Raw genomic sequence first — 57,428 nt, 5'->3', positions numbered from 1 at the left:
AGAACTCAGTGTGTATTAGTCTGAATAAGGGTTAGTCTCTACAGCAGAACTCAGTTGGTATTAGTCTGAATAAGGGTTAGTCAGCAGAACTCAGTGTGTATTAGTCTGAATAAGGGTTAGTCCCACAGCAGAACTCAGTATTAGTCTGAATAAGGGTTAGTCCCTACAGCAGAACTCAGTATTAGTCTGAATAAGGGTTAGTCCCTACAGCAGAACTCAGTGGGTATTAGTCTGAATAATCTGAATATGCATTGGGGACCAGTGGAATTGAACTACTTTGTTTAGATCCACCCCATAGGAGGCTGACTAGATGAGGAAGTCCAGTAGAGGAGTGTTCATAGTGAGATTATCTCCTGTTGGAGTGTTCATAGTGAGATTATCTCCACTTGGAGTAGAGAGGTGTTCAGAGAATAGTGTTTGGCAGCAGGCACCATACGGTTGTGTTTGCAGCAGTGAGGAGTCCGTGCAGGGATGTGACAACACTTTTACATACAGTCTATGGACAACACCCATTAGAGTTGAAACTGCACCAGACTATACGGTATGTACTGTAAGGAAAAACAGTAAAGAAAACTGAAATGTTTATTTAACAGATTTAAAAGAGGCTTTTACCAGAATTATGTAATGTAGGAAATACAGCCTTAGCATATAGCAGTTAAAACGCCCATGAATTATTTTGCTTTCATTTTACATGTTCTGCTTTTGATCTGTGAACTGTTGCTGTTGCTTAGAAATGGAGCAAGGCCTTGTCTGAATCACATAAATTAACCATAATGTTTGATGCATTTCTTTTATGGCATACATATGATTTGTTTGTTGTAGTATTGGTTAATCTGTGTGTGTGTGTGTGTGTGTGTGTGTGTGTGTGTGTATGTGTGTGTCTGTGTGTGTGTGTGTGTGTTTGTATGTATGTGTGGATAAGTGTATTGAGGTTTGTATTGGAATGCATTTATGTGTGTCTAAAGGCAGGGAAAGGGTTAAATACAGTAATGCTGCTTTGTGTTTCCCTCAGAGATGGAACTGGCCACAGTTGATAAGGAGTTTTCCACTGGAGATGACATCACACTGCGCTGTCACTTCTCTCCTGAAACCAGTGCTGTCTCCATGGAGATCAGGTGGTTTAGGGGGACAGACTGTATCTACCTGTATAAGAATGGCCAAGTTACAGTGAGTGAGGACTATGAGGGCAGAGTGAGTCTGAACACTCAGAGACTGCAGAGAGGAGACGTGTCTCTCAGACTGAGGGAGAGCAGAGAGTCCGATACTGGACGATATCAGTGTCAGGTCATCAGTGGAGAACACGTGGTGGGGACACGAATAGGACTGCGCTATGATGGTGAGTGTTTTTCATTTATCTCTGAGCTATGAGATTAGTGCTGTCATCCATGTGAATGAGATGGCCTCTTTCAATGCTGCCCCCCTTCATACACTGTTCATCAAAATTGTTTTTGCAGAATTGTATGTGTACATTTGATGCAACAATAAAGCTTATTGAAATGTTGCCTGTTTAATGATTTCTCTCGGCTTTCTCTTTTTGTCTCTTTAAGGAGGAAGAGGGGTAATCTACAGAAGTAAGTAAAGACATAACATTACGGTTATGGTTATGGATGTGGTTCTCTTTTCCAAAGTGGCACACAAAATACTAATAAACATTATCATCACAAATTAACTGTTCAGAATAGTCAGACAACATAAACAATACTAATAATAATATAGGATTGAAACAAACTAAATAATTTTGACAGAATATCAGCAGTGGCAAATTGCCACAATAGCCATTAAGACATACAATATGTAACTTTGAAAGGAAATGTGATATCATTACTACTTATCCCTGTCCCTCTGTCAGTTTCCTTACAGTTTCCTTACTTTTGCCCACTTAAATTTGAGGTGTTAAATAGCATACTCTCAAAGAGGTCTTCATTAACAAATCAAAGGCCTTTTTATGTTCCTACAAGTGCAGGGACTCTAATACAGGACATTTGGGCACTATATTCCATTTTATTGACTTCATTTTTTTTTTTATGAAAAAGGCATGTGATAGAAAACTCAGTTTAAAACATTGTACTACTTTGAAATGTATCTTGCCTTCGTAGTAGCTATTATAGTTAAGACAAGGGAAGTGTATTAATATAGCACATTTTATACACAGGAGTATTTCAATGTGCTTTCCATTAGCAAAAACAATATAATGCTAGACAATAACAGTATAAAAGGGCAATCGTTAAAAAAAGTAGCATGTTTATACCTAAAATTATTAGCAGACCCTTTTGTCCAAAAGAACATACTTTATTTTTTAACCAAACAAAGCACACCAGAGATAGCTCACCTCTCCCTTCAGTATTCCCAGAGAATCTCCACACAGACTGCCCCCAATTTGATTCTTTCCAGTTTTCGGAGCCTGGGCTGCCTACAGAAACCAGTTTGTTTACAGAGTACTCACGGAATGGGCAGCTAGCAGATCATGAGGATATGATTGTGTAATGTGAAAAAGAAAATGTTATGGGTTTGAAATCTTGTACAATTGGAGACTGCACCTTTAACAGGAGTTGCATTTGATCTGCAATCATCTGAGAACAGTTTAGTCGTAACTCTAGAAGGGCCTTTTTGATGCCATCCAATAACTGGTTCCAGGATTGAACTACAATGTACAGTATAGCAGCTGTATATACTTCAATGTATTTTATTTGGTCGCAAAAGCTCATCATTCTTCAATGCAACAGGTATAACTTATAGTAAAAATTAACATATTTCAGGTAATAAAAAAATATTTCATGCATTCTGAGATGTGGCTTTTGGCTTGTAATGCATGCAACCATAACGAAAGAAGAACAAGAAGAAGATAAAAGAAGAAATGAAAATGACAAAAGTTCAATTAGAAAAGACGACACAATCGAGCAAAGCAGGAGCCTGAGATGAGGACAAGATGAGGACAAGCTGTCAGAGTAGCTATGTACATTTTGCAACCTGTTATTGTTAGGCTAGTGATGTGCAATAAAATTAGAGATATAAACAATGACAAACCAAGTTCAAAATTACACTGAGCTTTCTTATGTAGGAAGTTTCTCTTCCCATAAGAAAAAAAGACTTGAATAAGCAAAACCACATAGGTCTAGACAGGTTCTCTTACACAAGTCAATCACAAGGTATATGTGGTCAAAACATGGAAGTCAAAACATGGAAGTGAACAAATATTTTTAACATAATCAAAACAGTGGCATATTTTATGACAGATCATCTACAAAGTAAATGTGTTTAGATTAGATTAGATTAGATTCAACTTTATTGTCATACTGTATATGAAGACAACAAAATGCAGTTTGTGTCTTTGTGTCTGTGATTTAGAGTAATATAAGTTATATATGTGCAGTGTATTAGCAGTTACCTTATAAGAGCATGCAGAATAATAATAATATGGCTATGTAATATGAATAATTTATGCACAACATGTACACATACAGTATGTGCAATGAATAATATGCAGTGTATTACAGAATATATGAGAAAAACATAAAAAATACATAAAAATAATAAATATGGACAGTATGTACAGCTACAGTATGGTCATTCCACAATAGGGTCATTCCACGTCAATTCAACCAGGGCCCACGCACTTAGGTCTCAAAAAATTCTGAAAAAATTACCAGGTGTACCTATGTTACCCTGGAGACACACTGTAAAATTACTTTTATGTAATATCAATATTTTCCAAGATACAGCCACTTTTACGGGGGGAGGGGTGTGTCAATTTTGTTCGGCCTCTTTTTTGGTCAAATTTCACAAGCTCATAGCGCAAGAACTAAACCATGTAGGAGGCTCAAATTTTGCATGCTGGTACATAAATAGGAATAGTATGTAGCAAAATCATCACATTTGGTCTGGATGATCCTGTGTGCTCATAGCTGTCCCTCAAAGTTGATCAAAATTGTATTGGTGTTTTTGGCTGGGCTCTGTTTAGGCCTTCAGAAGACATATTTGTACTCAACATAGGCTCTTGATTTATTTTCCTTACTGAGATAAGTAGAAACACTCTCACAAAAAGCAATGAACAGAAAATAAATTCCTTCAGGGTCTGAACAGCAGACCTCACTAGTTTGAAAAATCATTTTGGTTCTCATTTTCACACCTTGTGGGAATATACAAATATTTTTTTTTATATTTGTTTCTTTATTCTCCATGATCCCTTCTTTTTAAAGACACCAATTTGACTTGTCTTATGCAAATCTTTCTTTTTTATTTTCCACCCTGAACATGGGCAAAATGCACCAATGAGATCAATATGTTTTATATACTGTGGAGTCACCACAGTGCCACCTGTGGTTGTATAGAGTAACCTGTGGTAACTCTATACAAGACCTATTGATCTCAATGGTGCATTTTGCCCATTTTGGACCCGGGGAACATAGGGATGACCCCAACTAATGAATGCTTCTGAATACTGTGGAACGACATATTCAGAAATGTTTATGTCAAGACTGCATCTTGAAGCAGAGACTTTCTAATGAGGAGACACAGCACTCAAAAAATCCTCCGTAGAAATGCATGGGGTTAGTTGTCTACAAACATCCCACCCCTTCCTCGCCAAAACGTTGACACGTGTATACATTGAGCCAATCATGTGCTGTGTTGTGCAGACATCGTGCCAATCATGTGTTGTGAACTCGCCGCTGGAGCACGGTTGGTGTCGCAAAGCCTTGCACGTGCGCATTTCTGCCGAATAGGATGCCCAATGAGTACCCAAAAAGCATTGCATTACGGCCGCTGAGTGGAGGGACTTGCCTAAAAGGACTTTGCTTGAAGTCTTTAATCTCAAAATTATCTTGATATTAATATTATGCTGCAATACTAAGTAGGCCTACATACCTACTCTCCACCTGGGCAGATTACTGTAGGTCCTAAATAGGTGAAACCTGAGTTACCCATGTGGGTCCTACATGGCACCTTTAAAGCTCCCATCATCACCCCATCTGGGCTAACCCAAGTAGGGCCACCATGGAACCTGAGGGCAAAATTAGCCAGACCAGCTAGGTAGCCCAGATGGGGCCCATTTGTCAGCCCACAACCAACCCACACGGGCCCCAGATGGGTGTGTTATCTGGCTGATGTGGTGCCCGAGAACCCTTAAGACACATCTGGGCTCTATTTTAATGATCTGAAATGTGCAAAACGCAAGTAGCTTTGTGGGCCGATTTACCTATCAAAGGTTTGCGCCGGAACACGCCTCCTCTTTTCGCTGAATCGGCCCCAGGAGCGCAAGTCCATTTCTTAATTTAACGACCTGCGTCTGTGGAGGGAAAATTGCGCTGTGCGTTCAATTCAAAATAGGAATGATACAAGTGCCAGTGCATAAAGTCAATTGTGCCACATGCAAGATAGAGCCCTCTTGTTTTGTTGTTGAAGATGACTAATGAAACAAAAGCAGTTTGTTGCATTTTGTTGTTACCATTGCTAAGCAACCACAGACTCAACTTTATGTTTTGTGATTTTGCTATTTTAAATAACTAACAAAATAAAGATACATTAAGTGAGTGAAGGTTATGAAAATAAAATACATTCTTGCAAGAAATGTTATCAAAACATATTTTAATACCAAAAATGTGTGTGTATGTGTGTGTGTGTGTGCCTCTCTGTCTGTGTGTCTCTGTGTGTGATTGTTGCAGTGCATTGCACCTCAATTGATTTGGTCAGGTTGAAAATGGAAGAATCTGTGAGAACTCTTGGTAAGTACAGAGGATTGTGCAGATCTATAGTAGGCTACTTTTTATACTGAAAAGCATGAAGGCAAATATGTAGGGCAATTCCACAGAAAATTTACTTTTTGTCACATTCATAACGCCAGTGAATGTGAATGATAACATTCATTTTTTTGTGCATTTTTTCTCATGTACATTCTTCAGCCAAAAATAGCAAATGCTCACATTTCATGTAATCATTCACATCATACCATACCATCACATTTTATTGGCGTTAACGATGTTACAAAAAACGTAATTTTCCATGGAATTGCCCTGTAGACCTACTTACATCCCAATTCATGCACAGCTTGAAAGCAAGGCCAGTCAATCTGTAAGTATATGCGGGTTTATTACTGACCACTAGGGGGCACAAGTTAATTGAAAGTGATGAATTGGCTTCCATAACATGTTTCAAAAACTCAAAGGTCAGAGTGCTGAAAATGGCTATACTGACACATCTTTGTTTTGAAGTCAATCAGACAGCGAAGGAAATGGGAAGACGATTGAGCAGCAAAAAAATGGAGGGCAATGAACAACCAGAGGGGAGGGACAAAAAAAGAGCGGACTCTGGGAGTAAGAACAGGAAGAACACAATCAAACAACAATCAAAAGAACACATGACTAAACAAGAGAGGGAGAAAGAAACTGAGGACATGGAGAGGGAACTACAGGACCTTAGAACCCAACTGCAGGAACAGGAGAGGGAGCTGGAGGAGAGAAACAAACAATTGGAGGAGAGAGATAAACAGCTGGAGGAGAGAGATAAACAGCTGGAGGACAGAGATAAACAGCTGGAGGACAGAGATAAACAGCTGGAGGAAATAATCAAACAACTGGAGGAGAGAGATGAAATGCTGGATGTGACATGTGAGTATGAGACCAAATGATCATATTATTCCATAATTTACAGACTTTGCATCAGGTAGGCAACATATTAAAGCATGCTGGGTAGATTCTTTGCCTAACATGTACTCCCTGCTCATGTAAACCCTAATGATCCAGCAGTACTGTTGGCCTTGGTAGATTAGCTGGATAGCTTGCAGTTTGTGCTGGGCAATATATATACTTATACAACAATTGGGGTCTATTTATTTGTGTCTGATTGGCCGATATGAGTTGGAATATCCCTGGACATTTCAACTCAGACTTTGCACAGCTAATAATAAATCTCTCCGCAATACAATGCGAAGATTCTATAACGCTTTGACACAATGTAGCAATAACCGTTAAATTCAAATTAAATTAAAGTTCAATATAGGTTTTGACCTATGTATTATATATTCAGGGTTTTGATATATGTATTCAGACTTTGATTTAAATTCTCAGATTTTGATATATATTCTCAGGTTTTGACTTATATATTCAGGGTTTTGATATATATATTCAGATTTTGATATATGTATTCAGACTTTGATGTGATTTTGATATATATTCTCAGGTTTTGACCTACAGTATATATTCAGGGTTTTGATTTATATATTCAGATTTTGATATATATTCTCAGGTTTTGATATATATATATATATTCAGATTTTGACATATATTCACAGGTTTTGATATATATATATATATATATATATATATATTCAGGTTTTTGATCTAAATATTCCGATTCTGAATATTAATTTCCTAAACGGCATGCCATAATATATACTTTAGTGCAAACTGGGTACCCATTTATAGTGCTTATTGTGTTAAAAACAAATTAGGGACCTGTATCATCTCTAGTTCATTATATCACACGTAGTACAGTTCAGAGTGTTAAATACTCCTCAAAATGTACTACAGAAGCTGGTTGTGACCTTATCCAGTTTATCTTTGTGTTTTGATCCAGGTCTCAGGAGAGCACGGAGCAAAGACCAATTTATAGAATGTAAGTCCAGACTTATAATGATGACTTCTTTTGGGGATTTTTTGTGAATGAAAAACTATTAAAATTAACATTCAGGTTAGTTTGAAAATATACAACAGTATGCCCATTTGCAAGTTTTTTCAATGAACATTCATTGTTTCAGTGATTGTGTTCCATACATGTAACATGTCTGTTAAAATACTTACCACGGTATTACAGTACCCAGTATAATTAATTTGAAATGACAGGGTAGCCTCCACTCCTGCTTTTTGCCCTTTCTCTGTCTTGTTCTCATATCTGGTGAATGGTGGCAGTCAGAGGAAACCACCTACTGCCCCCTGCTGGTGAGTATGTGACATCAAGTCATAAATTATACACCATATTATTAGTTTGCTTGCTGAAAGCAGCACACTATTGTTCTTCTTAAGTTTTCCTTTTATTATTATTCCCGGGACGCTAATTTTTGGCCAGCTCCTGCCCCTAGACCTTCTAATAGCCTTAACCCTTTCCATTCAAACATCACGCTGTGGCGCAGGTATATTGATGATGTTTTTTTTATATGGACAGACACAATTGATGAATTAAAAAAAAAAAATGGTTCATGCTAACTCTATCACAGACTATCTTTCTTTTACTCTGGAGCATGACTCACTCTAGTGACTTTTTAGACCTGACAATTTTGAAAGATGTGAACAATACACTGCAAACGACAATCTATTGTAAACCGCTGAACAGAAATACAAGCAGACAGCAACCAACATACGCATTTAATTCACAATATCCCTACGGGCCAATTTCTCAGTGAGTGAGAAGAAATTGCATGTCCCCCCAAAACTTTATGTCCAAAGCATCTTAACTGGCGCAGCGCTTTTCGCAACTGGGATAAGCGCAAGAAAACATTGAAAGTGCGTTGAGTGTTGACCATTCTTCCCTTCTAAATAGAAAAAAAAAGTAAATCAAATCCAAGAATTTGCTTCTCCACTCGATATCCGCCAACAGTGGGGAGAATTAAACACATCGTCAAAAGACATTGTCATATTCTCTGGAGTGATCCGGCCTTGAAAGATATCAGTGCGGAGCCACCTCGATTCATGTTTTAAACGTGCCCGCAACATTCGAGACCGTTTGGTCCATTCTGACATAAAAATATTGCCCCCTACCACCTGGCTTTCTAATCCACCATTAGGGTTCTATAAATGCAGCAACTGTGCCCAGTGTTCCAATTCTACCAACTCCAAAGATTTCTCGCATCCCCAGACAGAATTCTATTGATTCCTTTATTAATTGCATGTTGCACACATGTTGTTTATTTATTAAAATGCCCATATGGGCTGGTATACATTGGACAGACAAAACATCAATTAAAAATGAGAATTTCAGAACACAAAACAGCAATACGCACTAAAAATACTACATACGACATTATATGCAGGCCAATCATGGATCTCCAGCTTCATTCAAATTTTGGGGGATAGAAAGAATCACCACACCCTCCAGAGACGGAGACATTCTTGAAAAACTCTTATGTAGGGAGGCGTTTTGGATATGTACTCTTAGTAACACACTGGGACCTGATGGCCTCAATGAGGAATTGAACCTTGTTTCTTCCAGATAGTTAATAGTTAATCACAGTAGCGCGGAGGAACAATTGCTTTCTACGGCTTTGTAAATAGGTTTTAAGAGAAAACTCCTAGCTAAAATGTTTTAGTGCGATTTAGGAGTACTACTAGCGGTAAGATAAAATGCTTTGTGAATCCGGCCCCAGGTCCATATAGATTATTTGTCAAATAAACCAGTAAAACCAGCATTAGGGGATGGAATGTATAACATTCACACCCAATTTCTGTCATAGCTTTTTAATCAGCTTTTTTTTTTTATCAGAAATCAGTGAAACAGTATCCTGACAAAAAAATAAGCAGCATTTTAATGCCTCAATCAAATGATAGCAAGGGCAAGGGCGTAGGTTTGGTCTGAGCTTTGGTGGGGACACCCACTAACACTCCCCCCCCCCCCCCCCCCCAAAAAAAAAGAAAAAGCCACAATAGCCACTATAGATATATAAAATGATTAAAATTATGTGCTACTGTCCAACTATCCATGATTAAAGTGTGCTACTGTCCAACTTGATCTAACTATACTGTGTAGCCTACATGATCTGGTTTTAATATGCTATATTTAACATTTAATATTTATGTTCTATTTGGTCTGTTATGAAATCATGCATTGACCCATTTAAGCACAGCTCAGTTTTAAGAAACTTAAATACATGCATGCTTAGCATTTTGTGAAAAGAAATCATTAAGGCTACATTGACAAACACTTAACCGTGAGCTGCCTGTATATTCTCTGATTATAATATTTACAGATATCTAGGCGATGTAAGCAGAGCTAGTGAGCAGTAACCTGACTCTCGCCAGATGAATTTCGTTCCGCCTAGCTCCACTCACATCCATCTGGGATCGCTTCCATTGGGAGTGATTTCGGCACCAGATTTTATGGTAGAGCCAATCAGGACGCAGGGCGGGAGTTTCATAGACGTAGCGTAGAAGCGACTGTGAGACTGTTTTGCCTTCAGCCTTCTGAAACACCTCTCCAATGGAGCGATCCCAGATGGATAAGTGGAGCTAGGCGGAACGAAATTCATCTGGCAAGAGTCAGGTTAAGTGAGCGGAGCTGAGTGGTGTGAATATCCCGCTCCCCGCTCAGGTGGCTGTTCACTCAGCCGCTCCTCCGTTCAAATTCACGTCAGGCCGCTCCGCTCAATTTCGCTCCCCGCTCCACTTCAAAATCCTCCCGCTCCAGTGAAATCGCTCCACACTCGCTCCAATTTAAAAGAGGGAGAAATAATCTACAAGCCGAATTGTCACCTTAGAAAACGTAAATCCCAAAGAACTAAGAGAAACGGCAATGTCACTCATAGAACATGTATCCTAATGCAACACCGACAGTGCAACAACGAACAAGCTTGGCAATGTACACATAAGCCTCAAACTAAAGGGATCAGTGGGATTAATTGCCTAAATAATACAGGTTTAGCATCCAAGTTTTACTTCAGCCTTACTTAAAGCACAGGCCATTCAAATTCTTCACGTTTTTCTTTGCTCTCCGCAGCACACTCATGTTTAAGATGTGTCTTCTTAAATTCCAAAATAAATCTCACTGGAACAGTGTCATGACATAGGCTAGTTGTTCTTGCTCTACATTGTACATAGTACACTTGTAAGCCCTATGACTTTCAGTTTCCTTTCTAAAATATTTAGCGACTTCATCCCCAACCAACTCACTGTAACGTCGGCAAACTTGACTATGTGCTACGGACTCTGGGACAATGCATTCTGGGATACGGGGGAGAACTCTGGGGGTTGTTTGTGTGTGTTAATGCCTTTATTTACTGTTTTAATGTCCGTGTTTTAGTGTAGCGTGTTACCCTTTTAGGTCTTCCTCATGTGTGATCCTTTTTGTGTTGGTGGCTGCGTCCACCCCTGTATTTGTAGTGTGTGTGTGCGTTTGACCTGCCTAGAGTGTGCGCTTTTCGTGGCCTGCGGCCCTGCTACTGTTTCTGAATACTTGGCACTGACCGCGGCCTCTGCACCTATCTGCAGCAACGAATCCGTTACATCACTATGGCAAGTGCCTTCATTTTGAAATGTAACGCTCTTAGTTTCATTATGAAGACGTGAGTTCTGGGTGGATTTGGGCCTCAGACTCGTGGTGTGAGCAGCGCCGGAGCGAAATTGGAGCGGAACAGAGCTCTGAATGAAAAAGCGCTCCGCACTCCAACAAAATTCCATCCGCTCCACTCCTCGCTCGCGCTCCGCTCACTAGCTCTGGATGTAAGCACAGCTCAGTTTTAAGAAATGCCGAAAGACCATGTTGAATTTTGCTACAATTTATTTCAAAACCGGATTACTCTGGAACAGCTAATTATACACGGGAATGCATTACACCTTTGTGTTCGGTAAGGTCTGCTGTTTATTCTGATATATGGTTTGTCATTTGTTGCGTGAAGAGTGTAGGCCTACGATATTCAACCGAAACGAATGGATGTGGAGATGGGCGCAGAGAATAATTATTAAATCTCTTGAAGTTATTTTTCTCGCGAACTGTTTATCACAGCAAATAGTGGCTAGCTAGCACCGTTTAAAAGCTGAGAAAAGGCTCTTTCATTTGACACGTGTGATGAGTAACCTACTTCTCGAGGAGTTCAACAGAGAAGAATGGGTGGATTTGGACGCACTTCATATGCCTTGTAGTGATGTGAAGCTGAAGCGCTGCGCCATGCTGCGCAGGAGACTGCGGCTCACTGGTAGTTATTATAGGTAACTTCAAATCAGCGCGATTTACCCTTATAGGCTACTGCACATTACAAGATCTGTACGACATGATCTGCAGCACTGAAGTGAGAAATGATTTAACTCTTTGTGAAGCGCATGTGAGCACTTTTTTCCCCCATTTCAACCTGAATATTGGTGGGGACAGTCGTAATTTGACATTGGTGTGGACACGTCCTCACGCAAATCTATGCCCCTGAATGATAGGCTAACTAACATTAACATCAAACTACTGTCATATTTCATATTTGTAAACCACAGTGAAACGTTAACTGCTGTCATTGGTCAATTCCTCTTTAGATTATCTGAGGCGCAAGCCGCGCAACATTATTTATTTTTGCAGCCAATCACTGCTTTCATTTTATTTTATTGATTGTATCTTAGCAATGGAAGCTAGATTTTAAAGCAGTTTGCAGGCAGGCCGCAGGTAAAATCCAACAGGCTGCATTCGCCCCGCAGGCCACTAGGTGAATAGCCCTCTCCCAGAGCTTTTGAGATATTGCCACTGTGCCAACACTGAAAGGCACTGTCAGAATCTTTGGATCAAGCCAAGTTCAATGCTGTATATTCCGCTGTCTGCTCACGTTAGTGAACCGCTCCTGAGCAAGCACACTTTGCAGTTCCTTGGAAACTATTCTAGTTCACATCAGCTATTCATCCTACAGTGACTCACTCTGTGCTGTGTATTTACTGCAGTAACTGGATGGCGCTCCGAACCCGTCTCTCTTTGTGCTGGGATCCATGATCAAGATCATATCTGGAAAAGGTGGAGCATGGCTGAACATCTCATCTGTACGTATTTTTTTGTTGAAATTTTTAAACTTACTTAGATTAGTGGTACTGCTGGCATCCTAAACCAGACGCCACCTCATTGGACCTGCAGTCAGTTCTCAACCCTAGGGTGACCACCCGTCCCACGTAGCGTGTGCGCGCACAGCGTTTGAAGCCCAATTCATGCTTCCCGCAAATTGAGACTGTGTCACGCATAATCAATGCTTGCTCAAAAAAAAGTTGGTCGCAGTGTTTGAATGATGTTTGTATTCACTGGAAATCATATGGACCTAGCAGTAGCCTACAAATAGGCTACTAAACAGGCTACTTATCATTACCACACGAAGCGTACATTTCATTGCTGTGGACTAATCTGTTATTAGAGATTTCATTAGCCATATTTGAAAGAGTGTTAACGTTATCGTTACCTTCACTAACGTTAACGTTATCCACTGCTGTAGCCTACGTTAGGCCAAGTGGTGGCTGAAATATTCCCAAAGCACATATATAACAAAATAAAGTCTGTTATTTACAAATACAGTGTTATTTTATTCCATACAACAAAGTAATTGCGGAGGAGGTCAAACCTAAATGTGGCTTTATCATACAACATTGCAGCGAACGTTAAAGACGATTTATACAGACAGTATCTTCACGAAGTTTAGCGTTTGCAGCCATCTTGAATTTAGTCACGATAAGTCGAGCAACGAGTAAGAATGAACAGGTATGATAAGGGATCAGATTCCAAAAATAATTCAGCGGAAATGCATGGATTCCAGTTTCTTCCAGTAGCAGCAACTGGAATCCATGCATTTCCACTGAATTATTTTTGGAATCTGATCCCTTATCATACCTGTTCATTCTTACTCGTTGCTCGACTTATCGTGACTAAATTCAAGATGGCTGCAAACGCTAAACTTCGTGAAGATACTGTCTGTATAAATCATCTTGTAAGTAAACTACCAGTGCTTTTTCTAAGTTCTCAATGTCTCGTTTTAAATGTCAGGGCCCTCGGAAGTCTACCAATGAAGTGTGGGGATACATTGAGCCTCGTAAATGGGTGTAAAACAGTGATTTATTTGCATGGCTAGCCCGATGCCGAAGCACCACTATTGAAAAAGCTGTTGGTAGCATCGGCTAACTAGCGCCAGATTTTGGAGTGCAGGGGACAAGCCGAGATGGGCTATGAGACATACGTTCACACTCGGTATCATGTTTCAATACACTTTAGGTCAATATCACACCGGAATTCTCCTTTAACGTTACCCAGAAAACTGAACAGTTTTTTTCCCCTGCGCATGCCTTTACTAACATGCAAGTTCACCATCCTTCCTCCCCCTTCTCGTTCGTGAACCTCTGGAGTCGTGAGTTAAGACTTTTTTTTTTAACTGTTCCTGTGGTGTTGAGCAACTACGACTCCTGTTAATCCTACAATTTTACATTATAATTTATTTAAAGTGAATAAATTGTAATGAAAAATAAATATAAATTAAATAGCTAAAGTAAATCATTGAATGTTCAAATTATTATGAATCTTTATTTAGAAAAAAATACACATTGGTTGGCCTATTCATGAGCATAGCCTACATCAGCAATCACACATGTTTAGGGGAATAGGGCATTATTAATATAGGCCTACCATGTAAGGTGGTATGTGCTATAAATGGGTAAACCACTAGTGAGTTTGCCTGTGAGGTGGGGGCACCGCCGCGCCAGGCAGTGTCCCACATTGTCCTCCAGAAACATACCCCTTGTCCCCCCTTGGGCATATTAGCAGGTCACCCTACTCATCCCCCACACGCCATCTCAAACACACTGACCTCTTGGTGCTCTCAGCTGTCTAATTATAGGCTAAAAAGGCAAAAAAATATCAGTTTATGTGTGTGTGTGTGTGTGTGTTTGTGGTTTGTTTTCATATGAATTAGGTAATCATAGAACAAATAACTCAAAATAACTAACAATTATCTGAAAATATGACTTAAGATTTGTCTGTGGTTTCAGTTAGACGAGAAAGTCCAGTCCCTCCAGTGTCTCCTGCTGTGTCTGAGCTGAGGCTGGTGCTGCTGGGGGGGAGCACAGCTGGGAAGAGGGCAGCAGGAAACACCATCCTGGGCACAAACACACTCACACACACATCCACAGAGACCCAGCACAGTGAGAGCAGACAGGGGGAGGTGGCTGGGAGACGGGTGACCATGGTGGACACTCCAGACTGGTTCTGCAGTGGACTCTCTGAGAAGGACATGAGGCAAGACGTGGGGCTTTGTGTCCGTCTGTCTGCCCCAGGACCTCACGCCTTCCTCCTGCTGATTCCAGTGGAGCCGTCTGAAGGGGAGGAGAGGAGGATGCTGGAGAAAATGGAGGATATTTTTGGGGAGGGCTGTTGGGGACACACACTGATCCTCTTCACCCATGCTGAGGGGCTGAGAGAGAGGAGTGTGGAGGAGTTGCTCCAGACAGGGAGCCAGGAGCTCCAGCAGCTGGTAGAGAAATGTGGCAACAGGTGTCACCTTCTCAACGTTAAGGACAGGCCTGATGACACTAAGATCACACAGCTGCTAGAGAAGATAGAATAGATGGTGTCAAGAAACAGAGAGCAATTCTATAGCAGTGAGACCTACCAAGAGGCAGAGAGACAACTCAGAGAGTTAAGGATGCAGAGCAAACAAGAGGTGGAGGAGAGGAAACTGAGGGAGGAAAGAAAGAAGAGAGAGGAACTTGACAAACGCATACAGGAGTCTCTGAGGAAGATGGAGGGAGAGATTCAGCAGCATGAAGTAGAAATTAAAACGATTAATCTAAGGGCAACAGAACTGGAGAGAAAAATGATAGAGGAGAGGGATGAGGAGAAGAAAGGAGAGGTGGAGAGGAAATTAAAGCATGAGATTTCCCTGAGAGAGGAGATGGAGAGAAAACTAAATAGTTTGGCAGAAAAGAGGAGAGAGATGGAAGAGAGACACAGAGAGGAAATGGAGGAGATGAGAGAGAGCTATGAGAGAGAGGCCAGGGCTGAAGCAGAGAGAAACCTCATGAAGATCATCCTAACTGCCTGGCAAAGACATAATAGCATCACTCAGCTGAAGATGGAAGCAGAGTTCAACAGACAAAACGAGCAGAAGAATGATGTGATTGTGCTTTGGGAGCTCAGAGAGAGGGTTGCAATGTTGGAGAAACTGTCACATGCAAAAGATGAGCAGAAAGGAATGAATGAGGTTGACATACTTTTGCAAGAGCAAAAGAGAGAGATAGAGAGAATGAAACAGATGTTGGAGGAGAAGGACAGAGAAATGGAGAGAATGACTCTCAAACCTAGAAGAGAGGGAAGTCTGACAGAGAAGGAGCGACTGAAACAGATTACTGTAAAGCTGAACAGAGAGATGGAGAAGCTGAGGCAGGATGTCAGCAATCTGAGCCACACCCAGTCTCTGCTGAGAGAAGAGTGTGAGAGGGACTGAGGATGAGGAGGTGAGTACAGGATGAAGATGTTAATCCTCAGAGTCAGAGCATCAACATGACAATGGACTTACTGAGAAGAAATCAAGCCACAAGTCATAAATTCATATCACCTGGTGATATACTGCATGTCTATAAAAAATGAGATATGAGTGAATTTGGAAGCACTTTGTTCTCTTGCCATTTTTGACTGTTGACTGTTGGTTGTCAATTGCTAAAGTTCACTGCTCTGCAACCCGGAGGTCAACAACGATCAGTCAATAGTGCGCCAGATCTCACAGATCAACGATCAGTCAATAGTGCGCCAGATCTCACAGATCAATGATCAGTCAATAGTGTGCCAGATCTGTGAGAAGTCGCAGCCCGTTACTGTGCCACATCACTTTTCCCACTGCTTTTGCCATCTGCCTGATACGCTTACTGCTGGACCGTAGAGAGCCAGTTGAATGAAAATTGTGTCATCTTTAACTTTTCTTTTTCTTCATTTATGATTATCGTTTTTTATACCTCACAGTATGACTTATGCTGACACTGTAATGTTCAAGTTATAATTGCACCTTTTTGTATTACACCCTGAAGTAAACTAACAAAACAACATTCTTATCTTCAAGCTGCTTATATTCTCTTCATTTCGTGATCTTCAACATTTCCAAACAGGAGGGCAGCATCCCACACCTCTTTAGTGCTCATTATTAGGTTCCTGGGGGAAATCAAAGATTATTTTGTCCCTTCACAAAGTCGAGTATGTTTATTTTGTATTGTGATTAAAGCATCATACAAATGGAATATTTCCAGGCCAGTTCTATATCATTTATTAGTGACTGAACAAATTGAAGCTTTAATTTTGGAAGCTTAGCTTGTTTAACTACTTCACTACAACCCCCACATACAACGTGCAGATCAGATATAATCCACACTCAGTAATGCAGAATACTTAAGGGACATTTCAATCAAATTCATTGAGTTCAGTCATCATTGAGGCAAAAAACAAAACAAAACAAAAACGTGTTAAAACACACATTGTGTAATATATTAGTATTAGCACTGAGGAAATTTGCACTATTTCATACTGTACAAGCATGTGCTATTTAATTTCAAAACATTTTCACATTTTCAGTGGGATTCATGGCCTGGAAATGGCCGTCTTTAAAGACCTGTACTCCTGTGTGTTTCGACTCCTATATGCCCCACTGTTTACCCAGGAGTTAAGTCTGTCCTTTACAGTGCCGTCAATGAGGCCTTTGTCATAGTATTTATCTATCATCAGCCTGTAGCCCACTTGATAGTAGTCTGCGCTGTGAACCCTGGGCTGGGTGTTGTGAGGGGTTTGCCGCTGTATTCCTGAAGAGACAAAATAAGTAAATTAGAGTTGACCTTTCACATTTCATTTGTGATGAGCCAATATCATGATACACACAGCATCTTGGTCCACTTCGGTTTAGAATGACATAATCTCAAAATGGAGTTATGTAAAGGATGCCTAACATTATTTAATTTTTTTATTATTATTATTTGAAAAAAAAAAAAAAAAAAACACTTATTCATAGCAACATAATGTGTTTTGGCCATTGAAGTTAGGACGCAAAGTAGCCAGATTCTAGATGTCTCTCATGTGACACGTGGCATTGAATTACTATTAACATGATACAAGTAAACGGAGAGTGCCATTGTGTAATGGTGTGTGGAACACAAATCGAACCCTGTACATGAAAAATTCTGTACATGAGTCACCTTAACCTTCACAGTTATTTTGTCATTACATTTTGAATCAGATACGTATATTATAACAGAGAGCAAATATATCTACATTACCTGCATCCTGTCTGAGCCACTGTGAAGTCTCTGGATGGGCCGTTATGAATGACATCTTCAGGGTTGTTTCCACGTCTCCTTTACTGAGGGCCTGGGACATCTCATTCCTGCACACACATATACACTCATTTACATACAATCCCTGGTGAGAAGGGAGTAAGACAATCACATACTTATCCACACACAACATGCTGTTGGACATGCCTTTAGATTCACATTAAAACATACAGTTAACATGGCATTGTTCCCTTCAAAATGTTTTTGTATTAAAGGAGAAATCCTTTTGAAATCTGACTGTTTTCATTTTTCTTTTTTTCCGTACCGACAGTACTCAGTGACCTCGAGAAACAGAGATCTATTGAAAAATGTCTCCATTAATTAATTAATTAATTAATTAATTCATTAGTTGTATTATTTTTTGCAGAGATCCTGCATTGATAATTGGAGAGTCGATGTCAATGTCTTTTCAAGCACATCTGAAAGGTTATAAATGGGATGAAAGTCATGGGTGGCCAATTAATGTTTGAAAATGGTTCCTCGTATTCCCTGAACCAAGCTATCAGAATATCAGCCCGATGCAACCTGTCATGTCATAGTCACACCATCCATGTACACACTACCATATTCATATAGCCTTTAATTAGTGAAAACATTAAACTGTACTGTAAAATCTAACAGTGTAAAAGTAATTCCAAGGTTTCCTCAAAAAACATAACATTTCGGAGAGACTCTTTCAGCTAGGAAAGAGTGGTGCATTTTACACACACTCTCTCACACACACACACACACACACACACATTACATACCTGCATATCTGAGACTCCGTGCTATTGCCAGTAGTGAGGGCTTGTCTATGATGTTCTTTACGGACCTTCATGCAGAGTAAAAAGTATGGGGACTTATTCAATTCTTCAAAAAGTTTTGGGTTGTTTTTCTGCAATTCTTCCGATAACTGTGGGTTTCTGGCCAAAATCTCTGAGACTTTCTTGTAGCAGTCTTTGGGTGGTATGTGGTCTGCCTCCCTTTTGCGTTGGTTATCTCCAGGCTGTTGATTACGTCCTGTAAGACTAAACACACATGTATTTGTTAGCATATGCGTACATTTGCTTTTACTACTACTACTACTACTACCCATACTAATTCTTACATGACTCTTGCTACTGCAACTGATAATACTACAACTATTACTATTATCAATAATACTACAATTAATACTATTACTATCACCAATAATACTACAACTAATACTATTATTATTGTCAATACTATTACCAATAATACTACAACTAATACTATTACTATTACCAATAATACTACTACTATTACTATTACCAATACTAATCCTGGTAGCAGTAGTAGAGGTAGTAACAGTGGTTCTTTGTGTAATAAAACTGCTGCCTTATTCACATTAAACACAAATCATGTTGCAACTTAAAGTTGAGGCCATTTGGGTGGTGGTAGCTAAGGCTAAGGCACTGGGCTAGCATACAGTAGCATAGTGGCTAAGGAGCTGGGCTAGCATGCAGTAGCATAGTGGCTAAGGAGGTGGGCTAGCATGCAATAGCATAGAGGCTAAGGAGCTGGGCTAGCATGCAATAGCCTGAAAACATGTGGGTTCTTTTCCCAGCTTACACCGTTGTAACCCTTTTAGCAAGCCTTTGTTGCTCTGGGGACAATGGCCCTTGTAATAATTTACGTAAGTCACTTTGGATAAAAGTGTTTGCTAAATGTAAATGTTTATTGTTTGAGGTGTTAAGAACTTTTATTCTTCAATATGTTTATGTCAAAAAGTTTATTCTTCAATATGTTTGAATATATTTAGTATAATAAATATGCATTATGACATATGCAAATGTGTTGATTGTCCATCATTATTTAATTTGATGTGATTTGATTAATAATTGATAAAGAAACTTTACCAAGATGAGATACACGAGTGAAAATTCTGGTAATAAACGATTCCTGTTTTTGTAAGCAGTTCCAGTTTTTTTGTTTTGTTTTTGCTGGCTAGAAAGCGGTTTGATTGATAAAAAAAAAGGCCTTACTCTCCGTGTTCTCCAACCAGGCCGAGATGGAGGTTTTTGCACTCCTCTCGTTGTTCATTTGATAAGGGGCTAGAGTTAATGGCCTCCATGAAGTTGCGTCTGCCTTCCCTTCTTGTCTGCCTTGTTCCTCCACTGATGGTGAAAAGTCCTGGGTTCCTGCAGGATTCCTCATATCCTCTTTGCAGCTTCAGAAGAGGAGCATAGTTTGACATGTTCTGTTGGATCTGAGTGGAGGAACAAATGATGTTGGAACACTTCTATAAAACACCATAACAAATTATATACAAAACAAACTACATTGTGTGCACACAGCCTCAATGTACGACGGAGTATTAGGGCCACACATGAAGAAAAAAAATATTTTTGCCATGGCGAGATTAAACTCGACATGTTGACTTTAAAGTCGACATGTCGACATTAAACTCGACATTTCGAGAATAAAGTTTAAATGTCATGTCGATTTTAATCTCGACGTGTCGACTTTAAAGTCGCCATGTCGACATTAAACTCGACATTTCGAGAATAAAGTTGAAATATCATATCTACTTTAACATGCCAACATTAAACTCGAAATACAGTTTAAACATAGCCTACAGTTTAAGCTATGTAGCCTACATTAACACACAATATATGACATGAATAATATGCTTCAAATAGGTGTTATTTCAGATAGCTTGCAGATATTCAGATAGATTTGTCTGTTAACTAGGTACTCATTGCCGTCATCGTGAAGCGCTGTATCTCGCTGTTATGGAATACCATGCACTATGCCATTTATATAGAATAATACATCCAATGATATAATGTTTCTATACAAAATGATATTTCAGTCTGTTTTACGTAAGGCCACCGCACATCCAAATAACTTCCCTTCATGACCCACAAGCCATCACTCTCCACAGGTTAACATGGCAAAACTAATTTTTCTAAAACTGCTTTTCCATGTCTCACCTGCAATAAATATAGGCTAACACAGATATGTATAGGCCTAAGTATATATACTCTTTTGATCCCGTGAGGGAATATGTGTGCATGTACTTTATGTATGCACTATGTGTGCGTGTGCATGTAGAATAGGCTACATGGGGTTGCCTGGTCGGGAGGATAGCTTCGTCCCTCCAGCAATAGGCTGTTTTGCATCCATTACAAACAAACAAGCAATGTGAAAGTCTAGGATTGGGGAGAGCACTTAGTATGCCTAGTCTAGTGCAAGCATGAAGTTGAACCTTTAGATGAAAAACACTCTAATAATAGCCTACAATAAATAAACCGCTAATGACGTTTACTTTTGACCATCGCATTTATCGCCTGTAACTCCGTGATAAAGACCTAACAGGAAAGTATTTGGCTGAGCAATGGAGGTTAATACCCAGATAGCAAAGGGGTGTTGAATTCACGTTTGTTTGAAGCGGCGGAGGTTGATTCAACGTGGATTCAACGCCCCTTTGCTATCTGGGTATGTTCTATGTTTTGTCCACATGATATAGGCCTATGTCTAATCATTGTTGCACTTGAAGAAAACTGGAATGTTTCATTCGTCCTCCCTTTCAATCGTCCCGAGCGGTCGTTCTCTCTAACTTTAGTCTCAAAATGTTGAGTTTAATGTCGACACGTCGAGATTAAAGTCGACATGATATTTCAACTTTATTCTCGAAATATCGAGTTTAATGTCGACATGGCGACTTTAAAGTCGACACGTCGAGATTAAAGTCGACATTACATTTCAACTTTATTCTCGAAATGTTGAGTTTAATGTCGACATGTTGAGTTTAATCTCGTCATGGCAAAAATATTTTTTTCTTCATGTGTGGCCCTAATACTCCGTCGTATCAATGTCATTCCACCTGTCACCAGTGGATGAAAATCATATTGTATATCATATACCATATCATGAACAAACCAGAATAGGACTATTGGAACAGCACGGAACCCTAGAGGTGTCATTGCAAGATATTTTTTGGTATATATCCAGAAAATGTGCGCACATTTTACTAAATTGTATGCACATTTTACTAAATCGTGTGCTTGTTTTACTAAATAGTGTACTCATTTTACTAAATTGTGCTCTCACAATTTGGCCCAATTTAGTAAAATGTGTGCACGATTTACTAAATTGAGAGCACAATGTAGTAATACGAGTGTACAATGGCCTAAAATGAGCGCACATTATATCGATACACAAGAATATCTTGCAATGACACCTCCTGGGCTCCGTAGAACAGAACATTTTTGGAACAGAACATTTTCCATAATCCACAGCTTTCTACAATTGGCCAGTGCTTTTTAGGTAATATACTACTCATGGAATTCTTACCAAACACAAAAAGGGAACATGAAATTGTATAAATGAACGTCAAGAATCCTGAACAGTATTGATTTCAAGTTGTTCACGAGGCAGGCATCAACCTCCCACTATCTTACCTCCTGGTGTACCTCACTACGAAGCTTTGATGCGTCTCTTCGTAGATCATTGACATCTTTTCGGCCATGACTGGTTGCCTGAGCAACAGCATGGAATAAACAGTTCTGTCCATCTGAAAGAACTTGGCTAAATGTGCCATCTGCATTCAGAACCTCAAAATGGCCACTATATGGTTGATGTTCACCACGGATCCTTCGACTTAAAGATGGCAGAACACCCTTTCTCCTGTGGAAAGATTTTATTTTGTTTAGGGATGGATTAAATACAAAAACATGTATTTATTTTTTGAGCGTAAAAATGTAGGAAAACATCAACATGTTGTAACAGGGATCATAAATAATCAAATACATTCATACTGCATATCTTATGATCATACATTTTCTGATAACAAAAAGGTGTTAAAAGGGCTTACTGTTGTGATGTGTCCTTTTCCTTAACTAGTCGAAGTGTTACATCTCCAGCTGATTTATCTTTCCCTTGGTAGCGCTCCTCAGAGAGTGGTTTTCCGTGTTCATCGGTAATAATGATGCGGATGCCTTTGCCATCGAGCATGTCACTCTTTGTGAGAATGTGAAGATCAAGCCCAGTGGCAGGTTTCTCCGAGCTGCTAAGACCCTTTGCATAGTGTGACAATTCACTTTTCTCATTGGTGGATAAGGACTTAGCTGGTGCCTGGCAGGCCATTCTCATTTTGTGATTTTTCTTCTGTTCATCAAAAAATGGCTTTGTTGTATGTCTACCAAGGACATTCTCAACACATCTACCAATTTTGTGGTTCACCATTGAACCAGTAGTTCGAGAAGCAATGGAAGTTATGTGTGCCACAAAAGCATCAACTAATGCTTCAGACACACTGTTGGCAATTGTGTGGATGAATTTTTGTTTAAGACGCTTCACATCTTCTAACTCCTGTCTTCCATCTGTAACATACTGCTCGTGCTTTTGATTGTCCATCTGTGTCAGTAATTGAGGAACAAGTTGGTCGTTTATGATGCCTTCTGTTGGAATTGCTTTGACCATCTCAATAACTGATGTGGTGTACTCGGCTGCAAGCAAAACTCTACTGACGGTTAACAATACCCCTGATGCCTTTTGTCTCTCCAGAACACGCAAGGCAGAATGGCTCACTTGGGAGAGGACACTGATTACTGTACGTACATTTGTGAGATCGGTCACTAGTTCTGGGATGACCTGAGTTGACATATGTGTGACTGATTCCTCAAGCCTCTTCTCACATTGGGGGTCAATTGTAAATTCATCTGGCCTTGTTTGGATCACTTCCTTTGGAATCTCCTGGCAAATTAAATGAGCGAGAGACTCATCCAGGCATCTGTTAGCTCTTAGTAATGAGGAGACTTTATTTTTGAACGCCGTCCTAAATATCTTTTTAAAGGCAGCCTTGAACCCTTTATCCATAGCATAGTTCACAGCAGCAAGTACTCCTTGCTTCCCTAGTTCCTGAATGGCATACTTTGCTGCTTGCTTGGCTGCCTGCTTCACTACAATAGATGTTGCTGACTTGGCACCACTTGCTATGGCCTTGGCCCCAATGCGAGCTGAAGACAGAACATTAATTCCACCACAGACCAGAGATATTCCAATGCTGATACTCTTGGAGACGGCCCACTCGGACCAACTAAAATTCCCTGTAACCATTCCGATAATGCCGCTGATCATGTCCGACACCCCCTCACTGATTAAACCCAAACCGAAATTTGTAGCCGCACCAGATGTAAAGGCTAGGACCAGTGCACCAGCTACCACTTGCAGGACACCGATGAATACACAGATGAGAGCCTGATAGGAAAATTGTGGCTTCTCTTTTATGGTAAATACAATTTTTAAACCATATTGGTGCATTTTCTCGAGCTCATTTTCTGTGATAAAATCTGTTTCTGCCAGGAGACGGGATACGGAGGATTCTTCTGTGATGGCATCTTCTCCTTTGGCCACAACTTGTGTTAGCATGCCCAGCGCATTCTCAATGTAATTTTTCCAAAATTGAAAGATATTCATCCTTACTTGCATTTGTGTTAAGAAGTTAGCATTTTCATGGTGGGATCTAAAACTATTTTGTCTAGAGAGATTGCAGAAAATCATAGTGTTTGTTGTTTCCATCAGAAACACATCAACTAAACTCTGTGCTTCCTTAAGTAGCTGTTCTGCCTCGGCTTTGTAGCCGTCTTCACGGAGGTTGATGGCAACATATGCCTTGTTATAAAGAGCTATAGCACTGTAAAATTGATCACATTCAGCAGTGCACTGCCAGTATGCCTTTGCTCCATAACTTACTCTCTTATTCAAGAGGTGCAGGTCAGTTCTGCTTGCTGCCTGCTTGATATAATCATGGAGGTTAGTGCTTTTCCCCCGAAGAAGTGAGTTACTCCTGTGTTCTAACTGTCCTCTAAGATCTTGCATTAACTCATAAATGTCTTCGTCCACTTTGGCCCTGCGGATGCTCTTTTTATGTTGATTGAGCCATAAAGCCCATGATTGCTTCAGTGCACTGACTGCAGGGTGATAATCAAATTTATTACGATAGCTCTTGAAACACTCAGGAACATCATCTATGTTCATGTCATGACAACTCAGCCTCTCTGTGTGTGTGTACTTCTTGCGGAACTCCTCTAAAAATCCACAAAATGTTGAGAACAGTTCTCTTTTAAAGTGAATGACACGGAGCTCATCTTCTTCCATATAGTGTATGTGGTGCAGCTCCCGCTCTTCTCTGAGCTGCCTCATGACATCAACAGACTGGCCTTGGTACGCAGGCTGAAGCTGCTCTTGGTTGAGGATCATATGTACCATGCCTGGGTTTCCTTTGCGGGCAGTGCGTCCAAAGACCTGCTTCTCTACACGTTGGCTGTTTGGAAAATATGTCAGAAGCACAAAGAGACCCCCACGTCTGTTGACCTCTGGTTGGACTTGTATGTCTGTCCCACGTCCAGCAAGGTTTGTAGCAATAATGATATCTCCTTCGCTGAATGCTTGTTGCTCAATTTTATGCTTCCCGCTGATTGTGTACATGATGATTGGATGTTTCTCCTGGGTTTTCATTGCACTGTGTAGTTCATTGGCTGTATTGATATCCTCACATACAACAAGAACAACCTGTCCTCTGTCTGCAACTTTCCATGCAGTTTCACAGATTTTCTGAATCCACAGTTCCTTTCCTCCTGGCACCTGGACTGCTGGGATCTCAACCACCTTCTTTCGGCGGTGGGTTGGCATCACATAGCTCTTCGTCTCATAATGCCGGTATAGAAAACCTTTCTCAGCATCACCTCCTAATGTTCCTGTGACCCCAAATACACCTTCACCTGTGAGGTACCTTTGAAAGTAGTGGATGTTTGACATGTAGTTAGTCATAGTGGTCAGAGGTGAGATGGCCAGTTGGTGCTTCATCTCCAAAAACTGCTGGAGGCCTTCCAGCCATGATCTGCTCTTCTCCAGCACCCCATTAGACATGTCCACAGGTATGATGGCATCATACTGATGAATGTCACGGTCACCCTCCTGTTTTTTGTCACCCTCACGGGATTTCTCGATCATGTACTCCCTGCCCTCCACCATCACAATGGCCGTAAGCGCCTTTTGGATAAATAGTTGCAAATGCTGCTCTGTGTATTCCTTCAGAAAAGCTGGAATCACAATGAAATCTCTGAATTTATCAATGTTCTTTGGATCACATTGGTCTGAATACTTTATTTTTGACTTCACATTGTCAACAGTCCAGGAAATTAAATCATTTTCAGGTATTATTTGACATGCGCAGCCCTTATCAAGGAGAAGCAGTCTGACTTCATCCTTTGAAAAGTTTGGACATACAATGTCTTCATAAACAGCAGCTTTATTGTCAACTACTGAGAAATATTCAATCGAGTCACCTTTGCCCACTTCATTTGCAAACTCCCTCAGTACTTCATACTGTTGGTCTGGTCCGATTTTGATCATGATGTTCTCCAGTGCTTTCCACTTAGCATCCCTAAAGTCCTGGTTTGCATCCTCATCTCCCATATTATGCTCAGCCTGCACCAACTCATCAATCTCATTCTGTGAGTAGAACCCAAGTTTCACTCCAAGTTGGAGTATATCCAGGGTGGAAAAGTCCTCAGATTCATAGACACCCAAAGCAGACATTGCAGTCTTGTAGAAGAGCTGGGGTGCAGTGATCCAATGGATCTCACCAGTCTCTTGCATTTCTATTTGTCGACATGCGGACACCATGGCCCAAATGCCCGCAAGCACCTGCTCTATGTGCATCAGACCACTATCGTCATCAGACAAATATGTTGTTGAATCTCCATTGTCCAGTGTCATATGGTCAACTTCATCTACAATTACCATGTCAAACTTTCTAGTTCTCCTGGTTTTTTTATCATCAAACTCTTGTCTCAATATGTCCGCAGCAAAGTCAACAACTGTTCCGTAAACTATGTCCTTTTCGTATGCATGCTCATGATTTCGCAACACAGCTGATGTCAAACCAAACATTGAATAAAAGGCACACCATTCCTTGTGGTCACGGACAGCCAGGACAGGAGAGCTTGTCACAATGTCTGGTTTAAGTCCGCGGATGGCTTGTATTGCAGCAAACATGGCTAAAATGCATGTCTTTCCTTCCCCTGTGGCTATTTCTAAGAGACAGCCCTTTTCTCCTCTCGCCCGTGGCAACAGCAGTAGAAGGACGGATGCCAGCTGAGTAAGTCTAGGGACGTAGCCTTGGACCTCAGCATCAGGATGCCAGAGTCCTCCTGTATTCCACCAATGTCTTCTAGTCCTGCACTCCCTTACAGCAAGGGACATTGATACACACATTTTCCAGAGACACGCAATGTCAGGATTATGAAAATCCATTGAGCATATCATGCTTTTCACTTCACAAATTTGGTCTTTACTTAATCTTGTTTTATCAGACACTTTGAGCAGCTCGCTTTTAACATATCTAAGCACATTCTCTATAATGGTTAGCATATCCTTTGGGTACTTTGCTTCTCTCATTTCACTAATCAGTGTATCAATGTCTTTATCAATTTCTTTCCCCGCCTGCAGGTGTAGGTAGTACACTGGCTTTGCTTCATTGATAGCACTTACAGCAGAATCATAGCTCAGTCTGTACGTTAGCACAGTTTCCAAAATGGCTGTGACTTGGTCCCTTGGGCTCTTTGTAGTATTTTGCAGAAAAGTGATTATCTCAGTTGGTGTCCAGATGTTATTGAATAGGATGTGGCCAAGAATAACACTGCTTTCTGATGTAAGCGGTGATTCAGATGCAGTGAATCTGTAGAAAATCTTCTCAGCCAGGTCAGAGTTTTCCTTTAATAAATATGTCAGTAAACTGAGAAGAAAGTCACATTCCCTACCTAATGAGAGTTGGGAGAAGCCATCATCATCATCATCATCATCAGAATCCACTGTCAGCTGCAGCATGGCCTTGACCACATTCAGTTGCTCAATAAGGGTCAGGTCTTCAGAGCCTATAGTCTGGTCTATGGCCAACAGAGAGGAATAGGGGAGATGATCCCCTCCAAAATACTGAATCATTAGCTCATTCTGAAGAACCTTCATCCTCTTCTCCAGATTCTGAACTTTAACATCTTCACTTTCAATGACATCAAATTCTGACAGGAGGACATCAAACATCTGTCCCACCAGAAGCTGTATAACATTGAAAACATACTAATTAACATCATTTGGTCATACAATCATGTTTAAAATAAGTATTCCTTTACATAAAAATCCCATTCAAAATATTTCAAATTATGAAATGAACTGTATGAATTATGTGGAGACATAAACAGTGTAATGCAGTGGTCCCCAAACTACGGCCCGCCACCTCATTTTAGGTGGCCCCCCAAAACATGTCCGTGGTATATAGGATCTGGCCCACAGGGGAGTACGACATCATCAAACTATAACCTCCGTAATTTCCCCCATTCATTCTCTATGGCGGGTCTTAACAGTACACATGTAATACTCTTTTTGTCCACTGGTGGTTGTTTTGGCGCTGTTTCTCGTTTGCCATCGAAAACGGAATGAAATGTATAGTAGGCCTACCTGCAAACAATGTAAGAGGCCTCTGCTGACTGAATCAGTGCTCAAAGTATTCTAAAAATGTATCAATTAATTTTTAATAACTAACTAACTTCTATTCAAGTCATAATTCTGGAACTTTCTGGTATAATTATTTATATTTTTTATTCACTCGTTCAAATGTTCATACAGAGTTCACAAAGTTCTCATCAGGTGAGTGAAAGTTAGAATGGTGGTTATTTCAGATGTTTCTGCCACCACTTCATAAAACTCATAGTTTGAGAACTTTAAATTATTTGTAGGATATTGCTTGTTCACAACTTGAGCTGTGTATGCAAAGTTCAGAGTTCAAAATATACTTTTGGGACTCCCTGCTTATAGTTTTGAGAATGCTATTATTAGTATTATTTCATTTGAGCTACATTTTACACTGATATGGCATGATGGCAATATAAACACAGATAACAATGGTATTAAATTGCAATAGCCTATAGATTAAATGTAATGGAATATTCAACTAAGGTAGACTGCCTTTGTTCACAGCGCTAAGCTATTTATGGTTACTGATATACTCTGAGTCTCTGGCCCTCTCTTAGAGCCAGGCATAGTGAGCTGGCCCTCGGAAGAAAAAGTTTGGGGACCACTGGTGTAATGTAATGAGTTGCAATGTATTTTTGTTCCTATGGCCTCTAGCGAGCAGTCTGTTTATGTAGGATGTAATAGGACTATTACTTTCTATTGAGTGAATGAACACACCTGTTGTTCCTGTTGTTCATCCCACTTTTGCACTCGTCTTAGCTGTTCTTCCCAGTCTTGCCCTCGTCTTAGCTGTTCATCCAACTCTTGTTGTCTCACATGTTTTTCCCACTCTTGGTGTTGTCTTAAATGTTGTTCCCATGTTTGCTCTTGCATCAGCTGTTCTTCCCCCTCTTGCCCTAATAGCAGCTGTTCTTCCCAATCTTGTCCTCGTATCAGCTGTTCTTCCCATTCTTGCACTCCTCTCTGTCGCTCATTTAGGTCTTGCTCACATTTCTGCTGTTCTATTAGTTCTTCTCTTTGTCTAAGCTCTTCGCTTAATCCTTGTGCTCCTATATGCAGTTGTTCTGACTCATATCTCAGCTGTTCTTGATGCTCTTGGTCTTGATTCATCGGATGTCTTAGTACTTTCATTTGTCTTAGTGATTTTTTTTGTTTTCCCGATCCTGTACGCTGCTCATGATGCTCTTGCGTTAGTCTCTGCTGCTGTTCTGCTCCCTCTGTGGGCCACTCCTGTTGACGTCTCAGCTGTTCTCTTTGCTGTTCTCTGTGATGTTGATGTCTATGCTGTTCTGCTCCCTGTGTGGGCCACTCCTGTTGACGTCTCAGCTGTTCTCTTTGCTGTTCTCTGTGATGTTGATGTCTCAGCTGTTCTGCTCCCTGTGTGGGCCACTCCTGTTGATGTCTCAGCTGTTCTGCTCCCTGTGTGGGCCACTCCTGTTGACGTCTCAGCTGTTCTCTTTGCTGTTCTCTGTGATGTTGATGTCTCAGTTGTTCATGTTGCTCTTGTTGCAGCTGTTGTACTTGTGCTCTTCTATGCAGTCTCAGGTGTTCTAGTTGTTCTCTTAGTTCATTTGATTGTCGATGCCGTTCTTGCTCCCATCTCTGGCGTTCTCTTGGTTTTTGTCCATGTCTCTGGCATTCTCTTAGCTCTTGTTCAAATCTTTGAGATTCTCTTAGTTTGTGTTCTGGTTTCTGTTGTTTTCTTAGTTCTTGCCCATGTCTCAACTGTTCTTGACACTCTTGCTCTCGTCTCTGCTAGTCAAATAGAAATACATTTATTAGCATATCTCGTCATATGCACTGTTGTCAAAGCAATATAAATATAATGCTATGTCATATAAAAGAGACGGATAACAATCAGTATCTAAGACAACTGGGAAGGGACACACAAACACAAGCACGTTGAATATAGCTCATTACAAGTTGGGTCGGGTATACTCCACCTTGGAGTGAGTCTGTGTAGGTTGGGTGGTGCTCTGATACTCCACCTTGGAGTGAGTCTGTGTAGATTGGGTGGTGCTCTGATACTCCACCTTGGAGTGTCTCTGTGTAGACCGGGTGGTGCTGTGATGCTCCACCTTGGAGTGTGTCTGTGTAGGTTGGGTGGTGCTGTGATACTCTACCATCCACTGTCCTCTCCTTTGCATTTCTGGTCGTTCCTCTTGTCTCCGCTGACGTCCTTGTCCTCCATGTTGTTCTCTCCACTCTTGCTCACGCCTCAGCTGCTGTTCACGCTCCTCCTCTCGTCTCTGTTCTCTTCGTTTTAGTTTACATATGTGGCATTGTCTCAGGTCAGAGGTCGACTGCCAAACAAACAAACAAACAAACAATCAATTAATCAATCAATCAATCAATCAATCAATTAATTAATTAATCAAAAAAACAAATACATGTTGCTAGATTAATAAATTAAATTAAATTTCATGCTGCACACATGTTAAGGTTTCCCTTTGGCCTGCAATAATGCATGATTGGTTTCTTGTGTGTGCCTGATTGATATAGCAATACATGTTTTATATTAATTGATCTTGAACATTGTACTGTTCACACACAAGAACTGTGTACTTGAACTGGACTGATCAACTGACATATTTGACATAGAATAAAGTCCAATGATTCCAGATCTTAACTGTAGCCTGCATAAGCGCTTACCTCTGCTTCTATGCAGAAATGCCATGCAGTGTCCTTGGATATTTACTCCCCATGGTTCACTCTGGATGGGAAATCTATAATGAATGTCATACAGATAATACAAATGATGAATGGAAAATTACACTGTGGTTACCTAGTGGCATTATATGTTAATGTTGCGGGGATAAATGACAGTTTATGCTAACATTGTGATGAGTGAAAGTTGTGTTAAATTGCAGCAAACCAAACAATACACAACTGCCAAACCGGCTAAACTACCAACACCAACAGAAAGCTGTGCACATCAAAGATTTAAAACTTTACCAAACGTGAATCAACACAAACACATGGAACATTTTTTAATCAGGGAGGGACACAGTGTGTGAGTGTATATGCGTATGGGTGCATCTGTGTTTGTGTGTGTGAAGTCTCTCTCCCTGCAGTACAGATTACATTAGTAATATAGTGAGTACCGTCATTTCCCAACTATTAGCCATGGCTTATACTGTACATTGATTTTGAAACATTTCCTCAGCTATGAGGTTAATACACAGGCAGTTAATATGTTTTTGTTTCTTTTACCTGGCATAAAACACTGTCCTGCGGCTTTTACACAATGTGGCTAATACACAGGAAATTACTGTAGTGAGTCCTATCCTAAATATAGCAAGAAGGGAAATGGTTCATCACAGCTTCCCCACAAGGTTGATCATTATAACACTGTTAAAATAATTATTCCCCACAAGGTTGATCATTATAACACTGTTAAAATAATTATTCCCCACAAGGTTGATCATTATAACACTGTTAAAATAACTATTCCAGCAGTTATCTGGGATTGGAACCAGAACAAAACTGCATTTTCTGTATTTTGTGGCTATACTGCACTGCTCATTATAACATTGAGCCAAAAAATATAGAGACGGCAGTGTGTTTGTGTGTTGATATTGTGTCTTTGTGTGTTTTTAAATAGAAGTATACTCACAAGTGTAGTTTCTTGGGTTTAAACTGAAGCACTGGGTCCTTGGAGGCGCTGGTGCTGTACTGTGCTGTGCTGTACCATGCCCTAGCCATGCCCAGAACACCAACAAGGCAGTGAATCACACGGGACATTTATGCATTTCCCGGCGGTGTTTTCCAGATGAAAAAAAGAAGGCACTCGACCAATCAGTGACCTGTGTGGGAATGGGGGCTGCGCGTGGACGGGTGACTCAGAGAGACTCCAGCCACTGGAGATCCTTGGACACGTCTGTGTTTAGATTTACACCCCAGATTCCTTTCCCAACCATGTGACTTCTCAGCAGTCACGGCAGTTCAGGAAACGCTTATGTACTAGGCCTACTGTCACTGGAAACATCTCTCTCTCTCTCTCTGTGTGTCTGTGTGTGTGTGTGAGAGAGAGAGAGAGAGAGAAAGAGTATGTGTGTGAGTGTGTGTGAGAGAGTAGAGTATGAGTGTTCTTGAGTGTGTGTGTGTGTGTGAGAGAGAGAGAGAGTGAGTGTGTTCTTGAATGAGTTTGTGTGTGTGTGTGTGTCTGTCTGTGTGTGTGAAAGAGTGTGAGAGTGTGTTCTTCAGTGTGTGTATGAGAAAGTAGAGCATGAGTGTTCTTGAGTGTGTGTGTGCGCCTGCACTCTAAAAAACATTGGGTTAAAACAACCCAATTTCAACCCATCCTCTGGGTAAATAGTGGTCGAGCCCAGCACTGAGTTATATTAGCCCCGAAAATTGGGTTGTTCGGTCAACCCAATGAGTTGGGTTGATAGTCTAACCCAAACATTGGGTTATCGTAACAAAACTGTTAGGTTAAACCTACATAATTGTTGGGTAGGCTCTCTTATACAAGCCAGGATTTATATTATTTTCACTGTCATTTCTGGGTTATGCTGACCTAATTTATGGGTTATTCTAAGTATCTTATTTTTCTCCTTAATCCAATCACTATTAATTGATAATAATTCAAATAAATGTTTGCAAATCATTAATGTTACAATATAATGTTTTATAATCCATCCAATGGGCAACAATAGCCATGCAATGAAATAAAACAGTTCGACATTTATTTATTTGGCAGTTTATTTTTTGAACAGATAGCTAGAAAAAGCTTGTGATACTTCCATGAAGGCAGGCAGATTCCACCGTCCGTTTTAGGGATCACCCCTGTGAATCAAAGGGGGAAAAAAGAGTGCATTAATCACTGTTATTTACAGAACTTTATATCAAGATTTTCATGAACCATTATCATTGAATGATGTTGACAAACATTAAAAATCCACCAGGAGACAAAATATTAGCGCAACACACTCGGAAACCATGACCACCTATGGAGTTATAATAACTTGTAGCTTCTAATTCTAGATGCTAACGTTACCGGGTAACGTTATCTAAATGACTGTCTGATACTACAACCAGAGCCCGTCTTCTCTGCTACAACCAAAAACTATATGAAGCTACCCTGAATGAATTAATAAGATGTTGTTTGCCATTATTATTACCGTACGTGTGGCTTGTGAAGAGACTAACATTACTTCAACCAAAGATTCTTGATTACTAGCTTTAACCCTCTCTGCTTCAACTGTGTTGGCTAATATTAGCATCTAGCTGACAAACGTTAGCTGCAACCATAGTCTAGGCTACAACCACCACAAAGCATATTTAATTAACATTGATGCTAGCTATATGGTCTGCTAATGTTAACCAGCTTGGTATGCTCATTTTAGTTCGTTGTAAAAGTTCGTTTTGTTTCTGTCAGCAGTTCATACCCAGTGAACAAAGAACTGTGTTTTTATGAGTCTGTCTTTGTGTATATTTAACATGAACAGTAATTGTAAGTTAATGTTAGCTAGCGTTAGTTAGCATGAATAACACAATTGTTAACCTGTTTGAGGCTGAATGAAATTGGCAGGCAGAATATCCATTCATATCATGAAGGGTAGCTTCTACATCTCTGGGTGGACTTTTAAAATCCGTCTGGATAAAACATTTTTAAAAAAGTTAAAGATACATACCTTACGAAATCGCCTGATTTCCATTGCATGCTGGCAACTGGTGGACTGGACGGTTGGAAGAATAACAATGTTTTTTCAAACTCTCAAATAACTATGCAGCTGTGTTAAAGTCACCCAGGTGCTGGGTAGTGTACTCCACGTCAGGTGGGAGAGAGGAGGGGCGCTGTCCTAAACAATCAACCCAACAAGCTGGGTTACAGAAAATAACCCAACATGAGTAAAAACAACCCCACAAAATGCCCTGACACCCTCAACCCAGCGTTTGGGTTGAGAAAATAACCCAGTATTTTTTAGAGTGTGTGTGTGAGTGTGCATGAGAGAGTAGAGTATGAGTGTTATTCCGTGTGTCTGTGTGAAAGAGTGTGAGTGTTCTTCAGTATGTGTGAGTGTGTCTGTGTGTGTGTGTGTCTGTGTGAAAGAGTGTGAGAGTGTGGGTGTTCTTCAGTGTGTGTGAGAGAGAGTAGAGTAGGATTGCTCTTCAGTGTGTGTGTGTGTGTGTGTGTGTGTGCGTGTGTGTGTGTGCGTGCGTGTCTCTAACCCTTGATCCATGTTACTCTAATTCTCTCCAACTCTAACTTGCCCCAGTGAAGGATTAGGGCATGTCCTTTTGCACAAAGGGGTTCTGTGTTTTGAAATGTAGAAGAACCTAGAGTTGTTTCCGAGATTGAAATTAGATGACAGTAGCTAATTTCATATGTCAACATGAACTATTCCCAGGGCCTAGACCAAAAATAAATAAGTATAAGTATATATACTCTTTTGATCCCGTGAGGGATTTGGTCTCTGCATTATATCGGTGAATTAGTGAAACACAAACAGCACACAGTGAACACACAGTGAGGTGAAGCACACACTAATCCCGGCACAGTTAGCTGTCTACATCAACAGCGGCGCTCGGGAAGCAGTGAGGGGTTAGGTGCCTTGCTCAAGGGCACTTCAGCCATGCCTACTGGTCGGGGTTCAAACCGACAACGCTCCAGTTACAGGTCCGAAGTGCTAACCAGTAGGCCACGGCTGCCCCTAAATAAATGAATAAATGCTTATTGCTACCCCCTAAAATCGGATGTTGAGTGGATTGGAGATCCTCCATGCTTGGCAATAGACCCTTTCAGCAATAAAAACATGCGTGGCAGTACAATGGCACAGTGAAGTTGGGACAGATAGGACTGCTGTTTTCTTAACCTTGGTTGTGAAAAGGTTATCCTCTGGAATTAAGTGGAATAATAATGTCTTTATAATGAGTTTTTATATATAGAATATATATTTCCCCTTGGGGATCAATAAAGTATCTATCTATCTATATACAATATATAATATAATAATGAGGTTTTTGTTTGTTCATATCACAATGATACAGTGATACACAGTATACAATTTTGCTTGTGTCATATTCATGAGATGTTGGCCTCTCTAATGATGGTCCCATGGGAGCATGTTAACAACAATATCAATAAATAATAATGTTTTCAAATCCTACAATTTGACTCTTTAGCGCTGTGATACAGCATACTTTAGTGCTGTGATACAGCAATCAGATATCATGAGGCCTACTTTAGAGTCACATGAGAATAATAATGAGGCTTTTTTCAATTTCATTTGACATGTCTGAATATCCACCACTAGATGGCACAACAGACATGAGACTGGGAGAAATGAGAGGTGTTGAAGGGTCTGGCATGTGTGTTGGGGGGGATTAATGGGGTGTTTGGGAGAGGAGGTGTACCTGTGTGTGTTTTGTTTTTGGGGGAGAGGAGGGATGATGAAATGGTGTGTGTGTGTATGGGGGTTAAGTGTGCGTGTGTGTGTGTGTGGGGGGGGGGGGGGGGGGGTACCTGTTTGTGTGAGTGAAGGGGTTGTTGCTGTGTTTGTGTGTGTGTGGGGTGTGCGGGGTTGGGGGCGTTAAAAAGGTGTGTGTGTGTGTGTGTGTCCGGGGGGGGGAGTACCTATGTGTACATATCCATAAACATCCATAGGTGGGGCTAGACAATGAAACCAGAAAAGAGTCAATGTACCTTTTTAACAGTGTTTTCCCACAGTTTTCAACAGTTTTTTTTTTTCAAAATCTGACAGTAGTGGTACGGCTTGGGTCAGTCATGATGGTTTCCGCCCTTAGACTGTTGCTTTTGTTCACACGTCTGCATATGCCATTATCTACAAAAGCCTTTCTTTACCCTGTGGCTACTGAGCTCCATGTCACTAAGAGTAGCATTGTGTTGCCCAGGGATTTCACATCCTCTTCAAACATTACCTTGCCTATCTGACCCGTACAGTTGGTGAGATGGATGGTGATCAGATATGGTGTTGCTGACCGGGGACTTATTTCACTTCCACCTTGAACTTTCCCACGTCTCTTTGCATCACTCGAACCACAGAGTGACCTGACAACCAATCAAGGGCAACTGTTTGGTTTTGGTCCTGCCAATGCAGTAATCAGTCCTCCCATGTCTCTGTGTGATTGGTGGATCAATGCAGTAATCGGTCCTCCCATGTCTCTCTGTGATTGGTGGACCTTTGCAGACAAAGACACACCTACAGATGCATATCTGATTGTAGCCTCGAACAGATACATCTAAGCATCTGTATACAGGAGCGCAAGCACAAACTTTACTCTGGAACAATTCTAGTGAAAAAGTGTGTGAAAACAGCACATGTGCAAAACCATTTGAGCAGAGTAGGTCCACACTGAGCATTCAAGACGTGAAGAGATATTATACATATATGTATGTTTGACTTACAGAAAACATTAGCATGGCAACTGAGTCCAAGAATAAAGGTAAGTCTATTATGGAATGGAATGTGTGTGTGTGTGTGTGTGTGTGCGTGTGTGTGCATGTGTGTGTATGCACATGCGTGTGTGTGTATATATGTGCATGCTTGTGTATGTGTGTGTGTGTGTGTGTGCATTCATGTGTGTCAAATTGTAATCCTATGTACACTTAAACATATTTGAGTATTTGTATTAGTGGGCTTGATGTTAGCACTACCAGTCCATTTATATGTGCATGCATATGTAACCAGATTGGTCTGAAGTAGCGTTGGTTCATTTGTGTGTCACAAGGGTGCTTATTGCAACGTTGGCACGGCAAGATGTCCATACTAGTGCAACAGTAATTTTCATGTCGTAATGTCGCTTTCGATGTGAAGGATCACAAGAGAAGAAAACCTGGCTGCTCCCATCATCAACTGCAGCCCGTTCCTTATATTGTTGTTTTGTGTTATTTAAATTATTTTTAAAATATCTGGTCATGCCAGACGTATTTCACTCATTTTTGAAACAATGCAATTACCCGTTTCCATCAGGGGGGGCAGTGCTCCCCTGCCCCCCCACTAACTCTGCATATGCTTGTGCCCCTAAGACTAGCGTTATAAGTATTAGCGGTTTGCGATAAAACTAGTCACATTCTATTAGCATGAAAACAAATCCCAGAGAACGGGCGAACTCGGTACACGGTGTTATTAACCCCTAGGTTAATTTTGTGCCGGAATTGTCCTTTAAGAATCTGAACTCTTCATACAGTATGAATATGTATTCTTCAGGAACTAAAATGTGTCTTTAGGGATTAATCAATGACTGGTGTGCATCTTTTATATCAGGTCAAAAAGTTTGCACCTGACCTGCAGTCCCATTTGCTGTGGATCATTACTTTTTACCCCTTTTTTTACCCTATTTTTCTCTCATATCTAATGAATGGTGATGGTCACAGTCAGAAGACACCGTCTACTGCCTCCTGCAGGTGAGGAGTTTCTCTGGTGTACTTGCATGTGAATTGGTGACCATCCCAAAGCATTCCCGTTCATTCCTTGTCCATTGCAATAAAACATTAAACATTTCTAAACATTAAATAATGAAACAAAAATAATGAGTTTAGTATAAACATTAATGTCATTATATATCCTCAGTTCCCTGTTTAAAATACATTCTTATTCCGTAGAGTATTTCATGAGTGTAATCAATCCTCACCACACTTCACACTGCAGTAGAGTATTTCATGAGTGTAATCAATCCTCACCACACTTCACACTGCAGTAGAGTATTTCATGAGTGTAATCAATCCTCACCACACTGCAGTAGAGTATTTCATGAGTGTAATCAATCCTTACCACACTTCACACCCTTACCACACTTCACACTGCAGTAGAGTATTTCATGAGTGTAATCAATCCTCACCACACTTCACACTGCAGTAGAGTATTTCATGAGTGTAATCAATCCTCACCACACTGCAGTAGAGTATTTCATGAGTGTAATCAATCCTTACCACACTTCACACCCTTACCACACTTCACACTGCAGTAGAGTATTTCATGAGTGTAATCAATCCTCACCACACTTCACACTGCAGTAGAGTATTTCATGAGTGTCATCAATCCTCACCACACTGCAGGGGCTGGACGGGCCTCGGCTCCAGTGTCTCTCTGTGCTGGGCTCGTCAGACCAGATCTTCCACGTATCACGACAAGACAGAGCATGGAGCTCCCTCCACGATGTACGTCACTATTTACCTACATCACAGACAGATGGAGTATGGAGCACCCTATGAACTGTAAGTCAGTATTTAGCACAGTTATGCTGTATGTCAATTTGTATTCAGTTTGCACATCTCGGTGTCTTGTGAGCCATGGGGAGCACAGTGAGTCGGGAGGATTGTCAAAGTGTCCTTGAATAAAAATGACTCTCAACCCCAATCTGCTTCTGATGAACAGGTTGGTGCCTTGTATGAGAGCCTCCGGTGTGAGTGTGCACTGTATGTCAGTCCTGCATAGGAGTCTCTGGTGTGGGGGTCTGGTTATGGGTCCTGCATAGGAGTCTCTGGTGTGGGGGTCTGGTTATGAGCCCATTATCTACAAGTCATATGTCCGACATTGAAATTGTATTTTCCAACTAAATAAATAAAGAGAAAAATAACTTTGTTTGTGAGCTGTCTTGTCTCACTTGATCTCTAGAAGCTAGTTTCTAGACCCAGAGACAGTTGACAAACTAACCTAACTTAGTTTTGCTAGGACTAGTAGACTACCACAAAGTTGCTGAACGTTTGTTATTTCAGGTTAGTTTGCAACAATATACAAGTTTAACCAAAGTCCTTAGCTGCTACCTAGCTAGCGAACATAACTAGCCATTCCCATTCACTTTTCGTTTACTGTGCTAATGTTAGCTAGTTAGCTCGGTTAACAGGCAAAATGAAACTATTTATTCAGTGTCCGAAAGAGTGTTTCAATGGCATCACACAAAAGCAATGGCAATAAAATAGTACACAAAAGTTTATTAATATGTTACTGCTTATTCAGAGAGAAGTTTATGCTTCAAAGTGCCTATAGGAGTCCTGTGTGACGGCTCCCGTAGTTCTAAATGAGACGTTAGTGGGAGAATTTCTTACACAGGGGGGGCTTTAAAGTTAAAATTGTTCTCATCATAGTGTTGTTGTCATTTTAAATGTTACATTTTAAAGTTAACATTGTTTTTATTTTAAATGTGTACAGTTTCTGCACAATACTAAGTATCATCGTGTAAGTTATGAATTCTCGCCACACTGTGGCTTACCCTGTGCTCTATACTTACCGCAGTAACTGGTTGGGCTTCAGAGCCGGCGTCTCTCTGTGCTGGGTCCCATGATGCAGTTTCCCCCCACATCACCACCAGATGGAGCCGGGGCCATCCCCCGAACTGTGAGTCAGCATTTAGCACTGTAATATGTGCATTTGTACTCGGCTTACAATGTCATTTTTGGGTAAGCATGGATGGAGAACACAAGCAGCGCTGTGGCACCAGTGGTTGCCATCCTTCAATAGACTTTTTTTTTGGACCAAAACTAAATGATACAATGAAAACTGACATACTATATGTTTTTGATCATGTACAGTACATTATCAATAACATGAAATGCCCATTTCCCTTCCATTGGACTCTAAACATTAGGCAACACCAGTCCAATAGCAATACATTTCCTAAATCTAAATTTACTTAGTAAGGCCCAGCTGACAGTGCTATTTTGTATTTAATATTATGAATGGAGTCCAGACAGAAGACAAGGCCATTTGTGAACAGATAACTCTTCAAGTAATGACATATGAATTTGTCTGTTTCCAGTTCAAAGAGAGAGCCTGGGTCCAGCCGCCACAATGTCTCCTGCTGTGTCTGAGCTGAGGCTGGTGCTGCTGGGGGGGAGCACAGCTGGGAAGAGGGCAGCAGGAAACACCATCCTGGGCACACACACACTCACACACACATCCACAGAGACCCAGCACAGTGAGAGCAGACAGGGGGAGGTGGCTGGGAGACGGGTGACCGTGGTGGACACTCCAGACTGGTTCTGCAGTAGACTCTCTGAGAAGGACATGAGACAGGACGTGGGGCTTTGTGTCCGTCTGTCTGCCCCAGGACCTCACGCCTTCCTCCTGCTGATTCCAGTGGAGCCGTCTGAAGGGGAGGAGAGGAGGATGCTGGAGAAAATGGAGGATATTTTTGGGGAGGGCTGTTGGGGACACACACTGATCCTCTTCACCCATGCTGAGGGGCTGAGATAGAGGAGTGTGGAGGAGTTGCTCCAGACAGGGAGCCAGGAGCTCCAGCAGCTGGTAGAGAAATGTGGGAACAGGTGTAACCTTCTCAACGTTAAGGACAGGCCTGATGATACTAAGATCACACAGCTGCTAGAGAAGATAGAAGAGATGGTGTCAGGAAACAGAGAGAGATTCTACAGCAGTGAGACCTACCAGGAGGCAGAGAGACAGCTCAGAGAGATAGAGAGAAGGATGCAGAAAGAATGAGAGGTGGAGGAGAGGAAACTGAGGCAGGAGAGAGAGAGAAGAGAGGAACATGATACAAATGTGCAGGAGTCTCCAGGGATGGATTACTGCACGGGCCTACCGGGCCCAGGCCCAAGGGGTCAGGGGGCCCTGAAGCCCAAGCCCAAGCCATGGAATCATTGCCTCAATATCAACAAATCAGGATGTACTGTAGGCTATGAATCTGATTGAATTTAGTATTGGCCATCAAAATGCACCAGAATACAGGAAATCCCATCAAACAAATAAAAAAAATTCTGGGGGAGGACCCCCAAACCCCCCCTCCCACATATACGACAATAAAGGGGGGCCCTTAATACATCTTGGCCCAGGGGCCTGAAAGTTCATAATCCACCCATGGGAGTCTCTGAAGAAGATGGAGGGAAAGATTCAGCAGCATGAAGGAGAAATTAGAATATTAAGTGAAAGAACCTCAGAGCTGGAGGGAAAGCTGGAAGGAGAAAGGGATGAAGAGAATAAGAGAGAGTTGGAGAGAGAATTACAGTTTTTCTCAGTCGCTTTGGTGCTTTTCTCACATCACTATTAACATTTGCACAGAAGTTGTGAGTGAGAAGTGCATTTCTCAAAACAATTAGTGCAAACTGCAAAACCTAGTGGACGACCTACAAAAGCACGTCACTTGCTCAAAATGGATAGTCCATTCCTCGAAAGCAGGTATTCATGTCAATGAAACTGTCAGTGTCATCAAAATGAGAAGTCTTGACACCATCGTTTATGAACAAGATAGTCAAATGGCTTTGTCATGTTTTCATTATGACAGTTCTCAGTGTTTTCCAATGCAAAAAAAGGTCAGAACTCGGTGACACTACCTGAACATGCTCAAGACAGCACTATACAGTACTTGTACAGCCATTTGAAAACTACAGTAAAGTTACACATTGCTGTAGTTAGGGGAGTAAGTGAGTACAAGACACTGAGTAAGTACATTTTTACTGTATGCTCTTTGCAATTCTACAGCATTGTGACAGAATTTGATAACTAGTTCAACAGTTTTGTATGTAATGTCTCAAGCAATGAAATGAAGATTCGTTTAGTTTAATTGGGAACGACTATTCAGCATCCATAAGTATAGTTCATTTTGACTGACATGACATAAGCAAATGATAATGTTAAAAAACAGCAGAGAATTGTATGAAAGCAACTGATACATGTCCAAAAGCATTTGCAATTTGTTCAGAGGAAGGAGAAATTGCTACTATGATGTGCACAAATGACTAAATGTTGAGAGAGGAGATGGAGCTGAAGCTGAGCCGAGTAAGAGAGAAGAGGAAAAAAGAGAAGAGAGAGATGGAGGAGAGAAACAGAGAAGAGATGAGAGAGAGCTGCGAGAGAGAGGCCAGGGCTGAAGCAGAGAGAAACCTCATGAAGATCATCCTGCCTGAACTACTGAGAAACATCAACATCACCAAGGAGAAGATGGAGGGAGAGTTCAACAGGCAGATAGAGGAGAGGAATAGAGTGATCGAGACACGTATTTGGGAGCTCAGAGAGAGGAATACAATGTTGGAGAAACTGACACACAGGAGCAGCGATGAACAGAAAGCAATGGAGGTAGAGCTGCAAAAGCAGGAGAGAGAGATGGAGAGACTGAGACACATGCTGGAGGAGAAGAACAGAGACATGGAGAGACTGAGACACATGCTGGAGGAGAAGAACAGAGAGATGGAGAGGATGAAACTGAAACAGAAAAGAGAGAAATGGAGAGAATGACTCTCAAACCTAGAAGAGAGGGAAGTCTGACAGAGAAGGAGCGACTGAAACGGATTACTCTGAAGCTGAACAGAGAGATGGAGAAGCTGAGGCAGGATGTCAGCAATCTGAGCCACACCCAGTCTCTGCTGAGAGAAGAGTGTGAGAGGGACTGAGGATGAGGAGGTGAGTACAGGATGAAGATGTTAGTCCTAAGAGTTGGTGACGTGAGAAGATGAGGAAGGGACTTATTGAAAAGAGATCAAGGAGGGAGGTACATATGGAGAGGATGTATCATTTCTTTCCACCAGTAGACTTTAGGAATTAGTCATACCCGATTTCAAGTCCATAACATATTTTGTCACACTTAGGACCACTAGCTGCCCATTCGGTGAGAGCACTGTAAAAAAAACGATCTCTGTAGGCAGCCCAGGCTCCGAACACTGGAAACATGAGTGGTGACAACCTGCCCACCAAACAGAAACGAAACCATGCATGGAATTTCTCTGGGAATGCTGAAGGTAGGGGTTAGTTTACCTCTTAGTTAAAATATTTAAAAAAATTGTCTGCTAATGAATTTAAATATAAACATAAACACAAACCAAAGCGACTTTCTGCGAAATCCCTGACTGCACCTTCAAGGTTGGCAAATTATGCTAGATAGGTTTGAATGCATATGTTATGTTATAAGCAGGACACTGCCATGTAAGAAACAGGGTAATACAAGTAACAAGTTTAGCTAATAACTAATTAGCATAATCTTAAACATTACTGTACACAACCCTCATCCTGGTCTGATATCATGATATCTGCAGTGCTCATCCTGGTCTAATATCAGGATGATATCTGTGGTGCTCATCCTGGTCTAATATCAGGATGATATCTGTGGTGCTAACCCTCATCCTGGTCTAATATCAGGATATCTGCAGTGCTAACCCTCATCCTGGTCTAATATCAGGATATCTGCAGTGCTAACCTAACCTGACCCTAGCCAGATGAATTTCGCTCCGCCTAGCTCCACTCATCCATCTGGAACCGATCCATTGAAGTGTTGCTTCAGAAGGCTGGGCCTAATCAAAAAATGCTAGCATATGATTGAATAAGCCACTTGTCCGTCATCTATTGACGTGCTACTTCAACCACTCACATCAAAGCCAACCCGTGACGCTAATAACAGTCTCACAGTCGCTTCTACACTATGTCACATCTATGAAACTCCCGCCCTGCGTCCTGATTGGCTGTACCATAAAATCAGTTGCAGAAATCACTCTCAATGGAAGAGGTCCCAGATGGATGTGAGTGAAGCTAGGCGGAGCTAAGCGGAACAAAATTCATCTGGCTATTGTCAGGTTAGTGCTAACCCTCATCCTGGTCTAATATCAGGATATCTGCAGTGCTAACCCTCATCCTGGTCTAATATCAGGACGACACTTGGATCCATACAGCCTGTTGCTCAAAGCCCTCATGAGACATAATATCTTTATGACCCCTGAGATTAGTCTATGGTTGTAGTAATACATAACTGCAGCTCATGAGCTTGGTTTATTATGAGCTGCCAAGAAATTTACATAAAGTGTTTCACGCTGATAGTTTTTCTGCAAATCTAAGTCTGTAGGCCTATGCTGTGTGGTTGAAATAGCTAATGTGTGTTAGGATAAGTTGTTGTCCACTGTTACCTTTGGGCTAATAGAACTGTTAAACTACTATGCTGTACAACGTATGTTCTTGTTTTATGTGTGTGGTAAATTCTCAATCTGGTAATGTCAGTTGCTACACCTCTCACCCTTGTCTGTTGGTTTGTTGACCCAAACGTTAATTTTCTCGTATTTGAAAAAAATACCCAGATCCGTTTATTGGGTGCCACGGATGTCTATCAAATGCGTCTGTGCATAGCTCATCATCGTCTTGCTTTCCCCCTTGTTCTGTGATTGGTCCCCTATCTCAGGCGAAAATTTGCTCCAGTCTCCAGGCTGCCTTAGCAGCGTGAATCAAATCGTGCGCAAGGCAGCATGGGAACACCCAGGCTAAATAATATGTGTACTGTAAATGAAATAGTCAGAGCTGAGCCTAAATACTGTGTGTATACTGTGTCTATTTGGATGTGTTCTTGTCGGCCAAATCCTCTTCCCATGGCAGTCCTGACCGTCCTCTCCTTGCAATTGCATTAACCCTTAGAAATCTAGCCATTTCTTGCAGGATTTCGGAAAGTGCAATACTGACTATCTTATATCCTTTTTTCCAGCACATGCTAAGCAATATGATCAAAGTATTGTCATTTCATTTTAACCAACATCAAAATATGTATTTATTTATTTATTTATTATTTTATAAAGAAACTATTGGCCAAGAACACAAATATGTAGATTAAACTTTTTCTTCTACTTGAAACACAATTATTCTGAAATAAATACCATTGACATTTTTACTACAACTATTATAAGATATCACTCCTCAAAGTCATGTTGACACTACTTTCTATAATGCAAGTCAATGGGTGGATTACGGTCTATGGATAGATGGCGCTGTTGCTGATCTAGTTAATCTAATAATAATAATAATAATACATTTTATTTGTTACATAGCGCCTTTCAAAGCACCCAAGGTCGCTTTACACACTAGACATTTACGCGTAAGACAAAATGCCAGACGGAGCAGCGTAGTCGCCAGCATTCCTGTGACACCTAATGGTAGACATACAAGACAGACAACAAACAAAAATGAACAAGTAATAAAATAAATCAATAAATAAGAAATTAAAATAAAGAAAAGTCTGTGTTAACTTAAGGTTAGTCCCACTCAGTCCAATGGCAATGATATGGCGTATCTACAGCTGTGTCTTCAGACCAACCCGGAGGATTTAACGTTAACAGGCCTTCAATAAGTGATTAATCTACCCATCACCTGTCACTCATATGGAAATGACTTCCATACAAACGTCCCATGGTCATTTCAGTTTGCTTCCTGGTTGGTCTGATGCTCAGAAATAATGATGAAACAATGTTTTTATTATATATATTTTTTTCACAATTTTTTTTCAAATTTTTTTTTGTCTTTCACACATTCCTGTTGCGGTAAAAAAATACATGTCCTTAAAATGACAATAACATTGGTTCTACTTAATGGATTGGAAAACCAATTATCTTAGCATAATCCCTGAATCCTCCCCTTTCAATAGACACCAGTGGCACCTCTGGACAACGAGGGTAAGACTGTTAAAGTTAGTCATTTCTCAAGGGTGCGTCAGCGGCACAGAGTTCTGAGGGTTAAACTCTGGTATTGGTCTGACAGTCCTCCTGTCCTCTCCAGTCCTCTAGTTTTTGTTCTAGTCTAAATCCTAAACAGGGCGTACATTTTCAGTTGAGGAATCACATCACTTTTTTAGACCTGAAATGGACACAGAGCCTTAAATTAACCAATTGGTCATCCAGGTGACATTCATGTTCATTCTGTGGACAAACACCAACCAGTGTAAATAGATAACACTTTTGCCACCACATGACATCCAGGTCTACATCAGGAAGAGATGAACAATCTCGTTGAATGTTATTCTAATGATGTAAGTTTTTTTTTACCATTCTTAGAAAAACAAATACAACAAGGACTTTATTATAACTGAAGCTGACACAGTTACACTTGCAATGAAGTAAGCACAAGGAAATTCCCTTCAAGGCTAAAAAAGATCTAAGCTGTGTTGTAAGTAGAAAGATCAGTGACTCACGTTTTCTTATACCCCAGACCAAAACCAAAATAATGAAGATCAACACTAGCAAAGCAACAGCCACTGCAGGCAATGTAGTGTTTCCAGCTCCGCCATCATGCGATATATTCACTAAAAAACATAAACAGTCACTTTTTTGTTTTTTTAATGATTGCAATGCATGTATTAGGTATCATTAGCTCACTCAACCAGACAACCAGTAAACACAGAGCAGGATAAGGTCAAGTGACACATAAACTCTCTCTCATCGCTGCCCCTCTTCTGGTTCAAAGTGTTTCCTCCCCGTCGGTCATAACACACAACACACTGAAAGTCCCTACTGTAGCATCGGAATGTCACTACCACCTCAGCTGTAGGCTGCACTCTAGGACACATTTTAAATAAGGCGTCACCAGACCAGTGCTAAGCTGGTAAATCATCCATAGCACAGACTGATTTTTTTGTAATAATTATGTAGCACTATACAGCCTTGTTTATACACAAATGTTTGTACACTGATTGTGGAGTTAATACTAATAAAGCAATTAGAGCTTGATGATCCTTACCGTCTTCCCTCAACACCAGTAAGGTAGTGTTCTGGTACGTAGGCCTCATGCTTCCATGGTAAAATGCAAGACACTGAAAGGTGGTGAGGTTGTCGTACTCAGAGACGTTGCGTAACTCCAGGCTGAAGTTGCCAAACTGCAGCTGATTGGTGAAGAGCCGGGTCCTGTTGTGGTAAGAGGGGGACTGATGCGTAAACTCCTCCTGGCCTTTGTTGAAGACGTGAACCACCTGGTATGTTTTGTCTGTTTGCCAGTAGACTCGGATGTCACCCAGAGAGGGAGGTGGGAGTGGGAGCAGACAGGGGAGAAGAGCGCACTCTCCCACACTCACCTGCTGCAGATCCTCATGCTGCTCCTGCTCTACCGCTCCTGAAGAGAGAGGACGACTCACCATGTTACTGTCAAACATAATACAGTCCCTGGGATAGACTAATCAGAAGACACACACACATGCAGATACACATACACACACATGCACATTGTGACGAACTCTGCAGGTTAATCCGCTTCCCCTGCCGGTCGTGTCAAAGTCCTTTTAGGCAAGTCCCTCCACTCAGCAGCCATATTGCAACACTTTTTGAGCACTTGTCGGGCATTTATTTCGGCAGAAACGTGCACAAGGCTCCACGACACAAACCTTGCTCCAGCGACCAACACATGATTGGCTCAATGTATTCACAACACACCACATGATTGGCTCAATGCATTCACAACCAGTGTTGTGTGTAAAGCGTTACAGTAACGTAACTACTTTTTCGAGTAAAAAGTAGTGTAACACGCTACTACTGAAAATTTGGTAACGTAACATAGTTCCTTTTTCAAATCGGCGCAACGTTACTTTTCCAAAGGGACAGATTTGACAGCGACGCTGCTTTCCCAGCTGCATGCGCAATAGGTACGAGCTCCACACGGCAGCCTACATGACAGAGGCTGGTAGCATGAAGTGCAATCATAGCTCCACACGGTACGTGACAGGCTGGTGGCAATGAAGAGCAATCACAGCAAGCGAGATGCAGCCAACGCTAACTTCTGAGGGATGGACATATGCACATTACTTCAAACTCGTTGAACCTAAGGGGGGAATGTGAGTGTAAGTTGTAGCCTACACTGTGCTCTGGTGAGAAACTTTTGTCCACTGCCATTAACTCAACTGCCAGCCTATTGATAAGATTTGCACTAGCTTTGCACCAAATTTCAGAGGAGCGCCTGTGTAATGAAAGAGTATAAGGCTATAAAATAAGCCCTCATGTATTTTGTGCTCACCTATAATATTGGTGTAATAATATAATAATATATTATGCCCTTAAGATGTATCGAGACTATGTTATTTGATATTTTTTCAGAGGACTCCACCCAAACTCAGTGTTTTTGATCTTAAAATGTTCGGTGTCTGTCAAACTTTATTGCAGTATCAAAGCATATTGTAATAAGTTGGGCCTAGTCATCAAAAGCCTATTACTTTGGTAGAAATTTCTTTGTTACATTTGTTTGTAATTTTGGAGAGTACCTCTTTGAGCCTTGTTGAAATTGAAGACTGTCACCTGTCCTGGAGCCTCTGTTAAGATATTCTATTTTTGTTTTGTCTGTCGAATTTGTAAACCTTTGTTTGAATAGTCCATTAGTTGTAAACAGATTTTATGTTGCCTGACGGTGTTTTGAGAACTTTCTCTGCGCGTTATCGCATTTGCATTTGAGCAGTCACGGGGTACGTGGTTGGAGCGGTTGCTTGGGGGCACATCCAAGGTTACGGCCTATGTTTGAAATTTGAATTCCAAAATATATCAATTCTATATTTTGGGGACAGAGTGTAGGATTGCCAGTCATGTGAATGATCAAATAAAATATTGGTGGAGCCAGGGTGGTGAGCCCCCAAATGAAACTCTGATAACCAAGGTCTTACTGTGTACAGAGCTAAAGTGAGCATAGAACAGAGTTGTTTGTATTCTACTCTCACTCACTCACACACACACACACACACACTCAGAGCAGGATAATTGGTAGACTGCTAGTGATGTAAGCAACATGTGCAATGTGGGTGCTATTTTGGACCCACATGGTATTACTGTGCTTTACAATGATAAACATGTCCTGTCATAGATTATAGGTCTCCACTAATTATAAACATGTCCTATCATGGATAATAGGCCTCCACCAATGACTGAATATTAACATAAAGTATATAGTTTTACATATAAAAGTTAATGTTTTACCACAGATTGTACAAACACAGACATGGTGTTGCACAAACACACCATCTCACTTGTAAGAAGTGTACACATGATTACACACACTAAAGCCACAGACACCATCGCACTTGTAAGCAGTGTACATATGATTACACACACTAAAGCCACAGTCTCATTCTGACTCCTCATCATCTGTGTTGTGTGGATTGTAAGCATACCAGATATTTTCCTCTCAAGCACAATGCACATCACAGTCCAGATAAACAGGTGTTGTCCAGCCATCCTCATCTCAAGAGAAAACCAGCCGTGACCAATTTTGCAGCCCGATAAATAAGGAAGTGGTTTCCATGCATTATTCGAGAGTGAGTCTGAAAGTATGAAGTTTAGAACGATTCTGCAAAAGTCTTGCTCTCCACCTACTGCTCGGTAGTATTGAGTGTTGAGGTTTATTCTGTGTTTTAGACGTGCTACTGTTTCAGGGTAATGAGGTCCTGGTTTCCTGGTTCTAGTCTGATGTTGGTCTCTTCCGACTTCCTGTATTTTCCCACAAGGCCATTCATAAGCATCAGCCACAAGAAAATAAGCAACGGAAACAGTAAACATGTTTAAGTTGCTTCACCGGCCTCATGAGGTCAACATCTATGAAATGGCTGATAACTCTACTAATCTCTCATCTCTATATGTGATCAGAAATGAAATTATAGGCCCAAAAATGAACACACACACACACACACATACGTACACAGCACAGTTAGACACAGAAAACATGGTCCACCTAATAATCCACACAGGCCTAATATATAGATGTGTGTACACACAATATGAGAAGAACATAATCCTCTTAAAAGCTAAAAGCAAAATTGTAAATGCTGAACTGTTATATTTACAGTGTCAGATAATAAAAGCAAACATTAGTGACTATGTGCAAACATCAAACAGGCAGGAGTCCAAATCTTGAATTGGGTTATTGCAGACCATAGTTTGTAAGTCTACTTCAGAGGTCACCTGAGGTGTTTCAGTAGCCGTTATGCTGACCACAGGAGGACGTTTTTGCACAAATAAACATCTGCCTCTATGTCACGTAATATCACAACAGAGCACTGGTCTCACTGGTCAAGGTGAGGAGCTGAATATCACATATTTATACACACACACACAGATATTTTGTCATAGCAGTCTCTGAAATCTTGGTTGGTTGTCACCGGGATGAAGAGCTAGAGTTCAGTAGGGTGACAGCCACAGGGAAGAAGCTTCCTCTGAACCTGCTGGTTTGGGTGAGGAGAGACCTGTTACGCCTCCCGGAGGGGAGTGAACGAGGCCCACAGGACATACATCAGACCAGGGCCAGGGGTCAGCCAGATCAGGCCCGCCAGCAGGTTTCATAAGGCCCCCCCAGATATATATTGGTAGGAAGGGAAAAATAGAAAAAAGAAATTCACATCCAGTCCTCAACAATGTATAATAAGCAATATGTCTATGATATGACACATTGATGAACCTATAGACAAACCATCCCAGAAGGAAGAGGCCAAAAAAAATGAGATGGAAGTTGGATATTTTTTTAAGAGAGAAAATGAGAAAAAAAGCAGTTTACAACACTGATATCCATGTTTGATACCCCTGCATTGTACCAGTGCATGACAGTACATTCAGTGTGTGATCAGCCATTTTGTTTTCATTGAGCGTAACATACTTCTGCATGTGAAACACTTAAGCAAGTATAATAAACTAGTTCTATGTAAACATATTGCGCGCGCACACACACACACACACAAACACATATGCGCAGACACAGAGATGCTGCTCAAACACAGACACTGCCTCACTCTTAAAGCTGCGTACACAAATATGGACTCTGCCACCACAGACATGTTCATTCCGGTTCAGTCCGACTCGTTATCATCACAGTGTGGAAAGAAACACATACTGTACCAGATATTTCCCCCTCAAGCAGAATCCACATGATTATCCAGACAGACAGGTGTCTGGCACACATTCTCATCGTCCCTTGGAGAGATAGGTAGTTGTCGCACGCACGCTCACTCTAGCATGCAGCCCCAGGTAACAGGAGATTAATATTCACAGTCAGTGAGTATCTGTTGATTCTTGCCTCTGGCCCAGGTATCTGTGTGATGTGTAATCTCGTAGGAGTAGTGGATGCCTATCCTCAGTGTTTGTAGCCGTGTGTTGGTCGTCCTGCAGATGCCTTTGGATTTCCCGCCTTTTCCCCCACAATGCACTGGGCTTTAACTATGGAACCCCAGAGAGACCACTCTGAGCTTTGTGCTTTTCTAGCTGTTTTAAATCAAATCATTGTAAACTAAATGTGTTGTAAATCATATTTACCTACAACAGAAGCTCATCAAAAGCCTTGCCAACATTGACTCAGTTAATCTAGAGAAAGGCTTGCTAGCGGCATGTCTTTGACAAAATAGTTTGTGAAGTGGTCCGATTGACATAGGTATATTAGCCTGAAATCAGATGGAAAAACTGTTCAACAATCAAGTGTAAGAAGACAGGGTGCTCATATGTGTTCAAATTAATTTGATTAAGTACTATGTTACTATGAAATGCAATTAATCAAAAATTCAAAAATCTGTTGAACTATTACATCAGGTGAAAGTTTGACTCGATGGTTCTTTGAAGCACTGAAAAAAGGTTCTTCTATGCCATTACTCTGAAGATCCGGTACTTTCCCCATTATTTTTGTGTGTTTTTGAGTGTACATGTTTTTAACCTCAATGAATGTGTCTGAATTCTGTGGCACAACATATTCAGCATGTTTCATTTTCAGATCTCATCTTAAAGTCTTAAACTATATCAAAGTTAAGTTCTTTAACATTGATGCTGCAGTACTAAGTAGCCGACATAAAGCATACTAAGCAGTACTGAATACATCTGAATGCACACTTTAAATGCAACCAACAAATTGGATTATCACAGCTTAATTCAATTTAGACATAAACCTAGACATTTCTTGAATGTGCAACTGATGTACATAATAAAATCAAGTAAATCAAGCTATTCTTTTTATCAGTGTGCATTACAGTGTTGGGAAGGTTACTTTGGCAAACTGTTATAAGTTATAAGTTGTGTGCACATAAAACGTCAATTGTCCTCTTCACTCCAGCAGAGCAGCAAAACAACCCAGAAACCCTTACGGGCGCCCCTGGCTTGTCTGATGGCTGGTCTGCTGGGAGGGCAGTGGAAGCGTTGGCTGGCTTGTCTGATGGCTGGTCTGGGAGGGCAGTGGAAGCGTTGGCTGGCTTGTCTGATGGCTGGTCTGCTGGGAGGGCAGTGGAAGCGTTGGCTGGCTTGTCTGATGGCTGGTCTGGGAGGGCAGTGGAAGCGTTGGCTGGCTTGTCTGATGGCTGGTCTGGGAGGGCAGTGGAAGCGTTGGCTGGCTTGTCTGATGGCTGGTCTGCTGGGAGGGCAGTGGAAGCGTTGGCTGCAGGCTGGTGCTCAGTGACCTCTGATGTTGTATTCTGGTGCAGGGTCTGATGGGTAACGACTCCAACCTCCTCTGTAGGCACAGGACAGAGATTTGCATCCTGAGCTCAAACTTGTACACATAACATTTTATGTTGCACACAAACATGTTACACAAGTACGGAACCATGACATCCAAAACAGCATACATGTTTCTTTCTGCTTCGCACACCAAGACAAAGGACTACAGGCATTTCTCACACACACACACACACACACACACACACACACACAGACACACACACAAACTCAATCACACAGCACTGGTGAAGACTTTAGCATGAGTTTTGATGGAACTCTAAAAGGAAGTAAAACTCAACAGGCAAATGGAAGGATTACTCCACGACCATCAGGAAGGTTTCAGGAAGTATCCTTGTGAATCATTTCAAAGTGACAACCAAATTATGCACACAGAGTCTTTGTCTGTTAGGGGTTAGCCGTGCCTCTGCTCCCCATGCTGCAGGTAATGCCCAGGCTCACTCCTCCCAGTCCACTACAGGAAGAGCGGCTTCAAAAGTGGCCACTCCACTGAAACGGCTCTCTTTTACAGAAGCCTTCAAATCTGGCAGTGCAGCAGGGAGGTCCTCAGTTCTCATCCTGCTTGACCTATCATCTGCTTTTGACACAGTCAAATGCATTTTGCAGTTAATTGGCAGCTTTATATGCTCCAAATAGGTGGCAATGTGTATTTATGTTTAACATGGGTCTTGTTGTGTTTGCTGTTGTCAAGTGACTTGACAAGTGACATAAACTCTATTTTACTGTTGCCCCTTTTCCGTGTGTGTAGGGTAGTCTTGTTGAGGGTCTTCCATCACCGTGGGTCCTAACACACAATTCATAGACCGTGGGTCATAACGTCATGCTCAGAGACGTTGCGTAACTCCAGGTTGATGTTTCCATCCTGCATCCTGCACCGGTGAAGAGCCGGGTCCTGTTGCCGGTAGGACAGGGACTGATGTTTAAACTCCTCCTGGCCTTTGATGAAGGCGTGAACCACCTCCTCCATTCAGGGATGGATTACTGCACGGGCCTACCGGGCCCAGGCCCAAGGGGTCAGGGGGCCCTGAAGCCCAAGCCTTTGCAAGGAATCACTGCCTCAATATCAACAAATCAGGATGTAGGCTATGAATCTGATTGAATTAAAGTATTGGCCATCCCCAAAATGCACCAGAATACAGGAAATCACATCAAACAAATAAAACATTTTCTGGGGGAGGACCCCCCTCCCACACACACACACACACACACACATGCGACAATTAGTGGGGGACCGGCTTAATACATCTGGGCCCAGGACCTCCCACACACACACACACACACACACACACACATGCGACAATTAGTGGGGGACCGGCTTAATACATCTGGCCACAGGACCTCCCACACACACACACACATGCGACAATTAGTGGGGGACCGGCTTAATACATCTGGGCCCAGGACCTCCCACACACACACACACACACACACACATGCGACAATTAGTGGGGGACCGGCTTAATACATCTGGGCCCAGGACCTCCCACACACACACACACACACACACAATTAGTGGGGGACCGGCTTAATACATCTGGGCCCAGGACCTCCCACACACACACACACACACACACACACATGCGACAATTAGTGGGGGACCGGCTTAATACATCTGGGCCCAGGACCTCCCACACACACACACACACACATGCGACAATTAGTGGGGGACCGGCTTAATACATCTGGGCCCAGGACCTCCCACACACACACACACACACACATGCGACAATTAGTGGGGGACCGGCTTAATACATCTGGGCCCAGGACCTCCCACACACACACACACACACACACATGCGACAATTAGTGGGGGACCGGCTTAATACATCTGGGCCCAGGACCTCCCACACACACACACACATGCGACAATTAGTGGGGGACCGGCTTAATACATCTGGGCCCAGGACCTCCCACACACACACACACACACATGCGACAATTAGTGGGGGACCGGCTTAATACATCTGGGCCCAGGCACACACACATGCGACAATTAGTGGGGGACCGGCTTAATACATCTGGGCCCAAGACCTCCCACACACACACACACACACACACACATGCGACAATTAGTGGGGGACCGGCTTAATACATCTGGGCCCAGGACCTCCCACACACACTGCTTCTGCTTCTCAGTACGCCGACTTTGACGTCCCCTCCACCTCCCCTCCAGCCACCTCTGCCAGCAGTCCACGTCCATCGGGCATGGTCTGCCTACCACATCATCTTCCTTCAGCCACCGCCACCAGTTGGTCCCCATCTTGTCGTGGGGGGTAGGCTCCCCGCCCCTGCCTTCATCCATCGGCAGGAGACGAGATCCGCTCATCGCTGGACGGATCCGAGACGGGGCCTACGCCAAAGACTGTTACCTATTCAGGACTCTATCATGCTTGTATCCAAGCCGTTCCTTTACTCATTAAATTGTTAACGGATTCTATTCTGTCTACTGAGTCTTTCTGGTTGAAATATACTTATACTTATACTTACTTATACTTTAAGTTCAATTGCAATAGATTCTATTCATTTCCTCATTGAATTGAATATTCAGCATGCGTTGCCAAATGTCATATGTTGCACAAAGAAGAAACCAAACAAGACACTTGTTTTAAAAGCCTTTATTCAGTGGGGAAGGATGTGTTTTAGCATGCCCCTTACAATGGACCTAACTTGAATCTTCAACAAAAATAAAAATTTTGAAAATAAAAAGATTGGCTCGAAAGGATTAGCTGTAAAACACAATTGATAGTTATCACAGCATGCACATAGTTATCACAGCATGCACATCACATCATGCACATAGTTATCACAGCATGCACATTTTCTGTGCAATTTCTCTGATTATTATTTACTGTGTAAAGTTGCAAACCTTTATGATATGTCGTTACGGAGCTCAGGGACAACATGATGTTTGTGGTTGTACATATCACTGGAATGAACTTATTCAGTGGCTAAAATGTCATTTTGTTTTTATATACTAAACTGAAATCGAAGTGTTCTTGTCAATGATGGTTCAGTTTCCATCGCTTCCCAAAAGACAACAAATCAAAAAGTATATGTCTGAAAAACGTAAACTTAAAAAAGTCTGCCAAACACGCTACATTGTTTATACTATAAAGGGGTAAGTTGCTCCACTTTTGAAGCAAGACCTGAAGGGAGGTAGGATACTAGTGGATTAACATGGTTTTGAAACAAAAACACAATAGTTAAGTTAACACAATAAGTTTTTATCATTCATTACATTTGTACAACACTCATCCAACTCAAATACAGTGTCCCTCCTCTCCACGAGGGGGCACTCCAGTGCTGCATTACACTCATAACTCAGAACAATGCTCCTGTGCTGCATTACACTCATAACCCAGAACACGTCATTGGCTAGAAGGCATGTCCAGGCATGTCTGGGCTTGTCTGGGCATGTCTGGCAGTTATATGATAAAGGGGCGAGTCAATATATCCAATGCATTCACAATAGAAACCTTTTTTTTTCTTTTTTACAAAAACCTTCCAGAGTGTTAACATATTCTCTGTGCACCACTGTCATCATCATCACCATCATCATCATTTCTGCTAATAAGGAGGTCATGATTTATGTGCAGTTAGCTTGTTTATCTCTATTCAGGATTATGCAAAAAACTAGTTGTAGCTTGGTCACAGGAAGAACCTGATAAACCTGTTTGACCATGAATCATGGACAGCCTAAATATATTAATATTTGTGCTACTGTCTTAATACTGCTGCAGTATATGTATATGTGTATTATATATATATATATATATATATATATATATATATATATATATATATATATATATATAAACATGGTTTCTCTGATCACTAGAAGCTGTGAGAGCACATACTGGAGGCCCAGATTTACCAGAAGCAAAGACCTTAGACATTCTGACTTGTGTGGTGTAAAAATGTAAATAACAGGTAGGACACTTGTCAGTTGTGAGTTTTTGAAATCTATATACAAACTTACCCAGAAGAGAGGCTTTGGAGTTTCAGTAATATAGTGTCAGTGACATTGAATTAACTGAATGATGAAACTATGTCTATTTTACAGATGGTCTGAATGGCAGGAAACCTTAGCAGTAGAATGGTACTGACCAAGCCCATGCCTGTTTAAGTACAGTAATTCAGCAGAGACCAGGCTGTTGGTCTAGCTGTGGGTTGTCAACTGCACACAGGTACTCAGTTGCATGGCCTTGGAGGACTTCTGCACTCTCTGAGCGACCTTCTTCTTCTTATTATTATTATTGTTATTATTATTATTATTATTATTATTATTATTATTATTAATAATAATTGTTATCTTTACTATTATTCTTCTTTAATATGATTATCTTTATAATGTGAGGGGTAATGCATAATCTGCTGGTCAGTATACGTAGGGAAACATATCTCAACATTGCCCAGCTTATTATACGTCAAAACAAGAAAAAGAACACCCATTATGTCATGTTTTTGTGGCAGCAGTAATATGAAGACAAGGGGGACCTTCAAATGTTGGAAATGACATTCAATTCAATCAAACAGTCTTCAGTGTTTTGGGAAACCGTACGTATAGTAACATTTCTATAGAGAAGCCTAGCTTGCTCTGGTATATATAATATATAATAATGTCATTATGTGTTGCATATCATAGCTAATACCTAGGGTTGTTTCTCACACAGGTAAGGCGGAGATGGTTCTCCTGTTGCTGTTGTTGTTGTTGTTGTTGTTGTCCTCCACTGTGTCCGTTCTGCAGGGACAGAGAGCGGTGCTCCACTGCCATGGTCCTCTCCCTCCTCCATCCTGCTTCTGTTCTCTCGCTCCTCCATCCTCCTCTC

At 41.3% G+C, this 57,428-nt stretch overlaps 4 protein-coding genes across 10 annotated transcripts; 2 read left to right on the top strand and 2 right to left on the bottom strand.

The window, feature by feature from the left end:
• Positions 1-1,072: 1,072 nt before the first annotated feature.
• On the top strand, positions 1,073-15,417 carry LOC121690310. Its single transcript, XM_042070799.1, has 8 exons — positions 1,073-1,336; positions 1,548-1,571; positions 5,661-5,720; positions 6,207-6,602; positions 7,570-7,608; positions 7,902-7,931; positions 12,615-12,710; positions 14,691-15,417. Exons 1-8 carry the CDS (start codon positions 1,105-1,107, stop codon positions 15,263-15,265), a joined length of 1,452 nt encoding a protein of 483 aa, XP_041926733.1. The 5' UTR covers positions 1,073-1,104; the 3' UTR covers positions 15,266-15,417.
• Positions 15,266-16,752, top strand: LOC121697483 (trichohyalin-like). Its single transcript, XM_042079022.1, has one exon. The coding sequence runs from the start codon at positions 15,266-15,268 to the stop codon at positions 16,142-16,144; it is 879 nt and encodes a 292-aa protein (XP_041934956.1). The 3' UTR covers positions 16,145-16,752.
• A 123-nt stretch (positions 16,753-16,875) lies between these two features.
• On the bottom strand, positions 16,876-32,219 carry LOC121690044. Of its 4 annotated transcripts, none has more exons than XM_042070375.1 (10): positions 32,110-32,219; positions 31,146-31,219; positions 30,572-30,796; positions 29,211-29,924; positions 22,834-28,079; positions 22,421-22,646; positions 20,000-20,223; positions 18,761-19,021; positions 17,955-18,061; positions 16,876-17,483 (listed from the first exon to the last, which is right to left on the bottom strand). In XM_042070375.1, exons 3-10 carry the CDS (start codon positions 30,638-30,640, stop codon positions 17,266-17,268), a joined length of 7,065 nt encoding a protein of 2,354 aa, XP_041926309.1. In that variant the 5' UTR covers positions 30,641-30,796; positions 31,146-31,219; positions 32,110-32,219; the 3' UTR covers positions 16,876-17,265. The 4 variants fall into 4 exon arrangements, with proteins under 4 accessions (XP_041926309.1, XP_041926317.1, XP_041926301.1 ...); XM_042070383.1 differs by having other exon boundaries at positions 29,211-29,882; XM_042070367.1 differs by having other exon boundaries at positions 29,211-30,245; positions 30,617-30,796.
• Positions 32,220-45,680: 13,461 nt separating this feature from the next.
• On the bottom strand, positions 45,681-51,433 carry LOC121691027 (butyrophilin-like protein 9). 4 transcript variants are annotated; one of them, XM_042071149.1, is made up of 5 exons: positions 51,418-51,433; positions 51,004-51,267; positions 46,886-47,254; positions 46,341-46,451; positions 45,681-46,006 (listed from the first exon to the last, which is right to left on the bottom strand). In XM_042071149.1, the coding sequence occupies exons 2-5, from the start codon at positions 51,071-51,073 to the stop codon at positions 45,993-45,995; spliced, it is 564 nt and encodes a 187-aa protein (XP_041927083.1). In that variant the 5' UTR covers positions 51,074-51,267; positions 51,418-51,433; the 3' UTR covers positions 45,681-45,992. The 4 variants fall into 4 exon arrangements, with proteins under 4 accessions (XP_041927083.1, XP_041927080.1, XP_041927082.1 ...); XM_042071146.1 differs by lacking the exons at positions 51,004-51,267; positions 51,418-51,433 and adding an exon at positions 49,290-49,745; XM_042071148.1 differs by lacking the exons at positions 46,341-46,451; positions 51,004-51,267; positions 51,418-51,433 and adding an exon at positions 49,290-49,743.
• Between the last annotated feature and the right edge of the window lie 5,995 nt (positions 51,434-57,428).

This window comes from Alosa sapidissima, chromosome 2 (genome assembly GCF_018492685.1).
Source record: "Alosa sapidissima isolate fAloSap1 chromosome 2, fAloSap1.pri, whole genome shotgun sequence".
In the NCBI taxonomy this organism is placed as follows: Eukaryota; Metazoa; Chordata; class Actinopteri; order Clupeiformes; family Clupeidae; genus Alosa; species Alosa sapidissima.
This window is presented reverse-complemented; position numbering and strand designations above follow the sequence as displayed.

Excerpts from the sequence above, each read along its gene's own strand:
- LOC121690310 (XM_042070799.1), top strand. The coding sequence starts at position 1,105 with ATGGAGATCAGGTGGTTTAGGGGGACAGACTGTATCTACCTGTATAAG. Across the intron at positions 6,603-7,569 it reads TGAAATGCTGGATGTGACAT|GTCTCAGGAGAGCACGGAGC; the intron begins GTGAGTATGAGA and ends GTTTTGATCCAG. Across the intron at positions 12,711-14,690 it reads CATGGCTGAACATCTCATCT|TTAGACGAGAAAGTCCAGTC; the intron begins GTACGTATTTTT and ends CTGTGGTTTCAG.
- LOC121697483 (XM_042079022.1), top strand. The coding sequence starts at position 15,266 with ATGGTGTCAAGAAACAGAGAGCAATTCTATAGCAGTGAGACCTACCAA.
- LOC121690044 (XM_042070367.1), bottom strand. The coding sequence starts at position 30,640 with ATGCAAAGGAGAGGACAGTGGATG. Across the intron at positions 30,246-30,616 it reads AAAGGAGAGGACAGTGGATG|AGACGAGAGCAAGAGTGTCA; the intron begins GTAGAGTATCAC and ends TTTGACTAGCAG. Across the intron at positions 22,647-22,833 it reads GAAAAGGACACATCACAACA|GAGAAAGGGTGTTCTGCCAT; the intron begins GTAAGCCCTTTT and ends ATCTTTCCACAG.
- LOC121691027 (XM_042071146.1), bottom strand. The coding sequence starts at position 49,674 with ATGTTTACTGTTTCCGTTGCTTATTTTCTTGTGGCTGATGCTTATGAA. Across the intron at positions 47,255-49,289 it reads GCTTGAGAGGAAAATATCTG|GAGCGGTAGAGCAGGAGCAG; the intron begins GTATGCTTACAA and ends CTCTCTCTTCAG. Across the intron at positions 46,452-46,885 it reads ACTGGTGTTGAGGGAAGACG|TGAATATATCGCATGATGGC; the intron begins GTAAGGATCATC and ends TATGTTTTTTAG.